The 68327-nt window shown below is 41.9% G+C and overlaps 2 protein-coding genes and 1 pseudogene across 2 annotated transcripts in view; all 3 read right to left on the reverse strand.

Moving 5' to 3' along the window:
* Positions 1–9037: 9037 nt before the first annotated feature.
* On the reverse strand, positions 9038–10309 carry LOC114617171 (annotated as a pseudogene).
* Positions 10310–16078: 5769 nt separating this feature from the next.
* On the reverse strand, positions 16079–44391 carry Ercc3 (ERCC excision repair 3, TFIIH core complex helicase subunit). The gene is made up of 15 exons (XM_028762698.1): positions 44293–44391; positions 43878–44083; positions 41877–42113; positions 40317–40366; positions 39626–39761; positions 39293–39457; positions 38525–38729; positions 36790–37104; positions 31015–31199; positions 27238–27440; positions 23698–23794; positions 20400–20517; positions 19297–19415; positions 17740–17892; positions 16079–16972 (listed from the first exon to the last, which is right to left on the reverse strand). The coding sequence occupies exons 1-15, from the start codon at positions 44318–44320 to the stop codon at positions 16841–16843; spliced, it is 2349 nt and encodes a 782-aa protein (XP_028618531.1). The 5' UTR covers positions 44321–44391; the 3' UTR covers positions 16079–16840.
* A 12061-nt stretch (positions 44392–56452) lies between these two features.
* Positions 56453–68327, reverse strand: part of Map3k2 (mitogen-activated protein kinase kinase kinase 2) — a 62489-nt gene continuing 50614 nt past the window's right edge. Inside the window, exons 13-17 of the mRNA XM_028762746.1 lie at positions 65841–65989; positions 64736–64867; positions 62764–62893; positions 58243–58420; positions 56453–56843 (exon numbers count right to left, since the gene is read on the reverse strand). Of these exons, the coding sequence (XP_028618579.1) occupies positions 56618–56843; positions 58243–58420; positions 62764–62893; positions 64736–64867; positions 65841–65989 (815 nt within the window). The 3' untranslated portion in view covers positions 56453–56617. The remainder of the gene's footprint in view (positions 56844–58242; positions 58421–62763; positions 62894–64735; positions 64868–65840; positions 65990–68327) is intronic.

Here is a 68327-nt window from a genome sequence, read left to right on the forward strand (position 1 = left end):
AGGGAGGGAAGGAGGGAGGGAGGGAGGGAGGGAGGGAGGGAAAGAACAAGCAAGTGAACACACTTGGGTTGTCCTTTGGCCTGCACACACAAGTCCAAGAGTCCAGGAGACTGGGGTATCTAAGGCAGCTTGGGCCAGTCTCCTCTGCTTCCCAGCAGACATTAAACCCTTTCAATAGCTTCCTGGCATCATGAAAGGACACTCCTAACACAACTGGAGCCTTGCTGCTCTCAAGACATCTAGGGCAGCTGAGGAACAGCTCCATCTAGTGGTAGGACGGGAGTAAGGGAGTAATGAGCCAGTGCCCACTCATACCTCCTGCTCCGCCTGACCTGTCCTACTGCAGCCTGGAACACAGGAAACCAAGCTTTGCAGGCAGACAGTATGCAGTAGGTGCTCAAATAATAAATGTCTATTTTGGCTAATGTGGGTTCAAACAAAAAACCAAATCAATCAAACAATCAATCTATCTATCTATCTATCTATCTATCTATCTATCATCTATCATCTATCTATCCCGAGTGCCTCTCTTTGGGTTCTGTTGAGTATCTTAAATAAGGCTGTGATCCAGAGTACCCCACTCAGGGAAGCTCCAAGTCATTCTAGAAAATAATGGAACATGAGAAGATTGTATGAATCTGATGTAAGATCAGCCCAAGGGATCCCCAAGCTTCTGTGTGAGTCTCAAGGAAGGGGGTCTGATTAGACAACTGTGGGAGGTTTGGCTTTCCTGGGTCATCAGTACCAACAATCACTGCAACTGTTTGCCGAACCCTGGACCACTCCTGCAATGGCCTCCCCTGGGCAGAGTTATGAGAATGGTGTGTGCCCAGGGAACCCCATACTTCTCTGGAGTCATCCACTTATGAAAACTGCACCCAGCCCTTGGAGGAGGATTTTTCTTTTCTCCACCCAAACCTGAAACATCTTATGTTGCTGTTTTTTTTTCTCTAACATTTCTTTTTGGGGTCCTGGGAGATGGCTCAGGGGGTAACTTATCCTACAAGAATGAAAACCTGAGTCCAATACCCAGCACCCATAGAAAAAAGCCAGGCACCTCAATAGAAGCCTGTGACCCCAGAATTTGGGAGAAGCAGAGACAGGCAAATCTTGAGAGCTGGCCAGCCAACCCGCTGCTAATGAAGGCTACCAATTTAGTAAGAGACCTTCAAAACAGCACGGCCGAGAGCAATAGAGGAAGGCAGCCATCATGGTATGGTCTCCATGGGTATTGCATGCCCATGCATCTGCACATCCACATGCATGTCACATACACACACACACACACACACACACACACACACACACACTGTATGAAATGTGTTCTGGCCATATTTTCTGACACAGAAGTTAATTTTAAACATCCTAGGGTCCCTCTGAGGAGTGGAGGTGGAGTACCCCTCTAACATTCCATGCCAACATTAGTCCCCTGTCATATCCACCCCAATCCCACTATGATGTCTGTGACTCAGCATGAGGGAACCAGAAAAGCTTGTGTGAGCGACATAGTAATGCTAGGCTTTCACTAAGCATGTAATTTAAATATCTCTGTGTGGTGATATTAGCATAACCTCCTAGCACACATCTGATATCAAAATGGTCCCTGGGGAGGACCTACAGCAGGATACCAAAGGTTACTGATGGCCAGTATTATCTCTCCACAGAGACCCCTGATCCCAAGTAACATCCCTACACTACAAAGCTCTGCTGCCCCCAACCTGGGCAAAATCTGAGATAAAGCATGCCAGTGGGTCTTCTGAGAGTTTGTAATTGTGTAGGAACTGCATCACCAAGCAGAGCCTGCATAAAACAAAACACTGGGGTGACTAAGACACTTCCTCCTCTGCATGTTTCCCTGTGACACGCTGATCCTGGAGCCCACAGTCATCCTCAAATAGTGTGGTACCCATCCCCACCCCTACCCTCTAATCTGCCCTCAGAAGGTAGGGAGGGAGTGCTGTGTTCAATCTATACACTCCCTCAGGACACTCTGATGACATGGGAAGAAAGAATGCAATAGAGAGGCCCAAGGAAAGTGGCCTGCTGATGAGTGAGACTGGCACACTTTCTAAAAGAAGGTTCGGCTCAGTTGGCACCAGTGTGGTGGACAGAGGCATGCAAATCCTTCTGTTATGAAATACCTAGAAAAGATAGATGAAGTTTTACTATCATTTCAAATGCATATATGAGTTCAAAGAAAAGGAAGGACTGAAGGTCGAACATTTGGACAGTGTATTAGAATTGGCATTTGTGTGTGTGTATGTGTGTGCTTGCACACTGTACTTGTGTCTGTAGGTTTGTGTGCATGTGGAGAACTGGGGACAACCTCAGTTGTCATTCAATAAGACATTGTCCATTTGGTTATTTGAGCCAGGGTTTCTCACTGGTCTGGATCTTTTCCAGTTAGGCAAGTCTGGCTATCTAGTGAGTCCCAGAGGGTTTCTAGCTTCTGCCTCCCCAGCACTGGCTGGGATTATAAGCACACGCCACCACACACGATTTTTTTTTATGTGGGTTCTGGAGATCAAATACAAGTCCTCACACATGAAGAGCTTTACTGACTGTCTTGCCAACCACTCTGTCAGTTTTCTAGTAACATATAACCATGTCACATAACACATAATCATGACACATAACCATGACACAATACTTAACCATGACACACATCATGTAACCATGACACATAACACCCATGACACATCACATCCATGACACATAACACATAACCACAGCACATAACCTCAAACTCAGAAGCTCAAGACAATACAAGTTAACTTACCACAGGTCTGAAAATGTGCAGTGCAGTGTCTCTAGACTGTCTTCCCCAAGGAGGAACCTGTTTCCACAGTTCATTCTGCTTTCAGAAGTCGCTCATATTCCTTCCAATATGGCCCCTCCTTCCTTCAATTTAAGGACCGGTGACACTACCTCTCTGGGACACTTTTCTCTCCCACCTGCATGGACCTCTGAGACAGCATGAGTCACATGTGTAACAACCAGCAGCCATGGTTCAGGATTAAGATTACATGTCATGAATTAAGATTACAACATCTGTGATCTTAGTTCTCCGTTGTCATGGAATCTAGTATGTTTGCTACAGAGCAGAGGGTGGCGGTTCTAAGGGGCAGGACTCCACATGCCACAGAGAGGAAGCTGAAAGCAACTAATGATGTAGGTAGGTTATGCTGGTTAGGGTTTTGTATTTTGGTTTTTTGTTTTGTTTGTTTGTTTGTTTGTTTGTTTGTTTGGTTGGTTGTTTTTGTTAAGTTGACACAGACCAAGATCATCTGGAGAAAGAGCCATAACTCAGAAAATGACTCCATCAGATTGGCCTGTATGTAGGGGTGGGGAAGAGTCATTTTCTTGGTTAATGATAGGAGAGGGCCCAGCCAGACAGTTTGTACCCTGCCTTCAATTAGTTCCCGAATGAAAGACACACTCACAGCCTTTATATTTACAATAAGCCTTAAACAACACAAGAGCCAGGCAGCTGACTACCCTCCATGCTGTTAGGGGTGAGTGGCCCTGCGTAATATAAGAAAGCAGACTGGGTAAATATAAGAGCAAGCCAGTAAACAGCATGTCTCTATAGACTCTGCTTCAGGTCCTGACTCTAGGTTCCCGCCCTGATTCCACCCGCCCACTAGGCACTCCTAGCAGTGATTTTTCTGGATCACATCTGAAGTGGGAAGATGTACACCTAAATGTGGGTGGCGCCCTCCAGTGGCTGCCCAAATAAAAGGAGATTGAAGAGAGATGCTTGCCTGCTTGCCTTCACTCTGGCAAATTCTTCTCTTCTGTTACCACATTCCTATCCTGAGATCAGAGCCCTCCTTCATCAGTCTTCCAATGAGGGCTGAAGACCAGCGGCTCTCCAGAAACCTCCCAGGCCTTCAGTGCCAGATTAGGAGAGCTGAAGCACCCAGCCTCATGAACTGAGCAGCTTCCAGATGCTCAGCCTCTGCGGCATACAGATGGCCACTGCTGAATTAGTACAGAAGTCAAACTAATTAGGCCACCTGTAATACATATTTATTCTGTCAATCTTGTTCTTCTAGAGAGCCCTCACTAACACACATAGAGTTGACATCAGAAGCATCATGAAAAATTCCATACAGCGGCTCAGTATTTAAAAACATTCATAAATTATTTAATTATATATGAAATAAATTGCAAAGAATTTGAGGAGCAGGGCTAAGAAATAATTTAGGAACTTAGCCCATGATATGAAGAAAGTAAAATAATGAGAAAGGAATACCAGGCAAATAAGACAAACTGGAACCACTGCTAAGGCCTAGGTAACTGTTGCCTATCTAGCCAGACATTTTGTGCTGTTACTAATGTTATAAGGAAATTTTCTGATATGCTCTTATTAGGAAACTTTCTCATGCCCAAGCTGATTACATATTCTGCTATGTTCTGTGCTCTTGGAAAGCAAGTCAGTTAGAACTGCTTAGTATAGTCAGCCACAATAAGCTTGGATATGAACCAACCACCAGACAGCACTTCCTGCACCTATGTATGAGATTTTATGGTTTTGGGTTTTATAAGATGTCTCTGGGATGGACCCCAAAATAAGAAAGACACCTACACCAATATAAGAAACTATTTGGAATAAGACTTCCATTTTGTGTAGGGGTCAAGTAAAGATTAAGTTCCCAAGACCTCCCTAGGAACTGACAGCCCACTTGGCAGTTATATGGGTAACTGACATCATGGTTGGTAAGTTGAGACATGAACGTTAGGCAAGGCAAGCCCCCTGCCACAGTTGAATACTCCAACCAACGGGAGCAGGGTAAGTGTACCACAAAGACATGTTCCTAAGGAAGTCCTCTATCTCTAAGTCCTGATCGGTGAAATAGCCTGACACAGATGTTTGTGGATCTCAGGCTTAAAAGCTCTACAGGATTCTAGCTGGGCATCACAGCCAGCTCCTGAGTCTGGTCTGTGGCTCTGATCAATCAGTCCTGGGACTAATTATCAGTCCTGGATCAAACTATCCCTGTCTGACACTGAGATCAATGTGTGTGGTCTGTGAGGCAACTCCTGGACCCCGACAATCACCAAATTATTATTAGATAAAAAGAATTTTCAAGCAGAGTCTTGGAGAGGTGAGGGGATTCTTATATGGCAAGCAGTTTATCCACTGAGCCCCCTCTCTGGTCCCTATAAGTGGGAACTTAAAAAAAAAATTGACAATGCACCCTGTGGTGGTTTGAAGGAATGGTCCCATACACTGATGTGTTTGAATGCTTGGCCCATGAGGCTTGCACTATTAGAATGTGTGCCCTTGTTGGAGGAAGTGTGTGACTGTGGGGCTGGGCTTTGAGGTCTCTTGGTGCTCACACTCCTCCCAGTATGGAACAGTCCCCTTCTGCTGCCTGAAGATCAAGATGTAGAACTGCCCCAGCTCTTGTATACAGAAAGCTCTTGGGTTAAAGGCGTGCTAGGGCAGAATCACACCACAACTACTTGTTTATAGTAAACAGAAAGCTCTTGGGTTTCTGCCTGCACACTATCACGTTTCTTGTCATGCTTACCGCCATGGTGATGATGGACTGAACCTTCCTACTCCACTGACATCCCAGAAGGAAAAAGCTCCTTCTTCTCCACGCTGTGTTCAACTCACAGATACTCCTTTCTTTGTCCTGGCTTTTATGTTTACTGCCTGTCAACTGGCTGCTTGCTCTGCCTCTTGACCTGTCATTGACTCTGTTTAGCTCTTATTACAGAAAGCTCTTGGGTTAAATGTGTGCTAGGGCCGGGTGGTGGTGGCGTACGCCTTTTATCCCAGCACTTGGGAAGCAGAGGCAGGCGGATTTCTGAGTTCGAGGCCAGCCTGGTCTACAGAGTGAGTTCCAGGACAGCCAGGGCTACACAGAGAAACCCTGTCTCAAAAGAAAAACAAAACAAAAAAAAATGTGTGCTAGGGCTGAGCCACACCCCAAGGTTTTCCCAGTTCACAATCTTGGTGTTCACAATGTGACCAAATATTTTGCAACGCAGTTAACCTCTAATGGCTAAGAGGAACTTTTAATATACAACAAAAACCTCCCTAATCTGTAAGTATATGATGTGGCTGATCCAGCAGTCAGAGAGTCTTTATAAATGGACACGGAATATCTTCTGAACTTAACCTTGCATAAGGCACAGACTTCTGAATTAACTTCAGACTGATGTGGTATGATTAGACTTGTATCAGGGGATATTGTCAAAGGGACACTGTGACAGGCTAACTTGAAAAAAAAATAGGACAGACAATGGAGCATCCTGAAGCACAGGGAGAGAGAGTGTGAATGGTCCAACAGCCAAATATTAACATCCTCTGAGTTTTGTCTCTTGGTCCCTACAAGTTCATCGCTTAGCTGGAACGGCCTATGTTTTAAAGTTTCAATGTGAGAGCCTGTCTCAAATAAAAGTGGAAAATGGAAGTACCTCAGGACATCCAAAATTGTCCTCTGACTTCAAAGTGCATGGCAAACACATGTATACCTGTATTTACATGCAGTCCCATACATAACTACACATACAAATACATGCTTGCACAGTCACTAGGTGCATTGCCTGTTTCTTGAGAAGTTAAGACTGGAGACTCTGCTTAGAAAACCTCCAAGAAGACCCCAAAAGGGAATTGATGACTCTGAGATGTCCAACACACTTAAGAGGCTCTGGCCACCTCCAGGGTATTATCATTCCACAACCCCTCCTCCTATGCCACAGCTCTTCCTCAGCTCTGGTTCATACATTGGAAACATGGAGTCTGTCATGACACAGTTTGAGGAACAGAGGAGGAGAAAGTCATGAAATATAGGAGATGGCAATGGTCCCCACCTACTCACAGGCTACCAGCCTCAGGCTTCTCTGAGCTGAGGGAAGAGGAACACTTGGCTTTGTGGAGCTCTCAGAGACATTGCATTTGTGCTAGACAGGATGTTTTCACTACCAAGTAAGATGGTGACTGGGAGTCACTTGGGGAACATTTTCTTTTCCAGAAATGACTTAGGTATTAGAATGTGCTCAAAGTTGGGAAGGAGGAGGTAGAGGAAGAGGAAGGGGAGGAAGAGGAGGAGGAGGAAGAGGAGGAGGAGGAGGAGGAGGAAGAAAAAGAAGAAGAAAAAGAAGAGAAAGAAAAGAAGAGAAGAAAGAGGAGAAAGAAGAGGAGGAAGAAGAGAAGGAAGAGAAGGAAGAAGAGAAGGAAGAGGAGGAAGAAGAGAAGGAAGAAGAGAAGGAAGAGGAGGAAGAAGAGAAGAGGAAGAAGAGAAGGAAGAGGAGGAAGAGAAGGAGGAAGATGATAAAAAAGAGGAGAAAGAAGAGGAAGAAGAGAAGAGGAGAAAGAGGAGGAAGAAGAGGAGTAGGAAAAAGAAGATGGGGGGAAGAAGGAGGAGATGTATAGGTCAGAAACAACTGGAAACTGTTGCAGTCTCTAGTCTGCTCCGTGGGCACTCTGCGTGGTAAGTAGTAATGTCGACCCAGTAGGATAATTTACCAAAATGTGAACCATTCTTATAATCAAAAATTCTGAAGTTAAAGCCAAGTCACACTGTGCACAGTGATAAGCAGGCTCATCACACTGTCCCATAATTCTCTCCATATTATTTCATTTCATGTCTAAAATTAGTTTATTAACTTCAATATATCTACAATTAGTATATTAGTTACTTTTCTGTTGCCATGATAAAATACCATAACTAAAAGCAACTAAAGAATTGATTTTGAAAAAAAAGAAAAAGAAAACAAACAAAAAAAAAGAATTGATTTTGGCTTACCCTTTCTGAGGGGTAAGGGCCCAAAAATGGCAAAGAAGGCCTGGCAGCAGCATCCAGGGCAGGGAGCTGGCTGATCACACTTCATCACATAGAGTACATAGCATTGGAGCAAATTTATAAACTCTCAACACCCCCTCCGACATATTTCCTTCAGCAAGCCTCCACCTCCTAAAAGTTTTGTAGACTCCTCAGCAGGATCATCAATAGGCAAGCAGCTGTGCAAACACATGGCTCCTTGGGAGTATTGCTCCTTCAAACCAACACAACAGGTAATCTGTGTGCCACTGCCTCCCAGTAATTCAAACAGCTGATAGGACAGAGTGTGTTCTTAACTCAATATATTTACAGTGTTCGAACTGGGGTTACTCTGCCATCACAGTGAGTTCACATTATATTAATGTTAATATACATTAATACAAATAGCGAAGAGATATTTTCATTTTATTAATGGATTATTTTGCAGAACAGAAAAGACCCTGCCTCAAAAAAAAAAAAAAGATACTTGACAATGACCTCTGACCTTTGCATGAGCATGTGTGGACATGCAAACACACACACACTCCAACCATTTTATCTGAACTAAGTAGATTCTTCATTTATAAATACGGATGGAACAAAGCATCACTGTTTCAACTATCACGAAGACACTATATACAACTTAGTTTTTCTTTTATCTCAATGGCTTAGATACCACAGGGTTTATACATCCAGCTAAAGACATTCACTCTTGAAAGCTTTTCTTTCTGGTTTCCTCTTATGTTTAGAATATTGTGTGCTGTGTTTTTTTTTTTTTCACTGTTCAAGGTTTATTTGGTGTTTTTGTTGGCATGACACTTGAGTGGTTGGTTCCATCACCCATATGCAGATCTTCCATTTCACATAATATTGCAATGTACACTACAGACACATATAATACACAAACTATCCTGTAGAACAGTTATGCACAAGATATGCATAATGGACTTACACACTGGAGCCGGGTTATGACTGACTGGGAACTCGTTGGCCTAGGCATGTGTGGTGAGAGTGCGCAGGGCAGCAACGCAGCAGGCTCACAGGGTAATCCAAGCCTGCACAGCTGGCAGTGTGTCTTGGAGACAGTGGGACTGTCACACTAACCAGGTTACCACTACACAAGTACCACTTGGCAGCAGGGTAGAGCTGTGGAAACTGAGATTTTTTTTTTCCCCACACCACCTCAACACAATTGTACTAAACACAGCTCAGATGAGAAGTGTGTGGTCTCCACTGAAACCCTGCTGCAGCCTGGACAGTGAAGTGCTAGGACACTGGGAAGACTTTAGAACTGCAGCTCCTTCTGGATTCCCCAGAGGGTATCTGCACTCTTCTTCAGGGGAGCCTCTTCCTCAGGAGTCAGTGTCACCTTCATAACATCCGAGATTCCATTTTGTCCCAGGATGCACAGGACACTGAGGAAGACATCATCATTGATTCCGTAGAGACCCTTAATCATGGTGGAAATGGGATGCACCCGCCTAAGGTTCTTCATTATGCTCTCGGCCAAGTCTGCCACAGAGAGGCCAATGGCCCAGGATGTGTAACCTTTCAGCTTGATCACCTCATACGCACTGTCAACCACCTGCTTGTGAACCTCCTTCCACTGTTCCTTGTCCACATCAGTACCCAGTTCTGGGTTCAGAGACTTCAGGGAGACACCAGCAACATTCACACCACTCCACACAGGCACACTGGAGTCGCCTTGCTCTCCCAGGACCCACCCATGACAGCTCAGCAGGTGAATTCCCAGCCTTTCTCCCATTAGGTAACGGAACCAAGCCGAATCCAGATTGCAACCACTTCCAATAACTCGGCTTTTGGGAAAGCCACTGATTTTCCAAGCCACATAGGTCAAGATATCCACGAGATTCGAGACTACAAGCAGCTTGCAGTGTGGACTGTACTTCACAATGTTGGGAATGATGAACTTGAAGATGTTCACGTTTTGCTGGACCAGATTGAGCTGGCTCTCTCCCTCTTGCTGACGGCCCCCGCTGTGATAATGACCAGCTTGGAGTTCGCAGTTACAGAATAGTCTTTGCTGGAGACAATTTTTGGTGTTCTAAGGAAAAGGCTGCCATGCTGGAGATCCATCATTTCTCCCTTTAGCTTGTCTTCTAAGACGTCAACAAGGGCAAGCTCATCTGCCAAGTCCTTCATTAAAATACTGATGGCACAAGCCATGCCAACAGCACCAACCCCAACAACTGTAATCTTGTTTGGGGGGCCTGTTCTTCCTTAAGAAGATTCACAATCAGCTGGTCCTTGAGGGTTGTCATCTTGGGTTTTGAATCTTTTGGGACCGCTAGTGCACGATGAGGGGCGAGCAGCAGCAGCGTGGCCTGGGCTCGGTGACAGTGGCTCCAGTACCGTGTGCTGTGTTTTATGTAATTGTGCATGGCTATCTCAATAATTGAAACAGTCTTCACTCTGGGCAGTCATTTGATCATGTGACTTTTACCCATGAACAACTCACGTATATCACACAACCATGGGGCTTTAAGGTCCAAGACATAAAGCCATTGGTACTGCTTAGAATCAAATTTACACTGCACCACTAATAGAAATTAGAAGCAATAGCTGCTGAAAGCAGAAGGTAAAATGGATGGGGCTGGAAAGCAAGCAGACTCGGGGCTGCAAATCCAATCAGGAACCCACGGCTGCGGCTCATGGCCCCAGCAGTGAACCTACTACTGTAATTCTGCTAAATGAATGTGGTATCAAACTGCTCTCAAAATTCCTCTATCTTACCCATAAATCAGTGCAGCTCTCGACCCTCATCAGAGGAATTCCACTGAGTAATAATTGTGACACAAGCTAGAGTTATCTGAGAGGAGGGCACTTCAATTGAAAAAACAAAATGCCTCCATACAATCCATCTTGTAGGGCATTTTCTTAGTTAGTGATTGATGTGGGTGGAGCCATCACTGTGCTGGTGGTCCTGAGTTCTATAAGAAAGCACCCTGAGCAAACCATGGGGAGCAAGGCAGAAAGCAGCACCCCTCTATGACCTCCTGTCTCTAGGTTCCTGTCCTGACTCCTTTGATGATGAACAGTGCTGTGGAAGTGTAAACTGAATAAACCCTTTCCTTACCAACTTGCTTTTGGTCATGGTGTTTCAGCACAGCAATAGAAACCCTAACAAAGACATACAGCAAACTCTTTAACATCTGAGCCATCTTGCGAGTCTTACGTATAGTGATTTTCTTGGTCTCATTTCCAGGTCTAATTGCTAGTGTAGAGAAACACAGTCCATCCTGTTTATTGACTATGTAACCTGGCAACTCTGGGGAGCCTGTAAGTTCTGGCAGTATGAATGTGTGGCCCTTTCCATTCCTTCCCATTTCCTAGATCATACCATCCACAGAGACACTTTGATTTTCCTTCCTTTCCAATACCAATTCCTTTTCTTGTCTAATTGCCCTGGTTTTGCCATAGAGCCTCCAGTTCAATATGCAATAGAAATAGCAAGAGCAGATGTATCTGTTTTCTAGATGATCTTTTTTTTTCTTTGTTTTTTTGAGACAGAGTTTCTCTGTGTAGTCCTAGCTGTCCTGGAACTCACTCTGTAGACCAGGCTGGCCTCAAACTCAGAAATCCGCCTGCCTCTGCCTCCCGAGTGCTGGGATAAAAGGCGTGCGCCGCCACTGCCCGGCTAGATGATCTTAAAGAAGGAATTTTTAGTCTTTTATCTGCTTTTAATCCCAGCACTCAGAAGGCAGAGGCAAGCAGGTCTCTGTGAGTTCAAGCCTGGTCTACAGAGTGAGTTTCAGGATAGCCAGGGCCACACAAAGAAACCCATCTTGGAAAACAAAACAAAAAACAACAAATAACAGATTGACCTAATGGAATAAATGCAATACGATATAAACATTTCTAAAATAACCAATATTTACATGTTAATGAGATTGGCTATAAAGTTCCCCTATATTTCCAGTTATTTGTAATATATGAATTATCTTACTTAAATGGTCAGAAATGGGACTTTGGAAGGAATCACTGTCTCTCATTTTATATTAGTAAAATACAAATATAGTTTAATTAATTCTTTAATCCTCACTATATTTTAGATATTAATCAAATCAATAAACATCAGTACTTGAGGTATAAACCATGGATGCTGTTATTACACTGATGTCTTTTGTATTCTTTGGATAACAAGAGTTAACCCAAGTCTTCATATGTCCAAACAGAGTAAACAAAGTTAAAGTTAACACTAGATGATTTTGTTTTATCCAAATTATACTGAATAATGAGGATATATGTATTTATAAAGACTGAAAAATACTTGAATCGCTAAAACATTAGTTTTGAATAAGAGAGGGGTACAGGGTTAGCAAAGAGTCATAACGAAAAGGCATGATCAAATGAAATATAATATTTTCATTTGTAGATTCATTAAAATCAAGACAAGTATTATCTTATCACTTAGTATTATGGCCAGGTAGAATATTAAAATATAAACAATTTTTAATTACAAAAATACTTAAAAAACACAAAAAGTGGGAGAAACATTCAGTCCCTCAGGGTGCTCATTTGTCCATCTGCCCAGCACTTCAGAAGTCCACAGACTGTGCCCTCAGGATGAGTGAGAAAGTTCCTGCCTCACGGTGAGTCAGGAGTGCCTAGAGACAACACTGACATTTTAATTACATCAGAGTCTTTTATGTAATGTCTTTTTTCTCTCTTGTTTAGTTGATGGTGACTCATCTGTGATTTTTTTATTCCTTTGAGGAAAACTCTATATCTAATTTTGAATTTTAGTTATCAAAGATAAAAGTCTTTGGGGTAGAGAGATAGCTCAGGGGTTAAGAACCTTGGCTGCTTTTCCAGAGAACCCAGGTTCAATTCCCAGCACTAACTGTTGGTAACTCCAGGTCCCTCTTCAAGCCCCCACAAACAACAGGCAGACGTGGTGCACAGATATACAAGAAAACACATATAGACATAAAAAAAATAATAATTTTTTAAAAAGTTAAGTCTTTTATAATTCTATGCATTATTTGCTTATTTAATAGATCCAATTTCATATTAAATTTTGTTCATTAAAACAAGTTTATAACCACTATGTAAAGTTGAAGTAAATATTTTAAACCAGCCGCCAGTCAAGCCGACTGTCTAAGTTGCCACAGCTTTGCCTAGCCAGAAACACCAGCCCTGCCACCCATGAGATGTCAGCGTGGGAGATGGCTCTGCCAATCTTCCACGCTGTCTCTGTAAGGCTGGGCTTTGCCCAGACCATCCCGCCAACCACACAGGCACAGTACAAATGAGACTCTAATGCTTAAATTATCCAAAGGCTTTATATATTTGGTAATGATCAATAACAAGGTGCCCATACAATCAGAAGTATAATCCAATACCCAACCTAGATATACCAACTACCTTTGACTGCCAGAGACACTCGAACATCCGCCTCTATGTTCCCCTCTCTCGTCTCCTAGCTCCTCCTCTTCCTCTCCTTACTCCTCCCACCTTAGCTCCTCCTACAACATAATTTAGTAGGAATGTTCTAAATAGGCAATGTTTTGTTTTATAGTTGAAACAATGACTGGTTGTCCAAAAAGCAAAGGCTTTGCTCAATGGTAAAACGTAAAAACCTAAATTATAATCACAGGTTTTAAATATTCATTTAGTAAGAGGCTACTAAAAATAAACCAATACTTAAGAAAATATTGCTGTAAAAAATAAATATTAATTGTACCTCAGGGTAATGAATTAACCTTAACAATTTTATAAACTTATATTATTTTAACTTAGTTACAATATTCATTTTAAGCAACTTTTTACAACATACTTTAATCTTAACATTATTATTGGTGTTATAAAATTTAGGGAAAAATTTAGTAAGATAATTTTACATGAAAACTCAGGAGACTGTGTCTAAAATCCCAAAAATGTATATCTTAGATATGCAACACTTATGAACACAGGTAAAGCACATTAATGGTTTATTTTCTTAACCAAATTTAAATTGCTTGTTAAATATTTCACATCCTACCCTCTAGTTTTTACAATATTTTCACCCTCTCTTTTATAATGTCTCTGACTTTAGGAGAGGTAGTATGATATAGACATATATATATATATACATATATATATATATATATATATAATACATAGATATGATTGATATATAATATATATATGATATAGTATGGTATACATATCATACATATATATGTGTGTGTATATGTAGTACATGTATACATATGATAGATATAGTATGGTATATATCATATAGAAGTATGATATATATAGTATGGCATATGTGTCACACACATATGATATATAGTATATGCATATAGATATGATATATACAATTTGGTATATATATCACACATAGATGATACATAGTATATATACATATATATGATAGATATCTCCCATTAGTAGTGAAGCACTCCACTGATACTTTCTCTCTGCACTTCGACTAGTTCTGAGTTTCTGCATTAACCACAATTAGGATGCATAATAATCTTCTCTGAGGAGGGTCGATAGTTGCACTGATTTATGGTGAAGAGAGAGAAATTTTGAGAGCAGTTTGATACGAAGTCCATCTAGCACCCACAGTGGGCTGGGTTCTCCCATGTCAATCATTAAGACAATCCCTGACAGACATGCCCAATCTGAAGGAGGCAATTCTTCAATTGAGGTTCCCTCTTGCCGAGTTGACTTCAATTTACATCACATTGGTAAAAATTGGTAAAAACAAAACAACAGCAAACAAAAACAAAACCTAGGACACTTCAATTACCAAACTATATGGTACTCCTATAAAAACAGATGTCTCTATCAGTGGAAGAGGATCAAGAGTCCAGAAGTAAACCTGGAGACCAACATCAACTGCTTTTTGAAAAAAAAGGACCAATACAATTTAAATGAAGGAAGAATACCCCACATAAAAGGGACGGTGGGATATCCACACCTAAGAATAAAATATAACCTTTCCCCATCCATTACAGTAATTAACGCAGGATCTGAATCTGGGGATGTGGTCCAGTGATACAGCACTTACCTAACATGTCCAGTGCCTTGGGTTCAATGCTCAGCACTGAAAACAAACAAAACCTAATTCATGATGATCAAAAGTTCAAAAGTAATACATCAGACCAGAAAACTCCAAAACCTGAGGAGTTTCGAGTTATCTAACACTTCTTAGAGAACCTGAGTACAGGGACAGGAGAAAAGGGCCTGAGGAGCTGGCTCAGGAGATAGCTCCTGCCTTGCATTAGGAGGACCTGCTTGAGCCTCAGAACTTCTATATAAAGCTGGGCGTGGCTGTGCACACTTATAACCCCTGGGCTGGGTGCAGGGCAGAGGCAGGTGAATCCCTGGGGCTCTCCAGCTTACTGAGCTCACTAGGTTTCAGGTTCAGTGAGAGATCCTGGCTCAAAAATATATAAATGGAGTGACTAAGGAAAGACACATGACATCAACTTCTGGCTTTGAACACGTGCACACACCCACACAAGCACATTTACATACCTCGGGATAGAAATGACAGAGGTGAGAACTCTCTCCTGCCTGGTGTCTGGCAGCATCTGTGGCCCTGGGCACACGGCAGGAACAGCAGCAAGCAGCAGCCCCTGGTGTAACAACAAAGGCCTCGGGTCTCAGGGACTGTGTTAGTTGTTTTTCTCATTGCTGTGACAAAATACTTAATAAAACAGGGGCTTTACTTTGGCTGCCAGCTTAGGGGTGACCAGGAAGTGGTTAGTCACATTGCAGCCAGTCAGGGTCCAGGAATGCTGGTCCTCAGTCTTCTTCCTTTGTATTCTAGCCCAGAGGATGGTGCCACATGTTGGTTGAGTCTTCCCACTTCAGTTTTCCTAACTTGAAAGGCCTTCGTAGACAGGTCTGTAGGTGTGTCTCCCAGGTGATCTCAGATCCGTGATTAATACTAAGCATGCAGCAGTTGGTCCTAGCGTCAACTTGCCTTAGAATACTATGAACTGTGTAGAGAATTGCAGACAACCACAACAGCCACTCCACGTGTGGCACCTGCCATGGGCCTAGATCTCCGAGGAGGGTGGCTGGCGGTAGAGACAATTACTCAGCTTTTGCTGGTTTGACCTTCCCTCCTGCCGTTAGCCTTCTTTACCCTGTTGATGTGATCTCTTTGCTGCTATCTGAAGCGTTCCTTTTCCAGGCGTCCATCCCTAAGGAGCAGCAGTCTTTCCATATTTGGCTCCAGAGTGGGACTGCTAACACAGCAAGCCTCATGGACTGAGCGATCACCCAGTTCTCAGCCTCTCGCGGGTAAAATAATAAAACCTCCTAGGTCGATAACATTTCAAAGTAAGCTAATTTAATATTGCAGAGCCCAAATCCCATTTTTAAATAGTAAAATATAAAACAAAACAAAAACAAGAAAAAGAGCTGAAGAGAAGACACAGACCCGCTTGTTCATCCTAGGAATCTCATAGTCACAGTTTGTGCACAGAGGACCAGTAGGGTAAAAAGTGAGAAAAGATAAAAAATATATACTAAGATAAAATTTTAGAAAGGAGGGAAAAGCCCTCACATGACATTATGAGACAAGGAATCTCCAAAGAGGCCGCTGTGATTGTTTCCTGTTAGCATCTACTGCTGGGCAGATAGCCTGCCCTTAAGAGTAGTTTGTTCCCCCAGACTCCCTTGGAGAAAACTAAATTTTCATTTGCAAGTGCTCATCAATTGGAGATTGTCTCTGGGTAAGGGATGGAAAAATGTGCCCACTTCTCAACTTGAAGTTCCAGAGACCTCCAAATTCCATTTTTTAATTCATTCAATAAAATGAAGACAAATGTACCTTAAGTGGTATAATTTTTATATACAGAAATGATCCACTTTTAACAAGTCTGAATAAAAAACAACAGCAGCCTTTCTTTCCTTTTTAAACCTGGGACCCATGAAGGCAGTCAAAGCCCCAACACTGGTTTCTAGCAGTCAGTCAACAGGTATTGCATTACATCGATAGGAAAAGACATAGTCTTGGACAGAAACAATCACACTGAGAAGTCTCTTTCTTCAACTCTTCAAGATCCAGTCTTCACCTGAGTACAGGGTGGGTGTCACTTCCTGAAACGTTTGAAAAGGGGGTGCACGTGCTTGGTGGAGCCTTTGCTTCGGGATGAGTGGTACTCCATATACACAGTGTCATCTGCCCCGGACAGAGAGCTCATGGTGCCAAAGCGCCGGGATGCCTATGGGGGAGAGGAAGACACCAGGCTAAGGTTAACCTCTAAAGGAACTGCTGCTTCCTTCCTGTCTTGCTCCAGCTAATGATCACCCTTCAGCTTTAATAGCACTAAATTTCTGAAATTGGAATTCCTGGAACACCTGATTCAATTTCACTTCTCTCCTTGAAAGGCCTGATCATCATAATCCTCATGATGCTTTCGCTGATTACACTGCATGGTCATGCCTGGGGCACAGCAGGCCTTCACTAAATACATGTGAGAGGCTGGGTCTTTTTAGAAGCCTCTAGAGTTTTTGACATACTTCAACTATTTTGAGTTCATCAACAGTCTCATTTCGAAGGCTGAGCTCTCTTACTGAGGAAAGCAGGGTGAGCCAGCTAACCCCAGACCAACAGATAAAGCACCTACTAGCTCCAGAGCCTGTAAGGTTCTCAACTTGGGCTCCAACATTAGCAGGCTGTCATTGTGGACAAGCAGGACCCCAGTCACCATCACTGTGAGCCCCTCTGTCTTACAATACATTTATAAGAAACCCACACTAAAAGATAATAGGGTTGGTTGTTCAAAAAAATTTCAGTTTTCCTCCAATCCTACTTGCTTGCATGCTCATAGGGTGTGTGTGTGTGTGTGTGTGTGTGTGTGTGTGTGTGTGTGTCTGTGTCTGTGTGTTTGTGTGTGTGTGTGTGTTTGCACACACGAGCGTATGGCATGTCTGTATACATGTGCCCACATACAGTGGGTGTCCTACAGGAGAACCTCTCTTCACTCACCTGGCCAGATCTAGAGCCAAACTCTCCAGCCACCACTTCCTCCTCTGCATCCAGGTCGGTGGCTGCCAGGACCTTCTGCAGGAGCTGCTGCTGTTCGTCTTTGGTGGAAAATGCCAGCTCCTCTTCCTCCATGCCGGCAAGCTTTGTGATTACCTACAAGAACAACGGGAAGCAAAGCCTGTTGTTCTTGCCTCCACATCCCCACTGCACCTGCTCCCTGTCACCTCTTCCCACCTTCGCTGGTCCTCCCAGAGCCTGACTACTGGTTCTTGACAGAGACTAAGGACCTCTGAATAAGCACATCAGATGAGGAATAAACAACTCCTCATATCTTTGGAATTGCACCATGGAGGAAAGGGAAACACGCAAAAGCACACACAGGGACTCCAACACACTACCTGGCATCTTGGGCTTCCATCAAGGAATACTTTATTCATACAAGAGATCACGAATTTACTGAACAGGGGCTAGAGATGGCTAGTAGATGAGAGCTCTGGCTGTTCTTCCAGAGGACCTAGATTCCGTTCCCAGCACTCACACGGTGGCTCACAGCCATCTCTAACTCCAGTTCCAGGGAACCCAACATCCTCGTCTGGCCTCGTGGGCACTAGGCACATACATACTACACGGACAAACATGCAAGTAAAACAGCCACACGCATAAAGTAAAAATTTAAAAATAATTGACCAGATTTTCTATAGCAGCAAGATGTTCTAGTTTCCTTTCTGTTGCTGTGATAAAGTACCCTGACCAAAGGCAACTGTCGGGGAGAATTGGTTTATCTGACTTTCATGTCCAGGCTGCAGTCCATTACTGAGGGAAGTCAAGGCAGGAACCCAAGGGAGGAACCTAAAGATAGGCCTGGTTGCATTAACTCTGACTAAGGAACTCACTTCGAAGCTAAAGAAGCATGGCAGGGCTGCTCTGATCACGGTGAATACTGAAAATCTCACCAATGTTTAAAGAGACCAATAGAAAATGTATCTGAACAGTGGCTGTTTCTGTCCTGTTGTGTTAAGAGCACACAGACATGTACATTAGGCAGCTATTGGTGTCTTTTCCCTCTGTTTCTTTATCATGCCATGTAACATCAACTGATATAACAGCAGTGGTTAAGTACTGTAAATCTGTAGCGTCACATTTAAGTTATGAGACCCTGAAACACTCAGCATTCCTAAGGGACTGCCATCCATTCTAAAAGACATACTGTGTTTGTGGTCATAGATGGGATAGCCTATCATGTCCGGTGGAGTTATTTCTTAGAATGTAAGCATGACATTAAGGACATGTGATCTGGAATCAACTAAAAGGCACTCCTGTGAAAGACTTTCTTACACACACACACACACACACACACACACACACACACACACACATGTCTCTTCCACAATACATCCTAATTGCAGTTTCCCCTTTAGCACCTCAGAACTGTCAGGCTAGCACAGTGTTATCCCAGAAATTTACAGAGACAACAGGTCATGAAGCTTGCCTGAATGTTGTCCCAGGCTGGGGCCTCCACTTCTGTCACAGCCTAACCAAAGGTAAATGAATACATACCTTAAAGCTGTAACCTTGATCTACCAAGAATCTCTGTCGCTTGGTGGAATAAGCCATTTCCTGTGTGTCCTGGGACACCAGGGAGTAGAAAAAGGCATTATACTCCTCAGCGACCATCCCTATAGGAAAATGGGAGAAAAGACAAGAAAATCCACAGCAGCCCCTGACCCACCGGGACCCCAGAGAGAAGCAAGCACTGCAGAGGGCAAGCTCTTCCAGCAATGTGCAGCCACCCTGACCACTCGGGGGCCATCAAAATTACTGTCCTATGTGAGTCAAGAAAAAGGGCAAGGATCCTGCTGGGCAGCGTGGGACTTGCCCTAGCATGCACAAAGAGGGCCTGGGTTTGATCCCCAGCATCACAAACATAAAAACAAACACATTTAAAAAGAAACAAAGAGGACAAGCAAGATGGTTGAGTGGATACTGGCACATGCTGCTAAGCCTGGTGACCTGAATTTGATCCTAGGGACTCATTAAAAGGACGATCAAAGGCAGCAGTGATTGGTCTACAGAGGGAAGCAGACAAATAAGCTCCTTTTAGGAACGAGGGATACTATAATGAGAGAGCCTCAAGGCCAGCACTAGGTCTCGAGGAGGAAGGGAGAACATTCAGACAGAAAGGCTTCGGTCTATGCTGACAGAAACATGAGGCCTTAAAGGGAAGATGCAGCTTCCCTTAGAGACTAAAGAAGTTGTGTGAGAACGGGAACAGAGACAGCTGTCAGAGAGGAATACAAGTGTGGAGGTCAGGAGCCTCTTCCGAGAGCAGTGCTCATCTCCAGACTTGATTCTTATTTAATGAGTGTATCTGCTTGTCCATGTGCGTATATGCTATGTGTGTACTGAAGACACCAGAACAGGGTGTTCAGATCCAATGCAGCTGAAGTTACTGTAAAAACTGTCATTCAAAGCTACCATGGAGAACGTGGGTCCCTGGAGCATGAGAAGGAATAAAGACCTTCCCACCAAGGTCTCCCTACTCTGAGGCAGAACAAACTGTGAGTGGACGCAGCAGCAGCTCACCCCAGTGTTGTAAGCTCTGTGCTGAGAGGCTGTGGTGGGCAGGCCCAGCCTGTGGCAGCAGAGGTAAGGAGCGTTACCTTTCTTGGCCCTGAGTACCCGCCCCAGTCTCTGGGCTTCCTGCCGTCTGGAGCCACCATGGGAAGAGATCTGAATGAGGACATTTGCTTCTGGCAGATCAAAGGATGTGTCACCAACCTATAGAAAAAAACCAGCTATGAGTCTGGAGTTTTAATATAGGGAACAGTAAGAACAACAACAACAACAAATCAACTAGTGCAGAATTTAAAATTTTAAATTTCTGTAGTTCTAGGGATAGAATTAGGGTTTCAGGCATGTTCTTGCATATGCTCTCACACTAAGCTACCTCCCCATCTGTGCTTGAGAGTCTACATTAGCTCTGGAGATCACTGATCATTTAAGGAGACACCCCCTCTTCCTCCTCTTAGTAAGGTCCTGCCACTGCATGCAGGGGAGACACAGTGGACCTCAGAATGGCCTCTGTAGAATCCAGCCTCAACCTTTCCCTTTTTGCTTCAGAAACGGATCTGTATAAAAACCTGTCTTACTTGATGCCCACTGGGAAGTGCCGCAGCACAGGTGGGACAGCATGCAAAGGAGAGCACTGCCACAGAGACCCTCTTTGAGGGCCAGCTCCTCAGCTTGGCGTTTCAGCCTATCTCTATAAGACCTGTCTCTCCATGCCTGCTTTCCCAGCCACAACTACTAGACATGGGAACACTCAAGTCTTCTAGACTTCAGTTCTACCTTCACCTGATTCTGACTATGGGTTGCAGCACCTGAGGTGACTCAGCAGGAAGGTGCTGGCTTCCAAGCCTAAAGTCCTAAGTTCAATCCCTGAGACTCCATGAAGTAAAAAGAGAGAAGCAGACCCCACAAGCTGTCCTTTCACCTCCACACACACAACATGGCACACTTGTGTCACCCCTCCCCCAAAGAGATAAGTGTAATTAAACAATTTTAAAGATTTCTGAATGTTTAATCAAATGTATAATCTCACTATAGCTCTGGTTCTAAACACACAACACATACACTTGGCACTATGCTTCCATTGCCCCTTGCAACACAAACAAATGCTGCTTAAAACATCTGAGTTGCATATACAAACTTTTCTGCTCTTATATAATGATTTAATTATGACAAAAGAGACTTCTGGAGCTCCATCTCCCTTCAGGTCTGCACTTGCAGAGTTGTGCCCTACTCCATAGCCCTGCCTGTCTCCCAGGAGGTCTGCTCTAACCAGAGACACAGGTGAGACCCCCACCCCGATACATCACCTGCTGGGACCCCACAGAGCCCAGTCAGAGCTCCATCTCACCTCCACCTGCACTTAGCAATTCGACCCTCATTCCCACAGCTTGGTTTCCCTCTCAGAAGACCTGCTCTAACCTGGGACACACAGTTCCACCTACCTCCTGGGAGGCCTGCTGCAGCCTGAGACACCCAGGACAAATAGATGGTGAAAGACAAGTGCAAGAACATAAGCCAGTGCAATGTGGCACCTTCAGAACCCAGCTCTCCTACTACAGCAAGCCCTGCATACCCTAACACACTTAAGGAGCAAGACTGTGACCTTAAATCCCATTTCATGAAGATGAAAGAGGCTTTTAAAGAGGACGTAAATAATTCTCTTAAAGAAATACAGGAAAACACAGTCAAACAAATGAAGGAAATGAACAAAATGAAGCAAAAAGTAAAATGGAAATAGAACCAATAAAGAAAACACAAATGGAGGCAATCCTGTAGATGGAAAACCTAGGAAAGAGGTCAGGAGCTACAGATACAAGCATCACCAACAGAATACAAGAGACAGAAGAGAGAATCTCAGATGTAGAAGACACCATAGAAGAAACTGATACATCAGTCAAAGAGAATGCCAAGTGTAAAAAGTTCTTAACCCAAAATATCCAGGAAATTCAGGACACAATGAAAAGGCCAAACCTAATAATAATAATAATAATAATAATAATAATAATAAGTAGTAGTAGTAGTAGTAATAATAAAAATGAGTGTGAAGATTCCTGGTTCAAAGGGCCAGAAAACATCTTCAACAAAACCACAGAAGAAAACTTCCCTAACTTAAAGAACGAGGTGGTCACAAATGTACAAGAAGCCTACAGAACACCAAATAGATTGGGCCAGAAAAGAAAATCCTCCCACCACATGTTAATCAAAACACTAAATGCACAGGACAAAGAATATTAAAACTTGGAAGAGGAAAAGGCCAAGTAACATATAAAGGCAGACCTATCAGAATTACACCTGACTTCTCAACAGAGACTAAAAGCCAGAAGATCCTGGACAGACATCATACAAGGCCTACGAGATCACAGATGCCAGCCCAGACTACTATACTCAGCAAAACTCTCAATCTCATAGATAGAGAAACCAAGATATTCCATGACAAAACCAAATTTAAACAGTATCTACTAATCCATCCCTACAGAGTATACTAAAAAGAAAACCCCAACACAAGGAGGGAAACTACACACAATAGAACATAATTAATCACCTCACAATAAACCCAAAAGAAGAGAATCACACACACATTACCACCAACAACAACAAAATAACAGGAATTAACACTCATTGGGCATTAATATTTCTCAACATCAATGGACTCAACTCACCAATAAAATAACATAGGCTAACAGAGTGGACATGTAAACAGGATCCAGCATTCTGCTGTATACAAGAAACAGACTTCAGCAACAAAGACGACATTACCCCAGAGTAAAGGGCTAGAAAAAGGTTTTGCAAACAAACAGTACCAAGAACCAAGCTGGAACAGCCATTCTAATAGCCAATAATAAAATATACTGTCAACCAAAGATAATCAAGAGATAGGGAGGATTCTTCATACTCATCAAAGGAAAAACCAACCAAGATGAAGTCTCAATTCTGAGCATCTACACCTTAAATGCAGGGGCACTCACATTGGAAAAGAGACTTTAATGGTGGCACTGATGTCATGCTCAAGCTGGGCCTACCCAAGGCCATTGTGGCACTGGTCCCTCACCATCAAGGCCCATCAAGGCCCAGGACAGAAGCTTCCCAAATACTCAGCATCTCCAGCTCCAAAAAGGAAGCCTCATCCAATACCTGCTTTTGCCGGAGTAGAAAACACACGTAATGCTTTCTGTAAAGGAAATAAAATTTAAGTCCCTATATTCCAGGAAACAGTGGGACAAACCTGAGAAGCAAAAAGCCCTTACAGTTAATGTGTAAGCTATCTCTCACAGGACCCAGGCACACACAGGAAGGCCTCCAGCATAATGAGCCACCATCCCAGAGCTCAGTGCACCTCCCAGGCCCCAGGAAGAGTGCAGCACTGCTCCACCAGCCTGCACCACGTACCTTGGAGATGAAGATGGTGTTGATTTTGGGGTTGTGCTTGAAGTTCTGGAGAATCTGCATCCTTTCCCCCTGGGACGTGGGCCCATAGATATAAGGTCTAGAGAAGAGCAGGAAGTTTTAGAAACAACCAAGAATCACACATGGGCAATTAGAAACTGCTTTTGCTACAAAGCCCTGACTTCTCGCCTGGGCCTTCAAGGTCACTAAAGCAGGGTGCAAGCTTGGCATCTTTGCCTGAGTTTGTGTCTGTGTCCTTTCCTTAAGGACAGACTCCTGCTTGACTCTGGTTTGAATGAAAATGGCTCCACCAGTACATACGTTTGAGTACTTGGTCCCCAGTTGGTGAAACTGTTTGAGAAGGATGGGAAATGTGTCCTTGTTAGAGGAGGTGCGTCACTAAAGGCAGGCTTTGAGGCTTCAGAAGACTCCTATTATTCCCAGTGCTCGCTCCTGCTCACTCGTTTGTTCTCCCTCCCTGTCTTGAGGATCAAGATGTGAGCTCTCGGCTGTTACTGCTGTCATGCTCCACCACCATGAATGCTAACTCTGAAACCATTAGCCCAAATTAAACACTTTTTATAATTCACAGTATCTTATCACAGCCTAGAAAAGGAACTAAGACAACATGACAGACACTTAGGATGTCTGCCTACCTGACCTGTCTTCTCTCTAACGAAGGATGAAGACACACTTGTCCAGCCTTGATGTGGTTTTTGTTTTATCTTAATATATTTAATAGTCATGTCTGATTATTCTCTCTCAGAAGTCTGCTCTTTAATAATGACAAACAGAAAGGGAGTGGATGTGGAGGGGAAGGGAGATAGGGAGGGACTGGGAGCAGCAGAGGGAGGTGAAACTAATCAAAATATACTGTATGAGAGAAGAATCTTTTTTTTTTTTTTTTTTTTTTGGTTTTTCAAGACAGGGTTTCTCTGTGTAGCCCTGGCTGTCCTGGAACTCACTCTGTAGACCAGGCTGGCCTCGAACTCAGACATCTGCCTGCCTCTGCCTCCCAAGTGCTGGGATTAAAGGCGTGTGTCTTTTTACCTCAAAAGGAAAACCAAACCAAACTACCACCACCAAAAGGATGAAGGCACCAAGTGTTTCTGTCCTATACCCAATGACCTTGGATTCAAGGACAGCAAAGCACTGAGGCAAGAAAAACAACCCCACACACCACGTGAGTCCTTGCTCTTCCTGCTTCAATGCCTGTGGCTCTAGGCACAATCTACAGCAAGCAGAATCCTTGATTTCACACAGTGAAAGCATCCAAGAAACACTGCTGCATCCCAACCACAGGCTGATCACAGCTGAGAATGACACTTGCAGGCATCCCTTCACCAGCCTCGCTGCTTCTCAGCACTCTCCCTCAACACTTAGCTCAATATCCTCTTTTGTTTTCAGCTTTCCACCAGAGGGCAAAGGCTACCTGATAATCTTGCTGCCCATTCCCCAATGCAGATAGGAGCCATTCCCTTGCTTTTTGTCTGAGCATACTAGTGGCCTGTTTCTGTGGCTTCTTAGTGACAATAATGATAATAGGAAAAGCATTGGGTACTCTGGACACACCACTAAGCTGGGTATCTCATAAAAAATGTAAAAGGCAGACTGCAGGTTCCCAGTTTATACCCCGCAACTGAAGACCAGGAGCCCAGAATAGCATCCAAAGCCTGGGCCACAGCCCACTGCTGCTTCTGTTCCATGTAGCATTACCACTGTAGCATACCCCTTAGCATGCCTGCAATCAAGTGTCGCATCTGTGTGGAGGCTGTGACAGCTGTGCATGCAGACAGGTGGCCTTTGGTCAGCCCAGATGTCAGCAGCCTGTCCCTGGCCCCATGAGAAGCCAGGACCCTCCCTATAAGCCCCCTAGCATTTTCTGTCAGCATGTTGGGAGACCGGCTAGGAAGCCGCACACATTGGAACAGGCTTTAGGAATTCCACTGGCAATTCCTCTATCATCTGGAAAATTGCTCATACGGTTGCAGGCACTTGGATTCTGAGGCTTCTCCTATACAGAAAATGGAACAGAAGGGTGTCAACCCTCCATGATGAGAACCTGTCATTTGGAGAACACATAAGATAACAGGCACAAGCTCTCTCTTCAATAAGTGCTGCAGGTCAATGTGACCAGGAGGCAAAAGAGGTTCAGAGAAGCAAATCCCCTTCCTGAGGTCACACAGCTGGGAATGTGATCTGTCAGACTCCACTGTTCCCTCTGCTGCCTTGCCCATCACTCTCCTGCACTGAACTACAGTGAAGCACACTCTTTTACTATCGAGACGGGAAGAACAAAATACCTGGAGATTCTCTGCCATGTACCAGGGCTTCCACCATAAGCTAAGAATGAAGCCAGGCCCAGAGTCCACAGTATTACTTCAAACGCAAGAAAATAAATCATGCTGGGAAGAAGGGGGATGCGGGTGATAAGAAAGGGGAACTGGAGAAGGAAGTCAGGTTCAAGGGAGAAACAGGTAACAGGGGAAACAGAGAATTCAAAGATGACAAACTTTTCCTCCTTCAAACCTGCCAGGTCATGTGTTCCAACAAAACACAAATTGAGACCAGGCAACAGAGGTTCCAATGCAAGAAACCGGTCAGGGAGATTTATTATAAGACAGTGTCCACAGAGAGCTCTCTGGTGGCATCAGGGACATCTCTAACCCTAGCTAGGCTAGAGGAGAACCAGAGAATGATGTGCATGAGCCCAACAGGCAAAGAAAAGGAACTGGGAGTTCCCATGATGTCACTGAGAGGGAACCCATGCTTATAAAACATAAGTTTGAGAATTAACATACAGAAAACCAAAGCAAGAAAAAAATTCCATGAAAAACAAACTGCATTCATAAAATGCAACCATAATATACTGTAAAACTGCCTGGACAACAATGGCACCATCAGACCCACACAACACTGACTATTAGCTTAACCCACAGCTCGTTCTGTTCTGTGAGGAGGAGGAGTGTCGAGTGCTAAGAGAGAAAGTGAAGCCTCAGCTCTCACAGTAGGAAGTTAACAGGCTTTCAACAGTGACAATCCAAAAACTGTCACAAAAGCTATCAGCTAGAAAGCAAAAAAGGAAACAGAAACGAGTTGAAAGTGGCTCGTTCCAGGGAACCATGTAGGAAACGGGCAGGAAGCTGCTCACCGTCACAGCACACTACACCCCTGAAACATGCGCCCAACCAAACCTGTCTTCCCTTATGCTGACTCTGTCAGGCATTTGGTCATAGTGATGAGAAAAGCAAGTACACTTAACACTAGTCTCTCCCCTTCCCCACCCACTTCTCCTGGACCATAGGTCTGGCTTCAACTCTATCCCTGTTCTCACTTAGCCTGAAATGTTTGGACTCCAGTTCAGGGTGGCCAGGTTCCTCTTTGTACATTTTCTAGCCTCTGACCCTGACTATATGCTTCTCTGCCTTGCAAGTTACTGGGACGAGGGCAGGGAACAGAGACTGTCAGGTCCCAGGGAGTTTTTGAGAGCGCAGAGACAGGCACTTGCCATCCTCTAAGAAGGGATCAGGAGGCACCACTCACTTGTTCAGCCGAATGGCATATTCCTTCAAGGCGAATACATTGTCAGCAAAGACAATAATCTTGTCATTCCTCCTTTCATGGAACTTGATGAGAAACTGGCAGGCTCTGAACTTGTTGGGATTCATGGTGTACAACAGGATTCGTTTCTTTGTTTTGATCGCTACATACTCTCGGTAGAACTCAGGAGACATCGGGCACCAAACCTGAGATGCAATAAGATAAGGAATGAATAGGGGTCACTTTACAAACAAATCATCACACCATTAAGGACTTTTGATGCTCTTTCATTTAGCACCATTAGCTTAGGAAAAAGAAATTCAGGTGCCAGCGGAACGGCTAAACAAGCAGAGGTGCTTACGTCTGTAAAAGGCCTACTGACCCGAGTTTGATTCTTCAACTCCACAAGGTAATAAGAGAGAAACAATTCCCAGGGGTTGTCCTCACCCTTCAAGGCACACACAGGAATAAGGCAAGAGAAGGAAATTAAAGAAACACAAATTTCCTACTAGGAAAAGAAGGCAAACTATCCTTATTACATATAAGAGATCCCAAAATTCTACCAGAAAATTTCTATTAAAAATCAATGACTTCAGCAAAGTGTCGGGATACAGAATCAACTTGCAAAAATGAATAGCTCTTCTATGCACCACTAACATACAGAGAAAGAGACCATGGACAGACACACTCCCATTCACCACAGCTTCAAAGAAAATAAAGTATCTATCTAGGAATAAACCTAACCAGGGAAGTGAGAACATTAAATCACTGAAGGATGAGGTTGAGGAAGACAGTGAAAACTGAAAGACCATCCCGAGCTCATGAGATGAGAATTAATATTGTAAAAATGGCCATTTCTACCAAAAGCAATGAACAGATTCAATGTAATCCCAATTAAAATCCCCACATTTCTTCAGAAAAAGATATCCTATGTTTCTTATATAATAGAACCAGAAAAGACCCTAGATAGCCCAAGTAATCCTGAGAAGAAAGAGTAATGCTGAGAACTCACCATCCCAGACTTCAAGACATCACAGCAATAGTAATAAAGACAGTATGGTACTGGCACCAAAGCAGACATGCAAACCAATGTAACAAAACCAAAGACGAGAACATATAACTACAGCCACCTCTTACTGGATGAAGATGCCAAAAACATGCTGCAAGAAAAATATCATCATCAAACAGTGCTGGGGAAACAGATGTCCACATGCAGAAGAATGAAATTAGACCTGTATCTACCACCCTGCACAAAACTTAACCCCAAATGGACCAAAGGCCTAAGTGTGAAACTGGAACTGCAGCTGCTAGAGAACGCACCACAGGACAGTGGGTAGGAAAAGAACTTCCCAAATAGGACTCCATCTGCCTAAAACTTAGGTCCAACAACTGACAAGTGAGACTTCATAAAACTAAAGAGCTTCTGAACAGCCAAGAAACAATCAGCTGAGTGAGGAGGAAGCCCTGCACGTGGGAGAGAATTTCTGAAAGCTATACATGACAGAGGGTTACTACCCAGAATTGTATAAAAACCTCAAAAAGAGGCCATAAATTTTAGAGGGAGAAGCATGGAGTGGAGTTTAGAACGGTTAGGGGGAGAAAAGGGAAAGAATGATATAATTATACTTTAATAAAAAATAAAATAGTGGCTGGAGAGACAGCTCAGCAGTTAAGGCCACTTACTGCTCTTCTGGAGGACCTGAATTTGATTTCCAGTACCCATACAGCAGCTAACAACTGTCTAACTTCAGACTCAGGGAATCCAGTGTCCTCTTTTGGCCTTCAAGGGCACTGAAAGCATGTGCTATACAGACACACATGCACATAACCACTCATACAAACAAAAAAACTTTAAAAATAAAAAATTAATACTCCATATTGACCTGCAACTAACTTAACAATGATTTTTAAATGCAGTACTATCCAGGTAACTGTTTTCAGTGAGCTGCTAGTGTAAGAAGCCAGCAGCCCCTCCACTGAGACCACAGCACCACAGACCAGTACTGCTCCAGTACTCCTCTTCTTGGAGGGCCAGCAGCACATCAGACTCTCCTGGAAGTGCAAAGTCCTTTGCTACTATGTTCCCGTGCACGCAGCAGCTATGCTCCCAGGCAGCATCTAGGTTCCCGTGCATGCAGCACCTATGTTCCCGTGCATGCAGCAGCATCTGTGTTACCAGGCAGCATCCTGGTGATAGGAGCTCTCATTCTTCCCTGTAGTGGGATATTTCCCCACTACATTTTACAATAAAGCTCGGTAATTTGGGAGGAGCTAATGTGGGAGGAGCGGAGAGAAAGGGGGAGAAGGAAGAGGAGGAGCGAGGGAGAGGAACGAGGGAGGGAAAGATGGCTAAGGATGTGTGTGTTTGTCTCCAGCAGTCTAAGGTAGTTATAATATCTAGGTTAGGTATTGGGTAACAACGCTAATTGTGTGGGCATCTTGTTAATTGAACATTTCCAAATGTATAAAGCCTTTGGATAATAATTAAACGTTAGAGTCTCATTTCTACCAGGTACCACGTGGATGGTGGCTATTGTCTGGGGATCAGCCAAGCTTTGTGGAGACAGTGTGGTAGATTGGCAGAGCCATCTCCCACGCTGGCGTCCGGTGGGTGCCAGGGCCAGTGCTTCTAGTCGTCCTGAGCCGCGGTCAGAGCCGAGCAGTGGCATGCCTCTCACCGCTGCTCTTGGCCTCAGGCCTTGTCTAGTCAGGAACATGGTGGCCCCATAAGAACAAGCCAGATTAGACCATGTCGTTTTAAATATTATCCTCAACACCTTCCTGTTCCTTGAACCCCAATCCTCACCCACAAATTATACTCTAATAAATGTGTCTTAATTTGTTTCTGTGTGTGCAGGAGATGAACCCAAAGTCTCTCTTGCACATGCTAGACAAGGGCTTTGTCACGAAACAAGTAACAAAAGCACTTACAAAAACACTTTAAATATAAGATTAAATTTTATAATTATTATAATATAAGTAAAATAATATCTATCAATATTAAAAAGAGTTTTCTATTGCTATGTATCAAACTGGGGAACATCATATGAAAGATTCAAAGGAATCTTTGAATAATTCAAAGGAATGAACTATAGCTACATGCATAATCAAGAAAACTCTGCAGGGCTGGCAGGATGGCTCAGTGGGTAGGGTGATTGACAAGTATAACACAAGTTCCATACCAGTGACTGCCCTGTGGGGCAGGAGAGAAAGGAGGGAAGTGCTGTCAGGCAATGAGCAGCAACACTACGCTGCTAACAGACACACTTATGAGAGGGTTATTTTCTCAAACTCATCTCAATCACATGTCCATTTCCCAGAGGCTACCCTACTCTAGCTATTGAGTGGCAGCCATTTTAAAGTGCTAAGATGGATGGTTTTGTCATTCCTTCACTAAAAACAGTATTAGAAAAATGTGTTCTCAGAAATAATACCATAAAGACCAATTTCTGGGACTCTGGCACTGAAATTAGCCTAAGTGGTTGACCTCAGAAGCTGCTGCAGCGGCAATCCTTCAGGGTGAAGGTGGGCAGCAGGGCGTGAACTATGCAGAGGCATAGTCTGCGCCAGCTCGCTAACTTAACCATATGACAGAGACAGAGGATCTCAGTGTACTCTGCTATCAAGTGTGGCTCACCTACCAGGTGACTACAGTGCAACATGCTCACTGAGACTGGGTTCTGACCTGCTTGTCTGCCCAGGAGGAATTTATCAGAAGATCCCCACTGGATCTTCCCATGGGAGGAGCCCTTACTTCACACACCACCAGGGAGCAAATACCTCAGCACACTGCACTTTGGCGATATAGCCATTGTTCTGCAGCTCCATCCAGTTGGCTTCATAAAGCTTGGGCCCAATCAGGAAATTTAAGTCAACAATTTTGTCATCTTCCCGGACAAGGGTTGCAGTCAAACCAAGCTTACAGTGAGCCTGCACAATGGTCAGCACCCGCCGGAACATCTTGGCTGCAAGAAGAAAAGAAACATCATCACTGTCTACACTGACAAGGTCCCACGCAGCTTGCAACTTGGCACTGGTCTGTGGTGCCCTATGGGTAGCCTTGCTACTAGAGAGCTGAAGTCTGGTTCCAGAGAAGAAGGACAAGGCAACAATATTTCACCATGGTTTTAGACCTGTTCAAAGATAGAAAGAAGAAAGGACAAATGACCTCAGGGAGTTCCAAACTCACAAATGCCAGCATTTGTCAACACTGTCAAGCAAATATGACTTGCCTCCAAGCCACACAAATTACTCAGGCTGAAGCCTATCCCCAGGTTACAGGTAGGGAATCTGGGATGAGGGACAGAGAGAAAGCCAGCTCTTCTCTGCTTACTACAATCTCCATGCAAAGCAGAGAGCAAACAGAGCCCATGGGAATGGCAAGGCTCAGCCTCCTCCGTACCTGTCCCTCTTCTAAAGACACCAGTTAAACAGGTGTGTGGTACAGCCCTTTAATCTCAGCACTCTGAAAGCAGAAGCAGGGAAGGGAGTTCAAGACAAGCCTGCTCTATGCAGTTAGTTCCAGTATAGCCAGGACTACAGAGTGAGACCCCTTCATTACTTACTTTCATCAAGAGGCATCTTTCATTGCCTTCTTTTGCTTTGATTGTTATAATTCCTGATTATCAAATAAACACATAAACTGGATACAACCTTTAAAACTCTTGCACGGGCATGTAATGTGTCTGTATGTGCTTGTATGTGAATGTAGGCACCGACATGCTGCAGCGTGCATAGTCTCAGGCATCGGTCCTCACCTTGTTTGGGGCAGGCTCCTCTAGTGGTGCACTGCAGCCGCATGCAGGGCTTATACTGTCAACTCCCACCTTCCCACAGGAGTGCTAAGGTTATAGATAGCACCCTAGCAAGCCAGCTTATGTGGGGGGGCTTTGGGACTTGAACTCTGGTCCTCTAATTTGTAGGTTCCATGGCCACAGCTTTAAAAATCTGTAACACTTTGGTAGGTTAATATGTTTTGTGTTGGGGGACTAGTGTGATTGATAGCTCAGCAGGCAAAGACACTTGCTGCCAAACCTGATGACCTAAATTCAGAGTCAGAGATCCATGTGGTAGAAAGACAGAACCAACTCCTGCTGACCTCCACACACTAGACATGGCATGCACATGCCCTCCCTGAAAATAAGTAAGTAAGTAAATATAAAAGCTTCCTCCAGTGGTTTGGAGACAGCTCACTCCCACCCCTGACAGGAGCTGTTACTCTATTTCTCAATAAAACCTGGCTCGCCTGCCTTTCCAAATGTGGGCAAACTGTCTGTGTGGTGGAGCTGTAGGTCTGGCTCAGTGGAAGACCATACACTTCACAGGCATAAAGCCTGGCTTCAACCTTCACTACCCTCTCACACATGACTCATGCTTATCTTATAATTAAAGAGGAGGCCAGTGATCCTTCAAAAAGAAACCCAACCAGAAGATGAAAAGGCCAGAATCTTCCAAAAGACAGATCAAACACAAGAGCCATAGAATGACAGGGTGATCATATCCCAAGTAAGCAGCTAACTTTAAATTTCATACACACTAATGCTTAACAACTGTGAAAACTTACATCTTCGAACACAACAAAAACTATTCCAAACACAAAACAAGGCACAAGCAAAAGTTTCTCTCAAGGTTATCTCTGAGCAAAGACTGCTGGCCCAGAAGAGCAATACCAAAGGATCCCAGGCTTCCCTTAGTAAGAGTGCGTTAGAGGCCCAGGCAACAAGAACAACACACTGTGGGCATGGGAGGCAGATCAGGTATCAGGGACAAAGTAGGACCTGATCTGGACTTCCAGCCACTACTGCATTTCCCTAGTCTGCTTCCAGCATCTGCCATGACTGTCCCAGGTAAGGGAGACATGCTGTGCAGAGGACAGCTTCGCTGTCACAGACAAAGCACCAAGCATCCCACAAGTCTCCCATTACCCCTCTGTCAATGGTAGCCCTCTTCCTTGAGGAGACCAGTACCCTGACTTCTGATGCCAAAGAAACATCTGCCTTCTCCTTGAAGTTTATATAAATGGAGGCATGTCCTCACTCTGGGTGGAGCTCGAATCACTATTACGTAAAGCTAAGTCCAAAGTCCATTTGAGATGACTCAATTGTACCTCTGTATCTCTAATGCCAAGCACAGGATGTGAACTTAAAAGGTGCTCAATAAATTCTCATTAAAACAGTAGTAGACCTAGCATAGCACCTTCCACATTGGAAGAATTAACCCCCCCGAGTGCCCCAACTCAATTTCTTCTTCCGGAGGGGGGGGGGGGGGGGGCTGCAGGTGGGAGGCAGTGTCTCATGTAGCCCAGGCTGGACAAGAACTCTCTACGTGACCAAGGATGACCTGGAACTCCTGATCCTCCTTCATTCCAGGCTTAAAGATATGTGTCACTATGCCTTGTTTATGTGACACTGGGGATCAAACCCAGAGGTCTATGTGTGTTAGGCCAGCACTGTCCTAACTGAGCTATCTCTCCAGTTCATTACAACACAAATGTATTAATAAAATGGCCCACCAGGGTTCCTTTGAAAAGACCTCTAAAAGGAAACAGCAATCTCTATCTTTCAAGATCTCAGAGATGCAGCACACTCCTGGATCCAACGTAGTAAACATAGGATCTACAACCAATCTACTACTTTGCTCTCATCTCTGTTTAAGAGCAGCTCTTGGGGCTGGATTGTCAGTCAATAGGGGCTTAGAATGTTATTAGTTCATCCTCTGTTGTCATAACAAATGCACATTAAAGTCTGCGATCAGGGGACCCACCTGTGTGGGCTTTTGTACGCCTCACAGCAGACGGCAGCACACATGCAGAAAGGTTCCCGTGGACTTTGGAAGCCAGGGTGGCTCTCTATAGCTACTGGTTCTTGCAGGAGCTACTTGGCATCTCAGAAGAGAACAAATCCCTTCTGTGGGTGAGACACATGACTAAAGCCCTTGTCTTAAACACTCCACTATTTCTCAGAAATGTCTACAAAATATGAACTCCTACACAACACACTCAAACCAGAGCAAAGCTTGAACTCAGATCCCAGTTTCTGTTTAGACGCAGTAAGGTTGTGAAGGAGACCAGAGAGCGGAGAGCACGCTACGAGCTCTATCTGCATCACCTGAACAGTGGCATGTATTACGTACACTCTCAGGGAGAATGCCTCAGCCTTCCCAGGCTTCACCACAGAACAACCTGAAATCCATCCACAAGCTATGACTTTCTACACCATCAGCTTTAATCCTGGCAAGTCTGATACCTATACTCTTTAAAGTTGAGTTTCTAAATTATCTCAAAGTAAAAGTTAACTCTACAGGGAGGGGGGATCAGTTCTATAAATTTTAATACACGCATAGATTTGTATGTCTACATCAAAATCAGGACATAGATCAATCCACCACTCCCTCAAAACTGTCTAATGCTGTCCTTTAGTGCCCTTGAGTGCTGGCCAGTTCACCAGCATGGTATCTTTTTGAGAAGGTCAAATAAGTCTGACCATGTTTCTTTCAGCACCATGCCCTGAAACACAAGCTCTGGTGCACTCACTCTTCTTTACTGCCAAGCTGTGTTCCAGTGTACAGATGTGCCACTGTCTGCCCAGCTTAACATCCCCAGGTGATCACTGAATTCTGAAAAATACGAAGAGTAGCTATGGAAACACTTGTGTATAGACATTTTTAAATAAATCTGGTTTCATTTCCTAAGATGGCCAGGAATGGGACAGATGAGTAACGCTATGATTTTATAGTAAATGTCAGTATGTCCTACAGAGTAACCATCCACTCAGCAATCCCTCTGTTCCAGAGCCTCCTCTGCACTAGAAATGCCAGTATTCCATTTTAGCCATTCTATGGGGTAAGTGTGGCATCTTGTGCTTTAATAGCCATGTCTCTGATGGCTAGTGATGCTTGGCACTCTCCAAATGCTGGCACAGCACGTGTCTATCCTCTGACAGCACTAATCAGTATGTCTAAAGTCTAACAAGCTCCTGATTGTCCTCTGGAAACATGCTGTTTCCAGAGCTTCCCCATTTCAAAGAAAATCCTACTGCCTTTCCTTCACTCAAACCAAAGCCTTTGCCTCTTCCTTGATCTTAGCTTTCTTTCTGACCTCACATCTAACCTGTTCATAGTTCTGCAGTATGTCCAATAAGATTGTCTTCATCTTACTGTGTTCTCCCTGGGTCAAGCCTCTTCTTGGGTCTCCTTTCATTGCTCCCAAAGTGCTCAACAGCTAGAGTGATCTCTCCTGCACTTCAGCTCAGGTTACCGCCTGTTTCTGTCCTTCATGCAGATGGCAGCTCACTTAGAGGCTGAAGAGTATAAGCCAGATCTCCACCATGCCTATGAGGTCTACAAGATGCTGACACCTGCCATGGGTTCCAGTCTTGACTGATCTTCCCAGAACTTAGCTGTGGACACTTGGCTGCCTTGAGTTGTCTGAGCATGTCACGTTCTTTGCCACCACAGGGCAGCACCAAGTCATTTTCCCTCCTCAAAGACATCCCATCTCTACCTGACCTTCTTTCTATGAACACCCCCAGTAACACTTCTAGTTATCCTCAGACATCTACAGACTCTGGAGGAGCTCTCATACAAGAAGACCCAAACAGTAGGCCCATTCTCACTGTTCTGTAAAAAGCACCTCTCTAAAGTAGAAGAATCTCTGCCTTAGTTCTTCCTTAGTCTCTCTTTTTCAAGGAAGAGCTGCCTAATTTGGCATGTTGACTCATACCTAATAGTCACAGTTAGGAGGCTGAGATGGAGGGACCATGTCAGCTTAGGAGTCTGACACCAGCCCGGGCAACACAATAAAATCACATCCCTCAAAATCAAAACAGTGTAACGTATACCACCAACAGAACCCAAAGAGAACCGTTTGTTTACACCACTATGCATCAGTAAAAGGAGTGTATCGCTGATGAATGTTAGGACACAGATGATCTGCTATGCAAAGTGAAATATGAATTGCTTCTTTTACATGAAAAATCCCAGAAAGGGTACATCTGGAGAGTCGGAAAGCAGCCCGGGGTTAAATGCAGAGGAAAATAAGGACTGACTACAAATAGAAATCAAAGAGATATTCTAAAAGTAGATCATGGTAAGGGTTGTACATCTCTAGGAATTTACTAAAACCTGGTGGATTATACTCTTCTAATGGGTGACTTTTGTGGCAGATAAATTATATCACTAAGGTAGTTTTTTTTTTAAAAAGATATGCCTTCAATTGGAAAAGTAGGATTTATATACTGACAACTCATATTCAGCTTCGTTTAAATATAACAGAATGTATCATCTAGGGTTACACAGTGATCTTGGCTCAGTTTCACAGGACCATAAAAATGGGTTAAGAGTTAAGTTTCAACAGTCACAAGATGTAGGAAGGCAGAAAATATCACTCTCTAGGCCAGTGTCTTCAAGTGCAGACTACCTCACAGTTCCATCCCACCATCCTTAATGATTACTTCAAAGCCTTGCTAGCCAGTGGGTAGGATGTACAGAAGCCACCTGCAACCCAACAGGCAGAAGTCAGCTTTAATCTACATAGCAGTCAGCCCCTGACCTCCTTACCTGGAATGGTGTGCACCTCGTCAAGGATCATGAGGCCCCACTCCTGGGTTTTGAGCCATTCCATGACTCTCTCAGCTTCCCAAGACCTTTTGGTGGTGTGGCCCAGCATAGAGTAAGTGCTAATGGCAATGGAACAGCCGATGGGCTTGTCCTTGGCATCTGAGGTGAAGCGGCAGATCTGGCTGTCATCAATGGTTGACCACATCTTAAACTGGGCTTTCCACTGCTCCACAGACACAGCCGAGTTGCCCAGGACCAGACAGCGCTTTCTGACGGTGCATGCAGCAGTCACCCCGACCAGGGACTTCCCAGCACCTACAAGCAACCAGATGGTCATGCTACCCAAAAGCAGGCTGAAACAAAGGTTAGGTATGTACGGAATGGCTCAATTGCACCAGAATGTAGGCAAAGTCCTCACACCTAGTGTGGGAGGCACTTACTGCTTCAGGTTGTTCTCCTCATAAAGAAATGACCCACTTGGCACACGTTTGTGAGAATAGAAACGGACATGTCGGCAGCTTCTTATATGTGTCTTACTTAAAATGGTGAAATGTTAGAACCAACAATGAAAAAGATAATCCTGCTACCATCATTTTAAAGAAGGCTGGAGCAAGGAGCATTTTGCCCATGGGCACACGGGCCCAGCATACACTCTAGGCAAGTGGCAGCTTCAAACTAACAGGACAACCAAGGCTTACATATGCACAAAGTGCTCCTGGCAAAGTCAGAGAAGATAAAATTCCTGCAGTTACTTTAGTATCACCTTCCCCTTGAAGACTAAGGTGAAAATAATCAAAGTGTTCAACAATCACCCTGCCCTCACTCTGACATGACCCTTAAAGCTTTATGAAGAGAACTCAAGGCAGAAGCCATCTCTGAAAACTGTCTGGGGTGGTGTTCCCAGATGAATCTGTTGTGGCTTTGAACCTAGCTAGACCTGATACCACTTGAAACTGTGAAGTCTGACAGAGAGATGTGCCCGAGTGTATACATGTACATGACTGTGTGTGTGTGTGTGTGTGTGTGTGTGTGTGTGTGCGCGCCCGCACACGCACGCACACATGCATGTACTGTCTTTCCCCAGTCTTGCCATCTAGAAACAAGCAACACTTCTGGGCTCAGCAGCCTCCAAATTCACACTTGTCACGCTGACGTCACAGAGAAGACTCTATGCTATACCCCCAGCAGCTCCCCATCAGCACTGCTGCCCCTCACACTGTGCTCCAATTTTCTTTGACCGCTCCATTATCAGGAAGAACCTTCATAGTTGTCTTAGCAGGGATATTTATAGTCATTCTCTACACAAGCTGAATAAGATCTGATCCCCACAGGGTCCAGACCAGTGCCTCTCAACCTGTGGGTTTCAACTCCTTTAGGGATTGAATGACCCTTTCACAGGGGTCACATAAGATCATCCTGAATATCATATTTACATTACAATTCATAACAGTAGCAAAACTACAGTTATGAAGTAGCAACAAAAATAAGTTTACGGTTGGGGGTCACTACAACATAACGAACTATATTAAAGGGTCACAGCATTAGGAAGGTTGAGGACCACTGGCCTAGACCAAGAGCTGCACAAAGCAAGCACTTCAATAAGCATCAGTCAAATCCTGAATGAGTAAGTGCCCTTGGCCATTTAAGGCAATGTGCTACAAGGGAAACACAGCAAACCAGGCAGAAGGCAGCCAGCAGACAAAGATGGAGGCTTCTTCACTCAAGCCTCACTTACCACAGGGAAGAACAATGACTCCTGAGCGCGCACGCCCATTCCCAAACATCTTACGCAGGCTCTTCTCCTGATAGGGTCTGAGCACAGCTGTGGGCTTCAGGTCAATGTTGATATCAGGGTTGAGAGAGTCATTCCGGAAGTCATATTCTGCCAACAGAGGGTACTCTAAGCAGATGCAGCGCTTCTGGAGCTCCTCAATCATTTCCTAGGAGCCGGCAGGAAGGATGCTTGGTAATCTCAACTCCAAAAGTGTCCAAGACAACATTCAAAAAGGCTTCATGATCAAAACCTGGAGCTTTATCTACATGTATACAATTTCAGATCTTGCTGGCTAACAACCAGGTTAGCACAGAAAAGCAGGACAAACTAGTAACACAGTCAAAATGAATTTTTGTTTAGTTAGTTGTTTTTTTTCTTGTTTTGGTTTTTGTGAGACAAGTCTCATTTATTCCAGGCCAACCTTAAATTCTCTGTGTAGTGGAGGATGACCCTGAACTGCTGACTCCTCCTGTCCTCAATCTTTCAGGGCTGTGATTCATACTACCACACCCAGTTTACACGATACTAAGGATTGAACCCAGGGAACCAAAATGGATCCTATGGAGAGCACCTTCCCAGGCCACAGGACTCTCAGGCCATAACTCCCCCAGGAGAATGTCATGGCTTACACTGGTAAGAACCAAACTAGAAATGTACAGGAATCCCTTTATCTCAGAGTAGAGGGTGCTGACACAAGGTGATACTGGTAACCAGGAAGCAGTCACTAACCTGCTTAACTTCAAAGGATACTGTCTGTGTCTCTTCCTCCTCCTCCTCATCCTTGTCCATTTGCTCATAAAAATCAAACAGGTCTTTGGGGATGTCAGACTTGGCCTGTGCATCTACCCCCTGAGAAGTAGAAGGCCCACCACTGCCTTCTGCCGTCTTAGAAATCTGTAAAAGACAGGAGCCCAGACTCTACACAATTGCACCTTGTCACCAACCATGAACGAAAGCTGTCAGGGGGCAGAAGCAGCAAGGCAGCGCCACTGTCAGTGCTGGGGTCCAGGAAAACCAAGGTCCTAAGTTCCCAGCCCCCAGGAAATCCAGGAGCTCACGCACAGCAGATTTGCTTGTAAAAGTCTCTGTGATGAGTTCGGTAGCCTCCCCCTCTGCGTTCCTCAAGCGACATTCCCGGATTACTGGGTCTTGAAGAAGATGCTGGATGACATCAGGGTGGGAACTTTCAACAAAGTACCTACAAGCAGGAGAGGAAGGAAGTCCCTACTGGCTAGCACATCATTTCCAGAACATTCTGCAACTGTAACTCAATTAGATAATCTGAACATTATAGCCTCACAATGACTCTTCCCAAACCTTTGTCAAGTCAGAGATAGGAGATATAGGCAAAGCTATAACGTGCTGAGGGTCAGAGGAAAGCCTCATTTTGAAGTTAAATCGGCATGTCAGCAGGAGTGAAAATAACCTTCCTTGTGAAATTCTCCTAAAATTGTTTGCAGCTGGGGAAGGAGTACAGTTAAGCTCAAAAGTCAGAAATGCTTATAGATTGAGTGTGATCACTGCAATTTTAACATTCTTCTTTAAAGCATCTTTATATAAAAATGGGTGGCGACCCCTACTGCTTGTATGCAGGCAATCATCACTGGAAATGTTACCTCCAGAATTCCTGATTATCAGCAGGAGGGACTCCTTTTCCTTCCCGTATTCCCTCAACATTCCATCTTTGTCTCAAGCAGAGTGTGAGCCTAGCCCTCCCCCGCCCTCCCTCCTAGCTGGCATGCACAGTACTCACCTGTTGTGCTTCAGAACCAGCTTGACTTTTCCATAGCTAACAGTGCACAGCTGCAAACAGAGGGAACACCAAGAGGCAGGCAAAGTCAGTGCTCGGAACATGCCAACTCCTACTGTTTTTCAGCACAACCAGATGAAGAGCCAAGTTTACTTTTGGAAAATGTCATGCACAGCCACAGCTGCTGAAAGGGAGCTTTTGTCCACTGACCTCCATATTTTAGGGATAAACCCCATCCTTTTGCCTAATTCATATGCCTCGCTTTTTGTTTACAAAACACTGTTTAAAATCTTAAAAAAACTTAAAAGTTCAAATATCATAAACGCTTATTTACACCTTCACACCAATGTTCTCATCTCCATGACTAAAGAACTCAGGACCACGAAGCTACATCCCTAACAACCAACACCTCTACTTTTAAATGTCGAGACAAGTTAGAAACTAACCAGCTAGCCTTGAACTTACAATCTTCCTCCCTATACATCTGGAACTAAGAGGCATGTGCCACCTTGCCAGAACAATGTAAGCCTCTTGGTGGCAGAGAATAAAGCTTAAATCCCCAATCAGCTGGAAGGGATCCAGTGGTTTAGATGTTCACCATAACTTGTTACTGAGATTTTGAGCTGCCCCTCAGAGCCCCAGAGCATTGCCAACACTACTACCATCCTTCAGATCATGTACCCCAAGGCTGGGCCAAGCCCTGGTGCTTTCTCCTTCAGCATCATTCTGCATCACAAGAACAGAGAACTCTGCAGAGCTCCAAAGCTTCTCTGGGAGCAGATGCTCATGGTACACTCTTCTGCTTCCAGACAGGAAATCTAATTTGGAGTTCTTTCAGATTAGCCAATAGTAACAAAAACTACTCTCCCGTCTTCTGTGAATAATATTCACCTATCTCCATGTGCTGTTCCCACAGAACTCTCTCCACTTCAACATTTCAAGTTTTGACCTGCCCTAATACACTTAACTTACCATGAATCTTAAGTAAGTATTTACCTTATACGGAGCTCACTTCCTGTAATAGCCAACCACCAAAATTCCACAATAAAAATTTATGTTCTCAGAGTTCTAACTGCTCAGAATCAGTGGACCAGGACCAGTTAATTCAGGTTGTGGTAATGTCTCCTGGCTAGCAGACAGTCACCTTCTCTCTACATAGTCCCATGAAGAAGGGACTTATGACAACTTTATAAGTACTAATAAAGACAAGTATTCTGGATTAGGAGATACTTATGACCTCATTTAATCTTACTAACCACAGGTATACTGGGGTTAAGATTTCAATATGTAAATGCAGTCTATGGCACCATCTATTTAGAGCTGATTTTCCAAGTAACCCTGGCCAAAATGGACCTGAATTTATTACTTCATGGCTAGGAGCAACTCACAGAAAGCATGGTCTCAGCCAGAATCATGGCTGGATCTAAAGCAGCAGCAGCTAAGCAAGAAGCTATTTTGCTATCACAGGGAATACAAATCAGACATTTTCATGGCAACATATAGTAAGTACCTGAGCACATCCCTGCCACATTATCAAAATAGTTATAGTTGCTAGCAACTCACCTTAATAAACTGGATAATTCCATCAGGAACTCCAGTCTTACTGAGCTTTCTGAGGTACTCAGTGATGTCACTGGTTTGCAGCCCAACACTGACAGCTGCATACAGGGAGTAGGCAGTTAGCTTGTATTCATGTACATGAGTAGGCCGGCACACTGGCTCTGCAATTGCCACCAGGAAGTCTTGGGCATATTTGTAAACTGGAGAGAAGGCTTCCAGGAAAATGTGGCCATCAGGAGCCTAAAAATAATCAAGTGAACATTGACAGGCAAGAATATCAATGAGACCACTCATAGTGTAGAGACCACTATGTTGCAAGATTTTTGATCACACTGTGAACCTGAGATTGTGTTATATACTGAAAAACTCTTTTTCTAGTTGTATAGTTCAGTCCTCAGCACACACCTTTAACCTCTCTGGCTGGAACATAGGCATGCCTTTAGTTCACACCTTTAATCCCAAACAATGAAGGTAAAGTTAGTTTGTTGAAGGAAACACCTATGTCTGAAAGTGATGTCAAACTGAGTGGCAGAAAATGTGACAAATCAGAGAAAGATCTGACAGGATAGGATATACCCAACTCTCAAAAAAGAAAGAAAGGGAAGCTACTTACAGGAGAGACAGACAGTAAAGGGAGGAAAGAGTACAGTTCAGGAAGACAGTACAAATTCATGGAGAGCAGGACAGCAGAGTTGAGAGGGAGAGTAGAGCAGCACAGAGAGGGAGAAGGAGGCAGTTTTACTGGGACAGTTAGAGAGAGACAGGTTACAGAGAGAGAACAAGCTAGACAAAGGTAAAGACAGAACAAGCCAGAGAATGAGAAGGAGCCAAAAGATTAAAACAGATTCCCTTAGTATGAGGCCACGCAGAGCAATTCAGGAAAAGCCAAGAGAAAAGCCAGATTGAACCAGTCAGCTTAAAGAGGAGTTTGAGCCAAAACACCTAGGTTGAACCAGCCAGCCAGAGCTCAGGAAGAACTAGAAAGGGTGAGCTTATTCAGCTGCAAGTCCCAGAGGTGGGAAAACATTCTAGGTTTAGACTAGATTGCACAGAGACTAGAAGCTTCCAGGACAAGGCCTAGGTTAGCAGACAGAGGCGGTAAGCCTCCCAGACAACAATTACATCAGGTGAAGAAAGGCTACTCTTACACCATTAGACTTTCATATCATTATCAAAAAGGGTGAGTTGTCCAATGCTAAGGATATTCTTGCAACCAATCCTTCAGGCAACTGCAGGGGTCCTGTTCCCATAATTAGATAGAGAAGAATAGGGAGAAAAAGGTTCGCAATGTTCCATATATAGAAATCTTCCCCAATGTATTATTCTCAAACTGCCTTTTGGCTAGAATGCAAATTGAGTACAGAACATTATGTACGTTAAGCCCAGCAAACTTAGCTACCACATACTATCTTCCATTAATTTGAAAAGGGGCTAAAAAGATGGATCAGTGGTTAACAGCACTGGCTGCCGTGGAGGAAACACAGGTTCCATTCCAAGCACCCACATCAGATAGCTCAAAACAGCTTGTAATTCCAGTTTTAGGGGATCTGACACCCTCTTCCGGCCTCCACTGGAAACAGATACACATGTATACATACAAAATGTTTAAAATCTTTCTTAAATTTAGTGGTTGGACTTACTGATTGACTGTATGTGGTGTATGTGTATGCTCATGAGTGCATGTATATCACAGCTCTAAAATGAAAGTCAGAGGACAGACACTTGCCAGAGTCGGGCAATTCTCCTCCTACCATGATGGCAAGAGCCTTTACCTCCTGAGTTATCTTAGTTGCCCATAATGCTATCAGGTAAACAGCATCTGCTGTCATGTGGTGGGCTAGGGTGAAATGGAGAACACCAGGTCACACCAGCTATTCCAGTGTGCACCTACGACAGCTGTCTCTCCCGGCTGCTTCAGAAAGGCAGCATTTCTCACTTTTGAATTTTGGAGGTGTAAGAATGTCCAAGACTTAGCTGCCGCCCAGACTTTTCGGCCATGCTTACCACCCAGAGGGGCCGGGAGGTATGGTCACCCTTTAGTGGCATCTGCTGCCTGTAGTCCTTTGCTCCATATTCATCCACTTTGGTGCTGGACTCGTCCACCTGTTTCCCGGCGGCTGAGGGCACCGCCTCCTGAGAATCGTTCCCAGGAACATCGTCTTCGTCTTCTTCTTCCTCTTCATACTGTCTCTTCTTGGATTTCTTCTTGTCTGCGACAGAAAACACAGAAGTGAGCCCAGCAGGATTCCAGGGTTCCCTCTTCACCACACAAAGAAACTTTTGGAAAGAGAATTCCTAAACGACCACCACCCGCATCCCGGCATCCGGCAAACACTTCCACCTGGCTAAGTTCCGCATCTCCCGGACCCAACAGACCGGAGAAAACCCTACGACAATGACAGTTACAAGTAGTCCTTACCGCGCTCCACTCGATCTCTTTTGCCCATAACAGCTCTAGAACCAGGCAGTCCCGCACACCACACCGCGTCTGCTCCGCAGGAGTTATTTTCAGATGAACTTCCGGTACGTGCCGGAAATATGGCCCCAGGTCGTCGGAAGTCCCGCCTCTGAAGTCTTAGACCGGAAGATCGGAACCACACAGCCGACCGAAGACTAGCTGCCTAGAGTGTGTACTTTCCGTTCTGCGAGTTTGTTTTGAGTTTTATGTAGTTGTAGGAGCCTTGAGCTTACTTGCCCAGGCTGGACAAGAACTCAAAGATCTGCTTCTACCTCCCTAGTGCTGAGACTCACCATGCCCTGCCTTCGCTCCGTTTTTGGTTTGTTTTTGAGGCCACTGCTTAGATCGCTAAGGTCGGACAAACTTCCTGGGTGGCTCCCTCGGGCTCCTGTGAGCTGGGATTACAGGCGTGTTCCACCACAACTGGTTTCTGGAAATTAAATTCCGAACGAGAGAGGTGGAATTTACTTACACATCGTTCTCACGTAAATAAAATGGACAGTGTCATTCTAAATAGAGTGGCCCTGGCTGGGGATGGGGCTCATTTGGAAGAATTTTTGCCTATATCAGAAACCAAAGAATAATCTTGTTTTCTCACCGAGGATGGCATGAAGAGTAATTCAGCAAGGCAATACTTTTTGGAATAGAGTGTACCAGAACCCGAAGGGATTAACAAATACATCAGAACAGGCAGTTCATGTAGTTTTTGATTTGGTACAGTGTCCTTTCCCCATTGGCTATGGTCAGACCTCACAGCCTTCCAGATGTTTGATTTGTTGTGGTTTTTGTTTTGTTTTCTGAGACAGGATTTCTCTGTATAGTCCTGGCTGTTCTGGAACTCGTTCTGTAGATCAGGCTGACCTCGAACTCGAGATCCCCGTCTCTGCCTCTCGAGTGCTGGACTAAAAGGCGTGCACCACCACGCCCCTCCCAACTGTTGTCCAATTTTAAAATAAGGCAAAGGAAAGAGGTCAGTCAGCTGTTTTGAGCCATCAAATTTTGGTTAGCTGGTTGCATGTGTGTGCGCACACGCGTGCAAAACAATTTCCCCCTCATATCTAGCAGGTTCCAGGCGCAGCACCACATAAACCAAGTGTGGTAGATTATGTCTGTAATCCCATCACCTGAAAGGTGGAAGCAAGAAAGAATGTTACACATTTAAAAAAATAGTAGAGTGATCTTGGAATAGGTTTAAGTAAAAGAAATAAAAATGGAGTCATTTTGTGTTTATTTTGAAGGAGAAATGGTTAGGATTCGCCGACTGGGTTAATATGGGAAGTGGGGAGGAAGAAAGAGTAACACCCAGGATGGTTTCAGCAATTTATAAAATGATGTACCTTAGGCAAAGTTCATATTTGGAGCAAATCAGATGTAACTGGCAGTTATAAAGCCTGTTTGCTGGCCCATAATAAAATGTCCCAGGTGGCATGATTTAAGCAGCAAAACTTAGATAAGAAATTAGAAGGGCAAGAGAAGGGGACCAGAAAGAGGCAGGAGGGAAGAAAATAACAAGTATGCCATATGTAGGAGAAATGTTATGATGACACCACTCCTACTAACAAAAAAAACAAAAAAAAACAAAAAAAAAAGCAGACAAGCAGTATGAAATTGGATATTTTTTAAAGAGCTGGGAAGATAACTTAGTGGGTAAAAGCACTTGCTGCACAAACATGAAGACTTGATTTTGGATCCCCAGAACCCACACAAGCCAAGGCATGGCATTACATAGCTGTGATACCAGCACTGATGGGCAGAGGAGAATCCTTGGGGCTCACTGGCCAGCCAGTCTAATCCATGACCTAAGAGAAATCTTGTTGCAAAACTAGTAAGGTGGAGTGGGGCTGAGGATATGGCTCAGTGAGAAACACTTGCCACAAAGGTGAAAGTATCAGAGCTTAATGCTGGAAACACCCATGTAAAAGCCAGGGCTGGAGTAGGGGGCCAGCGGTAGCTCAGCAGCTAAGAGCACCTGTTGCTCTTCCAGAAATGGTTGCTTGGCTTCCCAGCACGCACAAGATGGCTCATAGCCATCACTAAATCCAGTTCTATGAGATCCAAAGCTTTCTTCTGACCTTTACAAACACCAGTTACACATAGGGGGACATGCATGCAGCAAAACACTCAACTCACATAAATCTTAACGATAACAAAAAAAAAAAAAAAAACCCACAAGGTTCCTAGAGCAAGCCATATCAATGGGCTCTGAGTTCAAATGAGAAATCCTGCTTCGATACAGATGGAGAGAAAATGAAGAAGACACTTGCACACACACCAAAATAAATGAGAAAAATGGTAAGACAACCGATATCACCCTCTTGTATTGATGGGTGTATGTATGCACAAAGTAAGCAAGCATAGGGGAAAGTCAGATGTCTGAATTTGTGAACTCACGTTCCTTTGGTTTATTTTGCTACTGAATCTGTACTGAAAAAGTGTCTAGTCTCTGAGTGGCCCCTTTCCTTCTCCATGCTTCCACTTTACACTGCAGGTGCCTCTGCTGCCAACACCCAGCTTGGGATTGTATGGGCTAGGCAGGTTCTCACCCTCTGGAGACTTCTCAGATCACACCTCCTAGCCTAGATGTTTTAGCTCAGGGCAGGGGTGTTATCTTACATTCATTGGGAGTGTGGAAGAGGCACATCGCTGAGATCAATCCAGATGGAGGTCCTGTCTTCATACTTTCAAAGCCTCTAGAGGAGTAGTAATCACGATGCCGGAGGGATGCACGTATAGCTATCAGATTCATCCCTCAAACTTTAGAGTTCTTGGCCTCTAGCACACTGAACCATAGATAGGTAGCTTTTGGAATTCGATTCTATGCACTGGCTTCAGGGTCAGTTATCAAAACTCAGGATTACTGTCAGTTAAGATCTGTTCTCAGATCACCAAGGACAAAGCTGTCTCTCCCTATGCATTTCCCCACTTTAGTCAAGCCTCCTGCCACATGTCCCCTTCAGTTTATCAGGATCCAGCCACAGCTCGCCACAGCTGCCTCTGTGAGCCTTCCCTTATGCAGGGACTGTGCTAAGCAAATGGCCCCTATGGAACCTCAGGTTTTAACAATGGCTTCTCTCTCAAAATAGTATCTAGTCACATATATGTGACAAATGGGAATTCTCTCCTCTGCTGGCCCATCTGCCAAAGGAATTACTGTCTTACCAAACCCCACAATTAGATTTGAAGCTCATGAGGGCTAGGGCTCTCCTAAGAATAGGACTGCCTGGTTTTTGTCTAGCTTGTCTCTTGAAGTGGTATCTAAATCCCCTTTCCCCATCAGGATACTGCATAGCTAAGGCTATCTCCAGGTTGTTTCTGTCAGGTTGTACCTGTTTTGGCTCTTTGGTATCCTTTGTGGTATCCTTTTGAATTTTTGGTATCCCTGTTTCTCTCCTTGAAGTAAAATAATTTTCTAATTCTGATTCTCGTTCACTGGATGCCTTGGACTGTTTTTGTTGTTTTAATTTCTTAGTATGCATGCGCAGTCAGAGAACATGTTCAGCATGGGTTCTCTTCCTCCATCACAGGCTCTGAGGATTGGAGTCAGGTTCCCATGCTTGTGTGGCAAGCACTACCCAACCTGGTGCTTGTCTTTAATCACTACAACATTCAGTCTGAGCCATCATCATGTCTACACAAAGATCCAGGAAGTAGACTTTGTGGGCATTACAGGCTTAGACAACAAGACAAGATGCTGTGCTAGGTGTTCCAAAGAGCAAGAGAGGACTTCTGTAAACACACTGTGTCAAAGACCATATCTAGACACACAAGTCACAGTGGGAATAAATACCAGCTTTATTGACACTCGAAGTACCATTCATTTATGTCCATTCCACAGTTCAGAAGATTGCTGAGGGTAAGCCTCTGCACCACAATCTGTTGAAAGATGAACAGGAATGAAGTATGTCTCACTGTACTGAATATCGCAGGCCTTCATGCATGACAAATCTAAATAAAGATGTGTCAATAATACACAAATTGCCATATAACAAACTTGTCATTACTAACAAAATATAAACATGGTTTCTTTTATATTAAAAAATTTAAAAGCTATTTACCAGCAAGAAAAAATACATAGAAATTATAAAACTCAAGAAATTTTACACATTTTTACAAGCACAATTTTGAATGAACAACAGACCCAAATGTGTGTGAAATGTGGTACATACTACACTGTGTCTGGCTTCTGGGTAGGTTCTAATCACATGGGTTCCTTTCAACATAATAAACTTAGTGACAGTCAGCTTCAACTGTAGACTTTATTTCTAACACAGATAACTTTACACCACCATATACTTTAGAAGGCTTCCACTGAATACAGTAACATTGTCAGACAGAAACCTAATTTCCAACTCTTTCTGCCAGTTGCTTAATACACAGTACAGTATCAAGACACTGCATATTTGGAGATTCCTAACACAATGGTAGTCAACTGTGAAGAATCACAAGATGCCAATGCATTGTTTCATCAACTCAGTCTAAATTTGCTCAGTAAGAAAAAAAGGAAAACTTTGGAAATAAAGGAAATATTCAAAAACAACAGACAGCTGGAAATATAAAAGTCTCAACATGTAGTCAAGACAATTCAGTCGCTCACATTTTTTAACAGCTCTGAGAGGTCAAAGGTCAAAGGCCTTGTTAGTGGACAATGTGTTTTGCTACTGTTAACAATCTCCCCCCACCTCAAAAGGCTGTTAGTTGCAAGAGAATTTTAACTGAGCTCTAAGCAAAATTTGTATCTAATTCTGGAACTACAAACGTTCAAATGGTTAAAACCAAAATTTAAAAAATAATTTGACCAGCCAGCTGAAAATATAGTGTGCATATATGTATATATATAGCAAATAACCTTTCAGAAAGCCTTTACACATATTTACTTATCATAAAGTTTTTAAAATTGTAAAAATGAAATGAAAATAAGAATTTACTAAGATATATACATGTGTCTACACAAAGAAAAGGACATCTCCACACAAACACATTATCTCTTGATAGACACAGAATACTTTCAACCTAGGAATGGATTCAGAATCCAGGACAAAATTAGACGGCAACACTGAACTCCTGAGTTCTCCAACAAACACAGAATCACACACAGGTGACATTGCAAAAGCAAGAAGGTCATCCTACTAAGGGTCATAGCAGCACAGAAACTGAGGGCTACATCTAGGGAGAAGTGCAAACACAAAGACAGTAGTTCAATGCACACACTCATGTTTCTCAGACACTCAACAATTATTGGTCATATAAATCAGTGTACAAGTTAAATGTTTGAAAATGTGCAAAAAGTCAACATTGATAGAAAACAAAAAATATTTTTACATAATTATAAACTGCCCAGTCAGTATTCAACTGAGATTAAAAACATTTGCCAAAAATAATACATTAAATATAAAGAATTTAATGGATACATTTTAAATGTACATTAAGTCAAAGGGTAAATTTACAAATTGATAATCATAGCTTGCAAGATAAAAGTTTATTTTCAAATTTATCCAAGTTTATTTACAATGAATAAAAACAACCACATGAAATAGAAGAGATATGAGACATTAAAGGTGTTTTTTGGTATTAACTTTGTTAGGATATTTCAGAATGCAGGCTAAATTTTAAAACCAACAGCAATGGAAGAAATGTAAACCTTTTACTAATTACTAAAAAAACTGTCTATAAAGAAGTATTCTCATCCTAAACAATATGGTTTTAATTGACAAGGGTTTGGCCCACTTCCTTTTGCCCATAAGCCTTTCTGGCTTGTAGAGTCCCACACTAGTCTACTCTCCTTTCTGCAAGGAGGAAAAAAGTCTTTGGATAACTGAGAACATGTCAAATATATTCTGGAGTCAATGCATCTACTAGAGTTTAACATATAATAACTTATCTGCTGTTCTAAGTAATGCTAATGCTAAAATCATTGATTATACAGAATTTTTAAAAGTTGTAAAACATACAAATGAATACAAAGTGCTTTTCAGAATAGTCATAAACTTTTCTCAACTGGCATTACAAGATTCATAAATCCTTACTGGGAGTCAAATTCTGTGAGCTTTAAAGAATAGGGAGCAGACACTTCCTTCTGTACGTTCCAGAATGTCTATGGCACAAAGCAGACAAGCTCATAACCTCCTTTTCTTCACAGCATTGCTGAATTGTCCCTTAAGTCAAACACAAGCTCATAAATGTTAAGACACTATAGAAAGAAAATAAGCCATCAACCTGAGGCATCAGATGTCAACACAAACCCACACAGCAGGGGTCAAATGACGTTAGTAAGATTGGCACACATAAGAACTTATGTCTGCAGTGTCTATGTAGCTCCAGAATAGTAAGTATTCTGCATGTCTAAATGCAAACACTGAGCACCTGTCCTTTTCCTTGAAGGGTAAGACAGACTGACAAACAAATTCCATTAGCATCTGCTCTACCATTTAGATACTGTTAGCTCACACATGGGCAAAATTTATCAGAGCTAATCATTTTGGCTATGTATGCAGGAAATACAAAAGCTTTGGTTTAAAGTGATTCTGGTAATACAGACTGAGGTACAAACAAACATCACCAGGCAGAAGGACAGGAGTATTCTCTTGTTTAATGTCTTTGTTGTTGAGAACGTAATACCTTATCACTGTCTATTAAATATACAAACACAAAACCATGAAGAATTCTATGAGACTGTAGACAGGCAATGGATACAACTTATTCTTTTCTTCACTATAGCTCTGACTCCTCCCTTGTCTTCCTGAAGCTCAACCTTGATCACTTTTAGTACCTCTGAGAAAAGAAATGTCTTGGTTCCCCTGAAAGCTACCCATCTCCAGCTCTGAGAGCGAGAATGGAGAGGATAGCGGCCCTGGAATCCCACAGCACTCACGGCATCCTGTCAGACAATGGGAGAAGTGGAAGCAGCACTAAAGATGATGGGAAGCGGACCAGTGGCTCACAGCACACCTTCCCCAGCAACCAACAAGAGGTATAAGAACATTTCCTTTTGATGACTTAGTAAACTAAGGAAGCTTGTTTAGATAATGTCTGGCAGAATTTCTACTTCAAAGTTCATGAATACCTAAGATCACATACTATTGAAGAATTTTATATAAACTAATTATTACAGATACAAACACACAAATTGAATTTTAATCTATTTTTAGCAATTAAGAGCTTGGCAACACACAATAAATACCTTTATTAAGCAATCATTCATATTAGCTACTTATGGAAAATGTCCTAGCATGCCTACTTGAGGATGATCCTTCTCATCCCAGAGTAGGAGATCAGACACGTTTCAGTTGTTCTTCCAAGAACAGGGACAGATCTAACCGAACAACTACACATTCCTACCCCTGCCACAATGCCAAACACACACACACACACACACACACACACACACACTCTCTCTCTCTCTCTCTCTCTCTCTCTCTCTCTCTCTCTCACGTGTGCGCAAACATACTTACATGCACACATACTTCACAGAACAGTAAGCTAGAGTATTGGTCAAATGTTACACACTAAGGATTAGAACACACTGTCCCTGGATTTCTTGCTCATTGCCTCAACCTTTGAAAAACCACTTAAAGGAGCTCTTTAGGACAAAACAACTGCTCTAGTTCTATGAAAACCATAACTAAACAATAATACACAAAGAACCTGGACAGTGCCAGTATGACTGAAAATCAAGTACTCAACCCAAACATCAATTTACTGTGTCTTTTCGAATGAGAATACCTTTCTATATTTATTTTAGGAATTCACATCTAGTGGAGATTGCAGTCAGATAAATGCTACTGTTCTCTCCTGACGTTTTTTTAGAGGAGGTAGAAAGGGTGAGAGGAGGAAGTAAGCATTAAGAAACACATAGGGGCCAACACACAGTCCACGGCCAAAGAAACTCAAGGCCTAACGATTTTGGAAAACTCTTCATTTTGTTAGGTAATCTGAATTACAAATATAAAATAAAATTAAGGCATACAGAGAAAAAGGCACTACTAAAAATTAACAAATTTCTTTTCATTGAACTTTAACCAGTGTTAAAATCAAATAAATATGAATGTCACATCTAAAAGTAAATGCTAAATTTAATAGGATATCAAAAGAATCTGACCTTAGCAGAAGTAACACTTGACAAGTTCAACCTCTATCAAAGATTTTTCAGTATTTCAACGCCTAAAAACCAAAATAAAGTTTTGGGTATTTTTTTCCCTTAAAACAAAAACAATAACAACAGCTGGGGCGAGGGAGAACCCCAATACAGTGTGCTAAGGAATAAATGTTCCACTGTCCCAGAACAATCTGGGGCTGTGTTGTATAGTAAGAGCAGGTTCTGATAGAAAGGCTGTCTAACCTGGGATATAGAGATACTTTTACTCTAATCCTCTTGTTAATATCTTTGGAGTCCATAATAGCCAAGTTATCTAAAATTTCTTCCTTATTTTTTCATATAAAAATCCTAGCATTTTCCATCACTGTTTAACTTTCAGAGTTAGGATATGCCATAAAGTAACTGTCTGCCCATGCTCCTCAATTGTAATTTCCTGAATGGTATTAATTTAATGTAACACAGTACATCACAACTGTTGAATAAGAAAATGAAAAATATTGACCCTATTTCTAAAAAAAAAAAAAAAAAAAAAAAAAAAGGCAAATACATGTTTTCCCAGCACCCAGGAGGCAGAGGCAGGAGCATTTAAGTTCCAGGCCAGCCTGAAACACAGAGTGAGAACCCTGTCCAAAAGCACAAACTAAAATAAGACTGACGTATTTGTATACCTGGTTGTCTCCAGCTGAATGTACATAAAGGTTTTCAGACCCCAAATGAAACCGTTATCATGAACTCTGCCATTAACCAAGGAGCCTGCATCATACTGGGTCATCTGCCAATCTAGTCAGGTTTGATTTTATTTTAGTGATTTGACAATCTTCTAACAATACTATTTCAGAATAGTACAGATCAGACCTGACCAATGTCAGAACTTAGTAGCAGAGAGCTATTCTAAAGATGTATATTTACTCTTTTTATGTAACTTCTAATGGGAGTAAGGTAAGACTCAAATGAAAGCCAGTTACATTTATCCTGAAATAAAAGCTTTATCTTTTATAGTCCAGCATGTGCAATATTTGACTTCTCATATGTTGTAGATTGTGCCTCTTAATACTATCTAAGGCAATAGTCATAGATGTTTTTAAAGTTAAAAATATATTTTTGTAAACAAGAAAAAGTGCTGAAATTTTTCAAAGTATTGATTCTGAAACCTCAAAACATTTAAATACCAATCCATTAAAATTTTATTAGTTATGTTTTTCAACTCTTTTATTCAACTACTTTTGTTTGCACTGTAAAAGGTCTTCCACTTGACAATCCCGTCATGCCACTTTGACTCTCTCAGGACCTATGCAGAAGGTGCTTCCTGAAAGCATATCTGACGCTGCTAGTGGATCTGCTCCAGCACCGGAAGTCTGCTACTGGCAATGCAGAATGCATTTAAAGGCACAAAGTCAGCAGTTTGGCCATTTTCCAGCCACAAAGAAACATTGCAGTACCAAAGAATCAGTTGTGCATTAAAAAAAAAAAAAACAACAACATTTAGAGTAATTTTTTACAATTTAAACTTCATCTGTTAATCCATACCATTAGGCAGAAAAAACATGGAGTGTAGTATTTTAATTCCTTTGATAACATTATTTCCTTTTAAAATTTTTTTTTTTTTACATTTACTATTGGCCTTCCACATCCCTACCTACTTCAAACTTTTTTGCTCTAGCAGGGTTTATATATATTAACTTTCGTTGTGTTTTTGGTACCTTCACAATTGGTTTGAAATAAATTCACATCATATTTAATATAATAGCTCTGTAAACTGTCTATTTCTAAGTCTTTATAATTTTTTTATAAAGCAAAAGTATTCTGATGCAGCTATTTACTAGTGAGTTTAGAAGAAAAAGAGGAGACTGGTAAAAAGCTAACAATTTGCTTTGAGTTCCAGTGTGCAGGTATCTTTTTGAAGAGTGTTTGTATCTCTTCTGTACTGCACATTACCCTGACGGACCAAAAATGAGCCAAAGGGAAATCACAACCACACTAAGAGACAAAGAAACAACAAAAGAAAGAAACAAAAGAACCCAGCAATACAGGTACCATGATCTTACTCAAGTGGAAAAGATGCTCTCACTCATAAAAGATAAAGAAGTTACAATACACCTATACATTAGGTCTCCAGCATAAGATTAGGCAACTGATTTGCTACAGGTGGAGGCACCTGACTCCTGTTCTTTGAAGGGGTTTCATTTGATTTACAGTGTACAGGAGAAGGGGTTAACTAATTATTTGTGCTTTGACTTTCAGACTACTGGAATTTCAAAAATTATTACAAAGTCGGCCAGGTAGGATCTTGATATATTAAAGCCAGATCTACATAACTTCAAAAGCAAAGTACTTTTAAAAAATCTAAATAAACATACATTGTATAACAACAACAACAAAAAAAAACAGAATATCTGATTTAGTCCTTTCTGATGAAGCATCACATTCAGGGTCTCCTGGAAGACTTGTTATCTTCTAGACTTTTGAAAAATAAAATACTTAGCACTTGGTTTAATACGCTGAAAGATTTGCAAGTGGCCAAATTACTGACACCTTCCCATTTTAAGTCTCTTAATTGTACTAGAAATGGCAGGATCCTTCCCAGCATAGTCTTTCCATTTAATGACATGGCTCTAAGGAGATGCTTACACTAGAAATACCTGGCAGTGTCTTAACCTCCCCACTGCTAGTAAACACTAAGTTTTGGTGTACTTTTCTTGACCTAAAAGGAGGAGCTACTTTTAAGAAAAGAACATACAGAGATGCTATATTCAAACAGTTGAATACTCAAATTCATTATTTCTAAAGTGAGTTAGTGATTCAAGTGCAACCAGCAGCTGTCAAAGGACTGATCATTATCTATTGAGTTGAGACTGTTCACCCAACTCACCATCTGCTCTTATGAAGCCCTCGTTTGCCCTCACCACTCCTCTGAACTCTGTTTTGACTGCTTGTGAATGGCTGCTTGGTTTCCATCCTAGGCACTTTTGTCATGTGGCAGGATAACTCCTGGGCAGGGAGTCCTTGTGCACTACAGTCTACTTAGCAGCACCTGCAGCCCCTGCCCACCGGATGCTAGTAGTACCTTGCCAGTTATGGCAACAAAGTGTCTCCAGGCATTGCTAAATGCCAAGTGAAGTGAAATGACTCCCCATCACAAACCTCATTGTTTTCCCTGATGTTTACTCTTCTGAGGAGCCTCTAGTTTAGAACTCATGACCCCAAGAACAAGGGTTTTGTTTCATTACAGGGTATTTGAGCTAAAGACTGTTATCTAAGAGAAACCAGGGGTTAAAAACAGGAAGCTATTATATAAACACAATTTTTATTATTTCTCAGTTCCCTCCATATTGGGTCTTTCGCCTCAAGTAAATAATGTTTAAAATATACTAAATAACACTTAGTTCTTTTTTTTCCATATTTTTCTACTGACTGGCAAATGTTGTCTCTTCTACTGCTCACACATTTAATGAGCAGTCGTCTTGAGTTTTAGCTGAATTTATTCATTGGCTTCACATATCTGCTTCAAAATACAATGTTTAAAGCAGAAAGCTGTATCTCAAGGTTTATAGAGCCCAGTAACACAGCTCTAATATAGTGTATTTACCTATTATACTGATTAGGATTAACAAACATACCTCTTAGAGATTGGTATCTTCTATTCAAGATTCCTACTGAGCAAAAAAGCTTGATAGATAGAGGTTAGGATCTGAAGAATACAGATCTAAGAAACCTATATTCTTTACGATGAGTACCTACCCTAAACTCAAGGTTAGGGCTCAACCCCACAAATAAGGATCTACTTAAATACTATCACTAAAAACTACAAATTGTACATCACTTTCTTCTCTTTGTCTTCCATGTCAGTGATACAGGGTAAGACTACAATCTTTATATATTCCAAATGATTTGTTTGTACTAAAAGGAGCAACTATGTACTAAAGTGCTTTATAGCTCTGAACCACATCAGTACATTATAAAAATCTTTAAAAAAAAAAAAAAAAAGAAGTTTCAAGTTCTTGTAAAGAAAAACAGATTAAATATAAAAAATTTAGTTTACTATTATTATTAAACAAATTTAACCAAGAATCAAGAGAAATATTTTCCCTCTTGTCTTTTTCTCCCCATCTCTCTTTTTTATAAAAAAAGGAAAGTGCAGTAAGAGAGACGGTGACCGTGAAGATGGAGCTGGTGGAAGACCAGAGCCACTGGCTGCTAGTGATAATGCACAAACATGTGCCGTAAGAGCTCCTCAGCTGAAGGGCGCAGTTTGGCCTCGACAAAAATCCGTTTGAGGAAGTCCCGAGTATAGTCTGAGACATGAGGTGGCAGCTTTGGGTTTGTTGGCTGAGTGGCGATCTTAAAGATGGCAGCCATTGCTTCAAATTCAGCCCAAGGTGGCTTTTCAGTTAGCATTTCTACCACAGTACATGCTACACTCCTAAAAGGAAATAAAAAGGAGCATTACCCAAACAGAACTTCAGGAAAGAAAGCTGGTTAGCCGGAAAAAATGATAAGTTGGGATGAAGTCAATATTTTTTATTACAAATACAAAGTTTCACTCAAAGGTTAATTAAATAAAATTAATTAATTCAAACATGAAAATCAATGAAAGGTTGGAACAACACACATTTCAATGAAAATATAATTATGATCACAAATGTATGGTTAGGTAAAGAACTTTTATTATTTTTGTTTTAGATCATTTTCTAACATGATGTTAATAATTTTGTCTCCATCCTACAAAGAATATAAACATTATAAATTGTTTGCTTTGAGTTCCTAAAATGCATATTTTTTTTTCTGGTTGGGAAGTAGGAAATGGTCATTTTTATGATCTAACTAAAAATTATTATGTAATTTATCAATTCAATTTTAAGGCACTAATAACTAAACATACAGCCCTGCCATAACACAGCCCTGCCAGGGGTATAGGCCACCAGCATAATTTCTCTTCTTCCTTACCTAGGAGACTTGCAGATACCTTAAATCATGCAGAATCTAATAATCTAATAAAATGTATTTTCCAAAAACAATAGAGCTAAGCATATTATAAAAATACTACATCAAATCACCACCACAGCAACAGATTTTATTTCTGTAAAGAAATCATCTATTTATTGTAAATAATTATATGAGCTGACATTCAAGATCCTTGGAAAATATGATGGTGCAATCAAAACATAATTCAGCTATTAGTGGAGACATCCTTGTTCTTCAAACACATAAATAGAAATTACATGAAGACCTATCAGAACTGCATTACTTCTCTGTATGTTTTTAAATTCTTACGTAGATACCCTGCATAATGGAAAGTTTGTCGAGTATGATAGTCCCATATCAGTGATGAGGAGTTGAGATCTGTGTTAGGCTGGGTGGGAATGGTCAGGAGTGGTGAGTTCATCTCCTCAGGAGATCTCATAATCTGCTTCTACCCCAATCATTGTTTGTAAACTCAACCATCATACAGGTAGCTATTATCTGTTTTCAAAAGTTTATACATAGCTTTGTAATTTAGAAAAGAAAAAAATCTCTGAATCATTTTTTGTTTTTTGTTTTTTTTAAAAGATACTGATAAGAAAGAATAAAAGTTATTCAGGGAAATCAGAGCTTTTTAATGTTGAGATCTGCTTAAGACAAAATCCTTCCAAAGAAGGAAAATTGGTTCAAAGACTCCAATATTCAGTCAAGGTTGCCTTGACAAGGTATTGCTGAAATGGTATTAATACTTACAATTTATATATTCTGCTTCCAAGGTACAAAGGATAATTTCAACTGGCAATTTTAAATGTAGAGAAAAATAAGGTACCTTTCCAGATAAATCTGATGTCCAAACTTACCAGATATCTGCTTTTCTTCCATAGCCTTCTCCACTAATGACCTCAGGACTCATCCAGTATGGTGTGCCTGTGACGGACTTCATTCCTGTACCTGACAGACAGATGGTCTGAAGCCGTTTGCTAGCCCCAAAGTCTCCTAATTTGATATTGCCTGTGGAATCCCGTAAGATATTTGCTCCTAAAAAAATAAGAAATAGCCTTATTACAATGTTTTTATTCTATTTTAATGATTTTCATTTTAATGATTTTATTTTATTCTGACATTTTAGAATGTATATAAGTGACAGAGAATTACTTTGTAGATCCTAATCTGCCTCCAAATCAGGCTGTTGTCCATTCTCAACAGCCTATTTATCTTGCATTAAGCATCTGCTGTTTGTATGTTACTTAGCCAGATGTCTCAGAAGCTAGTGAGTTTCTCCTATAAAGGATGGGACATGGGCAGGTAAAGTGAAAAGAAAGGAGAAAGGGCTAAGAATAAAGCTTGGTAAAGGACCAAGAGAGGCTCTGCTCCACTTGCTATAAAGCAAGAAATCCATGGCTGAAGACTATTTTCTTGATAACCAGCTTCTCTTCAGGAACTTCTAAAAGTACTATCATAATCAAAACTAGGATCATATGTTTACTCCAATATACTTAAGTATTAGTTAACTGTATTTTAAGGTATTTTAAGGTTTTTCTTTCTTGTTGCTGTTGTGATTTTTAATTCAAATCTTTACTCTATAGCTCAGACTTGCCTCAAACTTCCTGACTCAGCCTCCTCAGCATTGGGATAACAGGTATACACCACCATGCTACACTTTTTCTTTTAATGATTTCTATGGAGAAGGCAGGACAGTACAGATAATCTTTATTACAAACCATGGAAATGTGTATTCTCCACCTTCACATTGAGCTTCTATTTTCCCAGAAAATTCCCCATCCTTACCAGCAGTACTTCTCCACAGGAGTTTATGATGCCTCTCATCAAAACCTATTAAGCTTAAATGTCTGACCTACCAGTAATCTTCTAATGTAGGTGTAACTCTACTTACTTATGGTCTCCTACCATCTAGTATATAAAAAGGGACTCAAAAAAAAAAAAATAACAACAATACCCAACCATCTCTAGAATATTTAACTACAAAGAAGCAAAACAGACTTTTGTTTGCTTGAGCTGTGGTCTTGCCATGTTCAGACTGACAACTTGCACTCTTGGGCTCAAGTGAGCCCCCAAACCTATCTCAGTTTTCCTAAGTAGCTTAGACTACACATGCTTACTAAGCCAGGTTTTAGTGCCTATAAGCAGAAAAAGACAACTTCCCTTTACACACACACACACACACACTCCACACTCCACAGACAAGAAGAGTCATCTCTAGGGAGGTGGCATCAATACTGAACCAATGTTCACCCACAGCAGGAGCTGGGGGAAGAAATAGGTAGCCAGGTTGCCAATATAGTTTCTATTTTTAAAAACTACTTATATTTTAATAAAGTAAAAATTAGACTTTTCAAACACATACAAGAATAAAAAGAACTGCTTGTATTCCCATTACCCAGATTCAACATCCAAGTGGACAACTGTTTTGTCAACTTATTGACACATACTTTCCCTCTTTTCACATAGTATCTGAGACAAACTCAAGGCAGTGAGATCAATAAAGAAATAAGTGCATATCTTTAAAAGATAAAGTTTCTTATCACACCTAAAAGTATGAACAGTATTTAATATTATCAATTTTAATGATTTTTAATTAATTTTTAATTTAATGTTATATTCAATTTTTTACAGCAAAAAAGAACCATACAATTAAGAGCCACATATTAAGTCTCTCAAATATTCTTTTCATTTGCAATTAGAAAGAAAAATTTAAAAACTCTGTTCCTTACTTAAACCTTTCTAACAGTTTAGATTTTGCTAATTGCATCCCAAGGAGTCATTATAATCTGCTGTCTGTCAACGCTATAAAGGCTAAATTGTGGTGCGTGCATGTATGTATGTATGTATGTATGTATGTATGTATGTGTGCATGTGTATATCCTACTTGGGGTCGCTGGCAAACATCCGTAACCTTAGTACTCAAGAACCAAAGGCAATCACCAACCTGGACTATAAAGAGATACTGCCTCAAAACAACAAAAGACACAAAACAAAACAGAACAAAACAAAACAAAACAAAGGACACTAAGGATGGGTAAGGGGGCTTGTATTCAAGCATGACAACATGCATTCAGATACTGAACATACACATAAAAGCTATGTGTATCTGCATGCATCTAGGACATAGACAGGAGGTTGAATAGTACTCTTAGCCAGCCAGCTTAGCTGGAAAATGGTAAGCTCTAGATTTGGTGAAAGATCCTGACCCAAGAAAATAAGACAGAAACAGAGCAGGACATTTCCTGTCCTCTTCTGGCTTCTGTGTCTCTGTGTGCGCACATAAACATGCACTCACTCACCACCTATTCCTACATACAAATAAAATCATTTAACAAAACAAAGTGTCCTTTTATTAACAATTTGGTCTTCAATAGTATAGTTCCTTTGCTTTTTTCAATAGCAGGCTGGCTTTAAACTCCTAGAGATCCACATGCCTCTGCCGCTTCAGTGATTAAAGGCATGTACTACCCACCATGCCTGTCAACAGTACAGTTTCCTGGAGGGAAAAAAAAGATAAAGAACAGGGCCAGAGAGATGGCTCAATGAGTAAAGGTACCGTACCTGTAACATATATGGTGGAAGAGAATCAACTCCTTCAAGTTGTTCTCTGCCCTCTGTGCACACACTGTGGCACTAGTATGCATGTGTGCCACACACACAAATAAAATGTGATGAATTTAGAGAGAGAAAGAGGAGGAGAAGGAAGGCGTGGGAGAGGGAGAGGAGAGGGAGAATAAGGGAGACTTTAGAAATGAGTAAGCTTCCTAATAGTAATGATTCCCACAGGTATAAAATTACATAAAATCAATTATCTTTACTTTCCTTTTGCCACTTATAAGTTATGCATAAAGTTAGAAGACACAGAACAATTAAAAAGTATACTGTAGAAAACAAATAGCACTATGTTGCCATTTGGTGGCCATCATTTTCCTTCTGTCATGCTTAAATTTACAAGCTTGAGGGCCTATTTTCTCCCATATCAATATATTTGTCTTGTAATATTTGTTCATCAGCTTGCTTCCACTCCCATTCACCTGGTCAAGGCAGGTTATCATACATTCTGGGAAGATTAGAAGATCTATGTATTACAGACATGGCTCCCTCTGTTTCTCTCATTATGAGAGCCAAAGAGAAACTGGCTTGACTAAGAACAAATTTTCCTAACTGAATTTCTTTGTACGGTTCTTTAAGCTATCAGGTTTTATACATAATAAGCCCCAGTCTGGTGCACGTCATCTGCCTCAGGAACTCTGCATACTAGAGTCATACTAGAAATTAGTGTTCAATCACCAGAAATGACTGACAAGTTTCCTCTTGGCCTCATCTGCACAGTCAGGATGCACCACACAGACAGGAGAGCAGAAGTCTGGGAACTTGTAAAAGTGCCAACAAACATCAATGACTAAATATTATATGCACACATTTACATTTTTAATTCAGTGATTTTAATTCAGTAATTAACTGTAAATTTTGAGTCATACACAGTTTTTTAGACTCAGGTAGGCTCAACAGTACAGAGATTTGAGCACTTTCAAGTTTTACACATCTCTACCATTAACTCACTTCACACAGTCATGTCTGTGTCTGATGCTTAGGGGAAAAGTGAATGTCCCCTAGCTGGAGTTCATCAGAGCTCAGTCTCGGGATCTTTCCTTCCCTCCTCTTTATTCTTTCACAACATTTATTCCCATGACTTTACATAAACTGCAACAAAAAATATGTCATCACAGTAGCTACATTTTAAGAAGTGAGCACCAGAATTGTTTTAAATATTGCAACATGTTAACATATTTGATCCTTTCAAGAATCCCATAAATTGAATACTACTGACTCTCACTTAAGAATAAATAATGAGGGGACAGAGGTACATCTCAAGGATAGAGAACTTGGGCTAGTATATGCAATTTCCTCGGTTCCATATCCAGAAACTAGAGGTTTCAACTTGGGGAGGGAAGAAAAAGATGAAGGATAAAGGAGAGAAGGGGATAGAGAGATTCATGAGGATATAGAAAGGTTAGTATGTCCAAGGCTATAGTTAATAGCAGAGAAAGTCCAAGTCTTAATTCAACTCTGTGGTGGCAGAGCCTCTATTCACTACTGTAGGCCTAGTCAACACACACACAAACATGCCCACATTACTCTTGGGTTTCTGAATGAAATCCATTCTATGGATCCTTACAGCAAAGCTATCATTCAAGAAAATCTGAACTGAAGTCTGACTAAACACTGACAGAGTCCATGAGAAAGCTGTAGAAGTGTTTTCCTATGGCAGTTTACAGGTAGATATATCACCTTAAAAGTCCAATGCCATGATGACATTTCTTTCATTCAAACTCATAGCAAACTGTATTTAAAGTAAAAAGTAAACTATGACTTACCTTTGATATCTCTATGGACAATCATATTACTATGCAAATAATGGACCCCCTCCAGAATCTGACGGGTATATTTCCTTGTCACATTCTCAGTAAGAGCTCCATATGCTTTTAGTTGGTCCTTAATTGAACCCTAGAATAAAAGAAAACAACTAAACCTTCAGCTTAAAATAAAAATTGTTACTAAATCCTTATTTTTAAGAGAATCCTAGTTCATGGCTGAGAGACTATAAGTGGAGAGGGCAGGAATTCTCAGGAAAATAACTGTAGTTTCTATTCTTTCAGATTACTTATGTTGAACTAATTTCTTTGAGATTAACAAATTATATGGTTCCCATGTTTGTAGATCCTTTAATACAACCACGATTTGTTTTGGAAAACTAATGTTTAAGCTAACTTACAATGGAAGCAGAATATCTGAAAACATAAAATAGCAAATAGATCCAGTGAGTAGCAGTGGTATCACTGTAACAACAATGCATAACGGTAAGAGTTTCTGATGCTTGTGTGACATCAACAATGTCTCCAACAGCACTAGGTACTGAATCTGCAAGCTCGAATGGCAACTTTGTACCTTCACCATGTAACTCTAGCCATCTACTACCATAAAGACCCATAAAGCAAATTTCTTCTTCCTAACTTACTCTACTAAATTATGAGAATACTTTTTTTTTCCTTTTTAGTTTTTAAAACTCATTTTATCAAGTCTAGGTTGGCCTTGAACTTGAAATCCTCTTACCTCTACCTCCTGAGTACTGCGATCACAGAGGTGTGTCATCATGCCTGAAGTAAGGCACCTATCTCTTAATGAATAAAGATGCTAACTGCCATCTTGAAAATTTATCAGAATTAAAATTTACTCTATATATACAAAAAAAGAACTATAGCATGATCACAATTTCATTTTGCAATTATGAATGAAATCACTGCCACATTCTCCTGTAATAATTGTTGTCTCCAAGGACTCTGTCTGCTAACCTAGGCCTATTCCTGTAAGCTTCTAGCCTCCAGACAATCTAACCTAGGCCTAAAATGTTTTCAGCCTCTGAGACTTACTGCTGAACAAGCTCACCCTTTCTAGTTCTTTCTGAACTCTGGCTGGCTGGTTCAACTCAGCTGGTTTAACTCAACTCCTCTTCAAGCTGACTGATTCAAACTGGTTTCTCTAGCTTCTGACTGGATTGCTCTACTTGGCCTCATACAAACTTTGGCAATCTATTCTAATCTTCTGGCTCCTTCTCATTCTCTGGCTCGTACTGTTCTTACCTTTGTCTAGCTTGTTCTCCCTCTGCAACCTGTCTCTCTGTAACTGCCCCAGTAAAACTACCCTCTCTCCTTTCCCCCTCTCTCTAATTTGCCTCTCCTTCCTGTCTGTTCCCATGTGAGTTAGGCATATCCTATCTCTGACTTATTCTGTCAGTTCTATCTCTGATTCATCACTTTCAAACATGGCTGCTTCCTTCTATATATTAACTTTACATTCATTGGTTGGTATTAAAGGTGTGTACTAAGGGTGTATCTGTATTCCCCAGCCAGAGGGATTAAATGTGCCATGTGTCTGCATTCCATACAGATCACACAGACTGAGAAGGTCTTAGGATGTGGTCAGAGCAGCCATGTTGCTGAATTAAAAGTGTGTACATGTAATATGCATACATATATGTATATATACATATTATAAATGTATAATAGCATATAGTACATATTTAAAAATCAGGTAATATTTAAAATTGAGTATTTCTATGTACCAGTATTACATTTCAGATACTTTATTGTCTACAAGAAAAACTAAAACTTTATAATAAGGAGTCAGAGCATGATCATTCTACTCTTATGAGCAATCAGCAGTTCTACAGTGAGACCCTAAGTCTGACTGCAGGCAATGCCAGGTACAAAATTTCATCTATGATAAACCAGATCAAAAGGGCTGAACTGAAATCTCTTCACCTTATTTTTAAAATGAATGTGAACTTACCCCTGGCATATACTCCATAAAGATGGAAAGTGTTTTCTCCTGAGGATCCCTCAGACAGCCATAATACTGAACAATTCGCTCATGCAACAAGTTTTTCAACAACTGAATTTCACACTCAAGTGCATTTACTTCCTGAAAGACAGAACTCCTGCTAAGTCTTTTTTTTTTAACTACATTTCTCTGTCTGTCTATGTGTATGTTTGTTTGTACATGTACCATGAAAACCATATAGAAGTCAGAGACAACTTGCAGGAGTTAGTTCTTTCCTTCAACCATGTGGGTCCCTGAGAGGTGGATTCTAGGTACTAACTTCAGGTTGACAGGCTTGGTGGCAAGCACCTTTATCTTCTAAACAATTTCACTGGCCCTGTGTTAAGTCTTTATAACATTATAACAAAAGCAAAACGCTCTTATCTCATGGACTATCATGGTGATTTCATAATGAAATGTTCACTGTTACATACACCATTTTAGTCTCTAACCAAAATATATATTTTTTTAATTTTAATTTTAATTTTTTAACATATGTGAATTTGCCTGGGTTTGTCTGGACCACAAGTGTACAGTGCCCTCAGAAGCCAAAAGAGGGTGTTTGATCATCCCTGGATACAGAGTTATAGACAGTTGTGAGCCTCCATGTGGGTATTACAAACTGAGCCTGGGTCCTTTCTAAGAGCAGCCAATGTTCTCAGCTGCAAGCCACATCTCCAGACTTCAATGCCTTTTATTTAACAGCCGTGGTGGTTGCACACTAAGGTAACAGTAAGTCAACCTAGAAATACAAATGAAGCACTAAAACAGCTGGTCATTTACCACAAGCCCCCAATTCCACTGTATGTTGTTTTCTTCCATTTTAAAACTTTCTACATATATTTCATCTGTCTTGGGGAGGGGTGCACACACATGCCACATAACAACTGTGGTTGTCAGGGCTGTCAGAAGTACAAGCTGGCTCTCCTCTTCTGCCCTGTGGGTTCTGGGGAATGAATGACATCTCTAGGCTTAGAGCAATCTGACTAGTCCTGCTTTTGTTTTTGTTTTGTTTCCCCTCCAGAGAAAAACAAGCTTTTACAGTGGCCAGGTGATCTGCATAATGACTTTTTACCTTGCTGGTCTCTGGGCTGTCAGGGTTAAACTGAACTTGTTTAACAGCCAGTTCTCTTCCGGTATCAACATCATAACAGAGGTAGACCCTACCAAAAGCTCCTTGGCCAAGCAGTTTGCCCAATCTCCAGTTGGTTGGAGCTCGAGGTGCTGAAAAAGAACATATTCTTAAAATGAAATAGATGTGATGCAGTGACTGAACATAACTGAACATTCTAGACACAAGGAGAAATGATGACCATCCAAATCTTTCAAAAATGTTCTCATTATTCTACGAATCCTAATTCAATGTTTGTATCTCATGACTCACTTTTTCCAAAATGCAAATGTAACATCCATCTTTCACTCAATATAAGATACATCGACTATATGATAACCTATTTTCCAGTTTTACTACAGCAAATTATAAATATTTGTAAATAGTCTTAACACAGAAGTCTGCAACTCCAGCTCCAAGGAATTTGATGCCTTCTAGTCTTAACTGTCACTGCACTAGTGTATATGCGGTCCAGTCTCTGTCTGTCTCCCCCTATATACACACACACAAACACACATACACACACACACACACACACACACACACACCACTAAAATTAAAATCATTTAAAAAAACCAATTAACATATTAAGATCTGGATGGACCTTTGCAAGGCAGACAACATGCAAGACCGGATGTACAGTCAAATGAAACTGCTGGAATATGCTCCCTCAATAAGATCATAAACAGGTAAAACCCTTAAGTGCCAGCACTTGGGAGGTGGAAACAGGAGGATCAACAGTTCAAGGTCATCTTGGTCACCTTCCAATACCCATGGAATTTGAGGCCAGTCTAGAATACATGTTAAGATTCTGCCTCACAAAACAAAAGAGGGATTTCTCAAAGGAGAGTGAGAATGAGAGAACAAGGACAAGGGCATAGGTGTGGAGCAGCAGCAAGGAGCACAGGAACAAAGAGCAGGTCTGAAAAGCAGCCAGACAGAGGAAAGAGCACACTATTTCCTGAAGAAGACAAAGATTAAAAGTGAATTCCTCTTTGAAGAATATAAAGGCCAGAAGACAAAGGATAATTTGAAAGCACTGGTTTTCATTTTTTATTTCTTTAGAAAATTTATATGCAGAAAAATATCTTTCAAACAATGAAGGAAAAAATACCTTTCAAACAAATAAATGTTAAATGAATGCATTACCGATAAACTTATATTACAAAACAAAAAGGTTAAATTCAGTTCTTCAAGCAAGAATACTATACCTGACTGAATCTTGACTCTAAATAAAGATCTACAGAAACAGATAAACTGAAGGTTTATCTCTTCTTTTAGTTGGAGAAAAATAAAAGAAATAAAAAAATAAATGAAAGATTTTCTTTCCTTCTTTTGTTTTGTTTACGTGTACGGGTATTTTCCTATACGTGAATCTGTGCACCATATGTTTGCCTACTGCCCTCGGAGCCCAGAAGAAGGCATTGGATCCTCTGTAACTGGAATGACAGACAGTTGTGAGCTGGGAACTGAGCCAGGCCCTCTGGAAAAGTAGCCAGTGTTCTTAACTGCTGAGCCAATTCTCCAGACCCTTCCTTCCTTATTTTCAATCTCACTGAAGACAGTGGTCAAGAACAAAATAAACATAAGGTAGTATGGGGTAATAGATGTAAAAGTAAAGAATGACAACACTGACCAAAACAAGGATTTAGACCATGCAAATTTTGTTACAATACCTATCTTCGAGCTGGAACATGAAGATGCTGGTGATAAAGTTCAAATACTTTGCACTCTAATCTCATTTACCATGATAGTCCTATTTCCACTATTTCAATAAGATCACTTCACATAAATAAAAATGAGAATGTTTCCAGAGAGGACTAACTGAAAAGGAAAGACCCAACCTAAATGTGGGGTCACTCTCCCCTGGGCTGGGAATCCCAAAAAGGATAAAAGAACAAAATGTACTCAAAATGATCATGCTTCCTGACTGCAGACTAAACGTGACCAGCCTCTTTGTGTTTTACTATCATGCCTTTTCTTTTATGATGGACTCTATCCCCAAAACTCATCCGTCAAAATAAACTCTTAAGTCGATTTGGCCAAGTATTTTGTCACAGCAACAAGAAACAAGTGAATGCATACCCTTAACAAATGTTACAGGTGTAACACTAACTCCTCCATGCCACATATGCACACACAAATACACGCGTGCGCACACGCACGCACGCACGCACGCACGCACACATATACATACAAACTGATATACCCAAAGATAAGAATGGGGCTAGAGAGATGGCAACTCAGTGCTGATGGAGCTATTTTGGAAAGTTCTGAAAACCTGAGAAGGTGGAGCCTTGCTAGAGAAAGTTTATCACTGGGTAGGAGGGTGTCTCTGAAGGTTATACCTCATCTCCCTAAGCCTAAACCTAAGCCTCCTAAGCCTAAGCCTAAGCCTAAGCCTAAGCCTAAGCCTAAGCCTAAGCCTAAGCCTAAGCCTAAGCCTAAGCC

The sequence above is a fragment of the Grammomys surdaster genome, unplaced genomic scaffold, assembly GCF_004785775.1.
Source record: "Grammomys surdaster isolate TR1022 unplaced genomic scaffold, NIH_TR_1.0 135, whole genome shotgun sequence".
Classification (NCBI taxonomy): Eukaryota; Metazoa; Chordata; class Mammalia; order Rodentia; family Muridae; genus Grammomys; species Grammomys surdaster.

Excerpts from the sequence above, each read along its gene's own strand:
- Ercc3 (XM_028762698.1), bottom strand. The coding sequence starts at position 44,320 with ATGGGCAAAAGAGATCGAGTGGAGCGCG. Across the intron at positions 42,114-43,877 it reads CCTCCCGGCCCCTCTGGGTG|GCTCCTGATGGCCACATTTT; the intron begins GTAAGCATGGCC and ends GATTATTTTTAG. Across the intron at positions 37,105-38,524 it reads AGTCATTGTTCTTCCCTGTG|GTGCTGGGAAGTCCCTGGTC; the intron begins GTAAGTGAGGCT and ends GGTTGCTTGTAG.